This window comes from Anabas testudineus, chromosome 21 (genome assembly GCF_900324465.2).
Source record: "Anabas testudineus chromosome 21, fAnaTes1.2, whole genome shotgun sequence".
Taxonomy (NCBI): Eukaryota; Metazoa; Chordata; class Actinopteri; order Anabantiformes; family Anabantidae; genus Anabas; species Anabas testudineus.
This window is the reverse complement of record NC_046629.1, coordinates 2,965,910-3,037,998: the sequence shown is the minus strand read 5'-3', so window position 1 is coordinate 3,037,998 and position 72,089 is coordinate 2,965,910. Positions and strand designations below refer to the sequence as shown.

Sequence of the window (72,089 nt, the reverse complement as noted above, 5' to 3'; positions counted from 1 at the left end):
TCAGTTGTAGGTTTAACTGTAGGTCTGTTGTGGTCATGGTCGACTCTTAAAACACTGCTGAAGAGATGGACGAGTTTGTCATTGCTGGGTCACAACATGACTGAAAAATAAAAAGATGATGATGAAACAGCTGTGATGAGTAATTCTCCACATGTTCATTAAATCAACGTTATTTTTATCTCAGAGATAATTGATGCTTCACAATGGAAATAATGGATTCTGATGAATCCACTCAACTTTTTGAGTGAACACAAAATGTGTGAATTGTCAAAGGAGACTAGAAAACACCAGTAGTATGATAAGCTGAATTCCCCTTAGCTTCACAGATATGACACAGTAATAAGATGGAAACATCCAGCTGACAATAAAAACTGATCCTCTGCACTTTTTAAACTCACTAAAAGTGCAAGATAAAAACTCCTCCTTGAAGATTTGTTGCAGCTGTTTCAAAAATACCAGGGAAGAGTGTCTTTGAAAGTAGTACTTGAGTGTCAGCCTGTGGTTTGTTCTTCCAGTAAGTGCTGCAGATGTGTAAAGCAGGAAGTGATGAGCTGTTACATCTGGGTGGGAGGAGTGATTTCACAAGAACAGACCTAATTTCCCTCAAACACTACTTATCTGTGTCATAGGTATTTTTCTTCCCTCTCTTGATCTTAAAAAAAAAAAACACATCCCATCAATCACACCAACAGCAGGATTCAGCTCAGGTTGGCTCCTGAACAAGTTGGGACTGGTGTGCGATAAGCACACGTGGACACACCCTGTGAGTGACGTGGCTGTAGCCTTGCTGAGCTCACCCCTGTGTCATCACTTTCCATCTTGCTGCAGCACACATGTTGCAAGACTTCATTTCCTGCAATGTCATCTGCAACCTCAGAATAACACGAGCAAAAGATAAAGACAGAAGTCTCTTTCTTGTAATTGCAAAACGTGTTTTGCAAAATCAAACTCTTCAGGATGTGTTGTATCTAATCTCTAAAGGGAAACGACCTCCACAGCCTCACATGAGCGTATCTGCTCTGAAAACACACTGTCACAGCAGATCTGCTGGTTCACTGTTTCCTGCCATCAGCTACAGCTGAGAGTGTTTTACCCGCTGAGGCTGAGAAAACATATGAATTTATGCTGGATTACAATTTAACCCCTTCATACATTTTCTTTGAAAGCATGTTGACTTTCTGAAGATGTGATCATCTCTGACGTCCAGTGTGAATTCTGACCATAAATGTAAATCATAAAGTTTTCTGAATGAAGTCATGAAGTGACAGTTGTCTGCAGAGATGTGAGCACACTGTGAACAGAAACTGCTAATAGTGAGTCATGGGTTGTCCAAAAACAAAATTCAGATTGATCTGAGGGTGGATCATCTGCAATAATGTGGACACTGGACAAAGCTGTTGTGATCACATGTGAAAGCAGGCCGGTACAATCTGGTCCTACATGCAAAACCAGTCACTGTAGCACTGAAGACAGTGACGGTAGTTAACGTGATCATGAGATCCTCCAATGCACTGCAGATGACTGACGCCCAGAGCTGTGAGGTTTTGGCAGGCACACGTTGTGATGGTTCATTACATTCTGTTTTATTCCGATGATCAGGGTGCGTTTGATTTGTTGCTCTGGGACGTTCAATTTTACCACAATTAGACTACAGACTTTATTAATACCAGCACAGGACAGCTCAGTTTAAAACATTTAACTTCCAGCCATCTGTTTTGTTAATGTAACTTATTCAGAGTCGATTAAATGTTGTTAAGTAAAACGTTATGCAGGTTTTTAAAGTTTCATCAGGTTTCATTTAATGAAGAGTCTTCAGTCTCTACATTTTCTGTCTTCTCCATATAGGCATTTAAGGATGTATGAAGCTGAGAAGAACTGAACAACATGGATTGATGAACACTGGCAGTAGCACCTGAAGAACTACTTTTAATTCTGGTTGTGGTGAAGACGGAGCTGAGCTGGAAGTCAGTCAGCGTTCCAGTCCTCTCCTTACATCACCACAAGCTTTGGGTAATGAACAAAAGAAGGAGGTTTTCCATCGTAGGGCGGCTAAAATCAGCCTTAGATACAAGGTACACAGAACATGCTGCACAGACACAGATGTATGTCACCGACCTGGAAATGCCTGATCTGCAGGTGGAGCTGCAGCACATTTCTACATTTCTAGTACAAACAGTTAACTCCAGATGATGAGAGGTGCCATTTAGTCAATTAGTGACAAATATTTTAAGATCGTCAATCATCCTACTGCATCACCACATGATTTAATCATGACTTGGGTTAAAAATAGACCCAGTGGGTCAATAACAGCTTGAGGAACAAGTGTTAGAGTAAGTTCTGAATGTGTGTAGAGTGAAACTCGGTCTAACACACTCTGATAACTGAGAATGTCACTCTTAAAAAGAAGCAGTCATTCATCATGATTTGGACAAGCACTGATTTCCAGCTGGAGACACCTCCTCCCCCCCCAACCAGCTCTCCTGACCCCACCACAGCCACAGCACAAAGAGTGGGGGGCTTTCTTATCTCAGACCTGAGCCTGAATAGTCGTGCTTTCCTGGGAAACCTCCACTCCAGTGGGAAAGGACAACAGGTTCTTTGTGTTGTGGCACCTCCCCCGTTCAGTCCAACAACCTGCCCCCCATCATGTCAGGCCTGCAGGGACCACTGCCACTGACCCCCTTTTTTCTCCCAGTCTCCCTCCTCCCTCCACCTGCAGCGGGCGCAGCACCAACAGGCTGCTGGCTCCACTGTACGCCTGATGAATAGTGCTCCTGCTCACAGCGAGCCAGATGCTGCCGTGGGTTTTTCTACCTCTTCTTGTTTGGGAAACAAAGACAGTTCCACCTGTCCCACTACGTACAATGGTGAAATGAGGTGACCTCTTATTCTGGGATGTTTGTTCAGCAGTCTGCTGTAATATTAGCTGCCCCACATTCAACCAAACTGTAAATCACTCTCACTGTACCCAGAGAGCTCAGATCCCATTGGAAACCCACTGGCGGGATGTTTCAAATAGAACCTGACCTGGAAACACAAGCTGGTTTGGCTTTAGCCCCAGTGATCCCCTTACCAGTCAGCTGATGGGCCACTTTTAACAGCCTTAACTCCAGCCACTGGGCAGACTGAAATGATTGGTCATGTATATTTGTGTTATTTTTAAATGCAGGCACCAGCGTGTTCAATTTTCATCCAACCAAAGGCAGCTGCTTCTATCTTGACCCATAAGATAAAGAAAAAGTTGAGCTTGTGTTGAAATCCATTCCTATTTTCTCTTCTGTTGTGAATTCTGTCAACTGGTACATAACTTTAATGCAGATGTAAACTTCTTTTGGATGGATTCCATGATGTTTTGTACATTTCATGCTCTCCAGAGGATGAACATTTGTTGACTTTTAGTGGGTCAGAATTTCAGCTTTTTCCAAATGGGTCTAATGGTATCCCCTGTAGCATCAGCCCCCGTGTGCCTAACCACACACAAAGAGAGAATATAAGTGCATTCTCAGAGCAGTGTGATGGGCCTCGTGTTGTTGAAAGGATGTCTATTTTAATGCTGCTGGTATTTTTTTATTAACGTCGTCCATTCCATCACTTTAGGCCATTTTTAGCTCATACTGAATTTGCCCATTTGGGTCACTGCTGTCACCGATGCTGGAGTGCTTCTCAGGAAGGCTCTTTACTCTCCGACTGCAGGTATGACATGAACGTTAGTGTGTCTTCCAACTGCTCTTCCATTTACCTGATGGCTTCTGGCGTGCACTCCATCCTTAACAGAGCGTGACATGAATGTACTTTTTTATCAAGTGCATTAGTCTTTCAAAGCTGAAGGCGCTGGTGAAAACGGCCCTGGAACTATTCTGGTTTTTACCGTCACATTCGAATGAACAGCTTGACTCTGGCATCCTGTCTGAGCAGATCCTTTACACACACGTCATTGTCACAAACTCAGTTTACTGACGTTTTTCTTCTTTGGGTGACACGGCCTGAAGAAACACAGTCTTATCAAACTGCTCCACAAACCACAAATAAAATGCACGTCCGAATTTACCAAATTAGGAGGTGGGGTAATGTTTTATCTGATGCAGGAGGAAATTACGACATTAGTGAGACACTTGACTCCAACTGTGCATGAAACCACTCCCTATTTACTATGTACTGCAGTATATGCACCATTTTGTAGCAGTACCTGAATGTTGAGTGTGTAAATCTGTCTACTGTGTGCTCCTCAAAGCTTTCATATGGGAACCAAAACAGTAGTGTAGTAGCATGTACACTTACCATATGTACACGTCTTGATTTTGACTCTGACATCTTGAGTCAGTTCTAACTAACTTCAGCGTTGTCTGATAGCAGCATGATGACGTTGTTTGTCCGTGTGTTTCATTAGAAATAAAATCTGTGGTGTGACAGGACCACATGACATTTGGTTATGTTTTGGAAACTGCAAAAAAATGAAACTAACCACAGCTAGTTGATGCATAAACCCACTCATGGCTCCTACCTAAGTGAGTTTTGTTGTGACTTACTGACAGTTAAAAGTCATAATGATAAAATAACACATGCTTTAAATATATCGAGTGATAAAATGACTGGACGAGTAGAAAAGATCAGTTACAATAATAAGATCAGAGACAGATTTAAAGAGCAAAAGACAAGAACAGGGTTTCTCCATTTAAATATTTTACGCTCTCATCTTTCCCTGAATTTTAATGTCAGCTCACAGTTGGGAGGATAAAGGGTGAGTGCATTCATGGCTTGGGGGGGATCTTTGTGAAATTTCTCAATGGTTCATGTGGAGAGCAGCTCATTCTATAATTTAGGCTCCCGGGGTTGTGAATGTGAACCACCTGCTGTGAAACAAGAGGAGACTCATTTTCAACCCTTTGAACCTTTTTTCGTTCCAGGTCGTGCAGCAGGCTGCTAATCAGCAAGAGCAACGTCGGTGTCCTTCACCATCAACCAGTCAAACAGTTACAGAAATGACCAATTATATTTGCTCTGTATTTCAGCCCACACGAGCAGAGGTGAAGCCAATTCATCATTCATCTGTTCTCACAATTTCTCACAAACAACTGAATAAGAACTGTATATTAATGTATATTAACTGTATATTAATCCACTGATGCTTTAATATCACATTTAAACAAACACACTTCTACCATGAGGCTCCTAAACACTGCATGTCCATGTAACTAAACTGTAATTGCATTAGATAGATGGACAGATGTTTGGACACTAGCTTTTAATGTCCGACCTCCTGCACTTGGAACGTTTTAAAAATAAGGAAACTTTCATTACAAGTCACCATTCATCCTCCATTTTACACTGTACAGTATTGTTTCAAGCCCAGATCGATCATATGACAACAGCTGTTTCCTTTTAGTCTAATTTTTCTTGTTTCATGTCTTTGAGTAAGTATGTTTCTCATTATATCATGTTAGTTTGGTGTTTATCCCACTGTTATAATACGCTGTTTACATTTTATTGATCTTACTGTACGTGCATTTCGTCATCACCAGTAATGGAGTGAATGAGATCATGTCTCTCTGTCTCCTACTGGACTCTCTCTGGAGGATACCTCCATATGTCTGCAGATGAGCTGATGTCACAAGTTCAGGACCAGCTGTACAGTACCTATCAAACACTGACTGCAGCTGGTTTATTTGGTTATTATTCTAATGATCTAATCAGTAGCCTCTGCAGATATACTGACTTCATCCAAGACTGATTGGCAACAAGTATCACAGAAAAATCTGTCTAAGTAATTTAATCCTCTTCTAAGAATTGAATTACCAGCAGCGTTAGTAAAACCGAGCAGCTGATTTTCTCATTTCATCACTGCTTTTAACAGACAGCAAATCACCACTTAAACTGATCCATGTGTTCTTCTGTGGCGCTGTTACTTCTCAGAGTACAGTATAATGCTGCACCAGCACCTGATACCAAAGTGTAGATTCACTTTATTTAGACCTGACTCAGTCTTTCTGCAGGAGTGTTTTTAGAAATTACGTCAGTCAGCTGCAACTTGTGGTTCATTACAGTATTATTCCAACTGTTCCTGTTCCTTGATGTATCAGCTCATTATTTTAGTTTTAATCATCAGTTTAACAATATATCCATTCCTATATTGATAACCTTTACAGTTTATCCTGTTATTCATTGTATTTGGAAACTGTTTTCTGTTCTGGGCTGAGTGTTGGGGAACCTTGTATCAAACAGAGTTCAGAGACAGTCTTCTGTACAGAAAAATAAGTTTTCTGTAGGTGCAGGTCAGAAAACAGGTTTTTCTTTCACATGACTGCACAGAGTTAAGATGCAGATTACTGCAGAGCCCACACAGTAACCTGGTTCCTTAAGTGCACGAAAACAACTGATCTTCAATGCACACGCTGAACACAGCTCTTAGATCTGAGCTCTTGGAGCAAATAAGATTTTTAAAATTAAAATGAGTCGACAGGCTAAGAACAAAACTAAACCTGAACTACAACTTCATATTTACAATTTGTCCACAGAGAGCAAAGAGCTTTTACCTTCAAGGTAAACTGGCATCAGTGGTGTTTTCAGCAGCCACTGTGAAACATGGACTCACTCGGCCGGACAAAACCAAAGGTTATAAAAACCAACTTCACCCACTGCTGGGAGGCAGACTGTGCACGGAGCTGACCTTCTCATGACCTTTTCAATAAAGACATCTGTGTTTAAAGGACGGAGGAGTTCTCCACAGAGACCTCTCTCTCAAATCTGGCTTGTGTTCTCTTTTTAAATCTCTTCTCATTAATTAGCTTGTGAGGCTTAGTGTGTGATATCAGTGTCAGGGAGTTCAGAGAGAGATCAGCTGCTACTGTTATTATGAAAGTCACTACAGAGACTTTGATATTAGACAAGAACGCTTCCACTAATGGTCTGAACAGTATTAATGTCTAATGCATCAAAATTCAAACTGAGCTGAAGCTCAGCATTGAAGGATCATCGTGTTCAGCAGGTTGTCATCCTGACTTTAAATGTATTGTTTCTTTGTATTTTGTAATTTTTTTAAAGACCAGAATTTTAAAGTGTTTTAAAAAATGTTCTAAAGAAACTGGAAGGAGAAAGATGAAGGTCACTGAATCATTAAAGTGTTCGTCCTCTTGTTTGAAGAAACATCTTTGAATAGAGTCGTAAAAAGAGTCTAACAGTGTGTATTTAGCAAGTGAAGCTCACCGGTGAACTGAAAATATGTATATAAATATAAATTCCTCTACAAAAATGTCAAGTTGCAGGTCAGTAAAATGTTCCCAAACATCATCTTTCAAAATATCTGATCTTGCTGTATAACTTCCAGTTTCACTGCAGCATCCTTAAACATGTTGTTACTGTGTTTAGACACGTGTGTCACTCTCTTCGATCACTGTTAGCAGCTCTTTACTTGATTTATGAAACATCGTGACTTGTTGTCAGGACTTCACAAACATTCAGGTAGAGACCGTACATAACAGAAAATATAAAAAGGTTAATGCATGGTCAGATATAAGCTTCATAGAGGAAACACAGAACTGGTTCTGAATAAACAAACTCACACAAAGACAAACCGCGCTACACAAAGCAGCAAAGCCATCAAGCACTTTCCCCTCTTGTTCTCCATCTTTGTCTGGTGTATGAATGCAGGGGGGTGGGTTGGCTGGCTCCCAACAAGTGCTGTCCTACAGGGGTGTGTGTGTGTGTGTGTGTGTGTGCCGGGGGGGGTTGGTGACATGACATTCCTATATTCCTGAAAGAGTCGAGCAGCCACAGACAGCTGGACGGGAACCAGCTGACCGGTTGCCATGTGAACGCTTTTCTTTGCCTTCATCCCAAAACAATTGATGGTGACCGACTCGGTGGCCCTTTAATCTGCTCTCCTCTCTCCGAGCAGTAAAGTCACAATCTGAACTCGGATCTTTGTTCATGCTGTTTGAACCCCGGCTGCTGGCTGCACTCTGTTACATTAAGGGGCTGTTAGCTGATCGTTACTGCTGCCACAGCATATTTCTTTCTTAAAGAGGCAGCTGCTCAGCTCTTTAATTAAACATGCAAGTAGTTGCTATACCTGAATGAGCACTGCACTGGAATTTCAAATCACTCCATGAAGGAGCTGATATTAGTTGTTACCAAGTCCATATTTCTGCTTCAGTAGTGGTAAAGTGGACGCAACAGTAAACCAAAAAAGACAAGGAGAAGACGTGGAGAGCAGGCAGCAGAGGGTCCAGGGCCTCGTTCAGGTGTGAGACTAAGTGTGAAAAAAACAATCCCCTTCTCTTATATTTACTGTATGAAGCAGCCTTGTGCAGAAACGTGGATCTGACTCAACGTGATGTGTGTGTACGACGATCGCTATATTTTGCTGTTTACCTCGTAACTGTCGCGGCCAAAGATGAAACAGTTTCTGCTGGAAAACTTCCCAGAGTTCAATAATCCTGTCTTAACCACTCTGCTGTGTTTTGGCTTCTAATACACTTTTTAAACACATACTCCATCCCTCCTGGATCCTATTTCATTGTCTCATCGGTACACAAAACACCTCCCCAATCAACCCCAGCCCCCTGCTTTGTCTGTCTGAACGTCACCTAATGGAGCTAAAAGCAAAAGACGCTGCCAACCCCCCACGTTCTGCTACGTGTCTTCTTCCTCTGGGAAACACTCAGTTTATGATAATGACCATGAGCCAAGTGACCACACACACACAGACACACACCCGCTGTGGAAGAACAGCGAGGACTAATCCTGTGCTCGCCGCGGATGCCGAGAGGTGATAATGACTTCTTGACATCACTGGCAAGGTGTGAAGCTTGGAATCACACGTTTGAATGCTTTGTGCTTTTCCTATTTCGCATGCCAGCTTTCCGCATGCAAAAATGTTGCCATGGTAACGACCTAAACTGTACTGCATAAAGACAAAGACTTAAATGAGATTAGAGAAACATGGATCCAGACTGGAATGAAGCAGAGAAACCAGCCAGTGAGCACACGGAGATGAAGTCTGAACATTTCCACATGTAGCCGCTCTGGAAGGAAACGTGCTGCCTTCAGTGAAACATTTCTAATCATTCATGTGTCAAGATTTGTGCAAACACTTCCGATGACAATTTTCGCTCTCATTTGCACCTCAGCAGGGTGCTGTGTGGAAATGTACGTCTGCTGTGAGCATCACCTGTTCAGCAGACGTCTAATAATCACACCTTCAATCACCAGAAATCTTTTCACAAAACATCAGTCAAACAGCTTGATCAATAAAAAACGTTCCTATCAACTGACCAATTAATAAATTATGTTAAATTTAACTGATTTCTTAAGCTGCTTTCTGAGCTGCACTGGAACCCTGAACATGTCTAAATCATACTTCATGTCCAGGTGCTCTGCATGTGAGAACGCGACTGTCCGAGTCAGACAGTCACGAGTTTACTCGGACAAAGATCACTGCTGTGTCATGTCATGCCTCCAGCACGCTCTGCACAGGCACCCCCAGCCCTCGCTGAAATCAATCAGAACCTCCACCCCCTCAGTGTCTGACTCGGACAATCTCCCACTGGGAGCTTAATGTGTGAAAGTACAACACCTCACAACGTCCGGGTCCGATTCTTCTGACACTGTCCTGGGTTTATATTTGAAGACTACTCATGACAAGAAGTAAAATATAACACAAACTAGAACTCCTAGCTAGTGACACTCTGAACCAGCACCAGCTCACAACTATCACCTAGTTTTGGGTTGGTTGAAAAGGGATGAAAAACTCGGCCTGATGGTGAGAGAAACATTTTCCTTAATTTGCACATTTGAACTCACTTTGCAGCTACAAAAACAACACTGGACTCCAACACTTCAATTCATGTCCAGCAGCAGAGAACAACTTTAGGACCTAACTATCGCTGCTTCTTGATTTAAACCACACCGTGCGCTGCCTGAATGTTGCTGTGAAGCTCCATTTCTTTCACTGTGGCCAAGCGACTGTGTGCGTTTTGCTGTTTCTGCTTGTTTTCTGCTGACTGCATGAGGCCCTGCAGTTATGTTTTCCTGACAAGTGACCTCATGTTCAACTTTGAACCCAGAGATGTTAAACGCTTTTCATGCGCAGGCAAAGTGACCCACAGCTTCACACAGACAACTCAATCACTGTGAGGACAAACAGAGCCTGAGCTGTTTCAGTGTCTCAGCAGCTGACCAACGAGTCTCAGCTGATATCACAAACACTGCTCATTGAAAAACTGTCCGACACCGACTGTCACACTGGTTGAACAGCAGCTGTAATTTAAAGTCGGGTTTAATTCTACAGTTTTCTTATTATAACAAAAGACATAAAAAGGTCTAAAACTTAAAAAAAATTGTAACAGATGTTACTGAAGAAGAGGAAACAGTGTTTTTGTTGGGAACTATTTTAACCGTCTCTGTCTTCTTTTAATACGCAGCAATAAATATTTTGCTCATGTAAGCAACCACCGTAAAAATCTACCTCATTTACACCAAAGCGGTGAAGTTTTGACGTCGAGCCGTCGTGTTTGGCTTCGTTCGCTCTCTTCTTGCTTGGCCCCGTGTGCTGCTGGTTAATACTCCACAGCTCCAACTACAGCATCGGAGGGTAACACTGCAAACAAGAGCAGGGATTGTAGCTCAACAGAGGAGCTTGCACGTGGTCCATGAATCATGTCCCAGGCTCTAATGGCCAATTTCTAGTTGCTGTTGTCATCACAGCTCTTATAACAACATGTCAGATCAGCTGCCTGCTCACAACTTCATTTAAACAGAAGAGTGGGAAACAGGGAGGATTTTCAAAGCTGATCCTGTTAACTCATAAACCCAGATGGTCTTTACTCACTTTTCACTGCTTTCAGTTCAAACACTATGAACCTTCTTGATTAATTCTTTCCTCGTGCAGCAGCAGACAGTCTAATAAAAGCACCGTCCCATGTTGATCAAAAACATTTGAAATTGTCTCACTCCCATTTTTGCAACCCGTTAATGTGCTCAAGTAGATTTTCTGTGACTTTGATTTTGTTCCACGGCCACATGAGATGTTGCTGCTCTGCTGTTAACAAGCCTTTCTCCTCGTCTGCAGCCTTCATGTATTTTAATGAAATTAAGTTCAAAACCGCGCTGCTCGTTTGACTCTTAATCCAAACCAGCTCCGCATGTTACATAAGAACACGAGAGGGTTGTGATTAGATGAAACTGTAACCAAACCAGGTCCTCTTGCTGTGTTTCATTAAGTCAATTACAAGCTGCTGACATTTCAAGGAGAGAGAGAGAGAGGAGCACATGAAAAACGTTCTGGAGATTGTTCGCCCCAAATCATCAATTAGTCCAAACACTTTGTAGCTGAAGCTCACACAGCCGGCAGGAACGTGCGCTTGTTTACTCTCAATCTGCTGAAACGTTTACCGGTTAATGTTCGACACTCCACCAGAGGCTCAAACTGAAACTCAAGTGGCTGATGGAAGCAGTAAAAGTCGGCTTGTGTTTGTTCTGCCAGGCTGAGCCCCGGTGTGCGTTGACCTCTGACCTCACCCACCCCCCACTTCAGCCAACAAGCTGCACAGAGAACTCCACAGTGCACAAATGAACTTCGGCCACGTTCCCCACCCCCCACTCGAGACCTTTCTTTAAAGTCTTGTGGTCTGGGAGCTGTGGTGCTAGTTCGCAGACTCAGCCATGGTCCACAAAGAGCTTGTAACTAACCAACCTAAGCAACCACATGGGAGATTAGTCTCTACCCCGTCTCTTGAAATATGGAGGCAGGAGAACCTGATGTTTGTCGTCAGGGTTAATAAACATATGGTCAAGGTTACGAATCGGTCAGTGACATGTTTGTGTGTGGACAGTGAAACAGCAGTTTTTCTTTTAATTGGGGCCAAAGTACATAATCTTCTCCATGAAATGTGATACAAATCTACTTCTTAATAGGAAATGTATCATTAGGAATCTGTTTAACTTGTTAATAAAATACTTGACAAGACTAAATGACTGAACTTTAATGGGACGGTGAATGGATTTTAGTTTCTGTTTGTTCAGTGTATTGGTGGAAATAATAGCCACGTAAAGCAGCCTGTTGGTTGTGACTGACTGTTACAGGTCTGTATGTGCTTAAGTTACGGATCTGACCACTGGGGCAGTAACACCATTCTGACAAGAAAGTGTCTGCTGATTTACCAAACGTCAGGCAGCTTCAGAATCTGAAACACTGTTGTCAAGGCCACTAAACATCACGTCACCACAGCAAACAGAGGCGCCTCTGACACAGGATCACTGACCACACACACACACACACACACATATATATAGGTACATTTTAAACAACAGATAAAAAATAGGGGAAGTGAAAATGCACAAAACTGTGATGATGGTGAGATGACACACTATGTTTTTGGCTGTTTGACTGAAAGCAAACCAGAAACAGGAAACCAAACTGAAACAAACAAGCTCCAGTTTATGATGTCAGAATAATTTGGGGCGGTCACTGAAGAGCAGAACGTAAAGTCCACACCTGAAAAGGTAATGGAGCAAAGTCTTTTATTAACTGGGGCACAGGACCAGGTGTGTCAGAAACAGGCTGTAAATCCATTAACCCCACAGAGGCTCATAAACACACTGTGTTGTTGCTCTTTCTGCTGAATCCTGGTTTCCTTACATCACATGTGGAAGAGACGGCGCCGATCCAGATTGACATTGAACAACTTTCTACTGTCAAAAGCAGATCTGTGTGGATCGTGTTGCCTCTGAGATCTGAGCTCTGGGTGTTTTATTTCTCTGGAAAGAAAGAAGAGCAGCAGCCACATTCATAAAACCAGTATGATTAACTGTCCCAGTCAGAGACGTCTCTGCACTCGGGGCAGGGATTTGTTTGTGATTTGTTATTGGCTGTAGTTCTTTTTGAATCACTGAATGGGTGGACTGATCTCTGGTAGGTGACAAACTATTCCTGCTCACATAAAGAATTTATGACTTTGTTACTGTCCTTATGGTGAAACCATGTCCTGTCTACTTATTAACTTTATTAATCCCAGTTGTTTGTCCATGCTGAGCCTTCACACATGTCCTGCAGTCAAAACTGAATCCTTCATGAACAAATACCTAAACTTACCCCCTGCTCTCTGTGCTTGTGTTTGAAATCCAGCAGAAACTGTTTTCATAGAAAATCCCTGTAGGTAAACATGTGCAGGTACCTGGGAAATAAGAGCAAACACTAACATGTGCTGTAAAATAACTAGCTGTGCATAGTTTGTGGATATCAGATCAGTGTGCTGCTGCCAGGCTCCATAAAAACAGAACAAACACTCACAATAATAGATGTCAGAGTCTCTGGGAAGCTTCACAATGACAGAAATAAAAACTGAAGAGAAAGAGACAGTGAGTGGGAGGAGGCTGACAGAGCGAACAAAAACTGGGGCAACAAAAAGTCTAGTGCATTTCCATCTGAAAGACGTTTCCCCCTAGAAGAAGGAAGCCCTACTGTGTGTCAGCTGGGCGCTGGCTGGGCAGGGAGGCTGGGAGATCCCTCCCCGCTGCTCCACTTTACCGAACCTTCATCTGCACGCTCTGACTTCCACATAACCCCGACACGCTTCAAAACACTGCAACATCAAAGTCCCCACCTCAAAGCTGCGGTAACTTATTCATAATCCAATACAAAGCTAAACTCTCAGTCGTCTTGTGCTGTTCCGTCTCTGGAGGAGCGGAGAAAATGATTAATGGTGACGAGTGGGATCAGGAGGTCTCTGCATTAGCAAATATCTGTAAATAATTTGATGCAGTTCGTTTAATTAGACATTTAAAATGTTGGTGTTGTGAAACCCACTGCATCCAGTGACGCACACTGTATTTCACCATCACCCAGTACTGATTTCTCTGCAGGGTGATCTACTGGAAATGCTTTGATACGACCTAAAGAGACTTCTGAACTTCCTCCTTCACACCTTCTGTTGTCACGTTTAATATATTGTTTTCACTACAGGGGACTTTCTCCAGGAATCAATGAACCTTCTGAGGAACAAATGAAAACTGGTTTTGGTTTCAGTCCCTGGGCAAAAAAAGTCCCCGTCCCAAGGATGGAGTTTCCAGCAGCTTAATGGGTGGAGTGTCCAGGACTGCACATACAACCCTGCCTCACGCAACTATACAGCTTTAAATATATCTTGGAGGGGATATGATTGACACATTCTGCTGTGAAAAGGCAAAAATGAGAAAAGGTCGACATGTATTTCTATTTATTTTGGCATAAACCATTGAAAAATAATAACAAACAAAACATTCGGTAGAAATACAAGTAAGTATGTAAAGCAGTGAAAAGTTATCCACAGCTGAGCCGTTTGACTGAAAATGGAGACTAGTTGGACAAACAAAACCAGCATCACGGATATTTCAGTTAATGCCACTGTGCTGTTTTAAACCTTAATTGTTTTGCACGACCTTCAAAATAAAATGTGCTATATCCAGGATCTGATTCTTCAGTTTTCTGCCTCAGTAGATCCCCTCAGTGTCTTCACCTGACTGACCAGCTGCACCCAGGTAGTCATTAAGTTCAGCCCGGTTTATTTAAACTTCACTTTTCTGTCTCTTTGACTCCCGTCTGTGTGGTCTGGTCAGCTTCAGTTGTAGTTTTTAATGCAGAGATAACAGAACTAGACGACGGGCTAATAGACAATCACTCATTTTCAAATACAAGAGTCACACTTACAGACATTTATGCTTAAAACTTCCTCTTTTAAATGAACTCCCCGTGGATGTGTGAGCCTCCTTAGCTGCTGAGTGAACATTAAACGTGACCATTTGAGAGTTTTGTTTCCCCGGTAGGTGATGGATATGTGCTGGCAGCCTCGCTGAGCTGCCGTCTGATTATGCAGTGTCTGACAGGCCTCTTTTGTCATCCAATAAAATGCATAATTCATCTACACTTTACTAGGCAGGAAGTGAAAAGAAGTCATTTTCTGTGTGTGTGTGTGTGTGTGTGTGTGTGTGTGTGTGTGTGTGTGTGTGTGTGTGTGTGTGTGTGTGTGTGTGTGTGTGGTACTGCAGGAACTCTAATCCTTGTGCCAAGATTAATGGTCTGGACTGGTAGTGTCGCTGGCTGGAGGAGTCTGTGTCCCTGAAGGCCTTGTCTCCATATAGAGGCATTTTTCAGCTCTCAGACTAAACTGCAGCAGCAGCAGGGCGACACATTCATCAGGCGGCTGCTGAACACAGCACAGAGGGAATAAACCAACGCACAACACAGCACAACGTGGGGAGAACCTCTTTGTCTTGACTTTCTCATGTCTGCAGTGGAACATGAAGAAATGAATAATAAATCTACTAATACACTTTAAAATAACACATTTTTTGATTAGATGGGTTCAACTTGAGAGTCCAAACACAGGAAGCTGCCTAAGCTTCTTAGCTGTTTTCTACAAACAGACCATTACATGTCAGGAGTCATTTATTAACAAACCATGTGAGATTAACAGCCATTAGAAACTGGGCTGTATAATAATAATGACACAGCACTGAACTTGTCCAGTATTTTCGACTGTAACCGCCATTCTGGTGCCAAAAAAGGTGCAATTTCAACTCCCGCCTCTCTACAAACACGTTGAATCATAAATACATCCACAGCCTCACTGTTGTGCTTCAGAGTTGCTGTTATAATGAAGCTAATGAAGCAAACTGAATGTCTCCAACACTGGATTAGAAAATCTTTGTCTTGATTTTCATGGATCAGGCTGTCGAAGAACTCCAAAAACAAACCCTCTAACTCAAATCAGTGTACTGTTAAATAGAAATGTAGGGATTACTGTCAAACACCTGAATCCACATCACCCTGAGCTGCTTCTGCAAACACTAAATATCTGAACTGCATTTTCATTTTTGTGACTTGCTGATGCTGTTTCACCACCATCTGCAATTAGTTTCACAGCATCTGAACCAGTTTAACACCTGCAGCTATAATTACTTAAACCTGTGTTTGAGAAGTTACCGTCTGCCGTGAGAGAGCAGCCACATAAACCACTAAATGTTAGCTGAAATGTCTTTTGTTCGCACCGTCTTACGTTCCTGCCGCTGGAGATAGCAGAGGTTATCACCGGGTGACAGCAGCTTCCTCTCCTCAGATGAAGGGGATCAGCCACTGCCACTGTTCCTTATTGTTGAGAAAACAGTGACACATACCCACACATGCAGAATATACAGATTGAGGAGGAGGCAGAACAATAAGAGCATGACCTATATAGGCCAGAGACACGTGAACAATGCATGTCTTATCAACCCTGTGAGCACAATACCAGCTGCAGGATCCAACAGAGGCAGCAGCTTTCTGGGATGAATGTGCTACACAGTCAAAATTTCAACATGAAACTGAGCTTTGTACTGGATTCAAATCAATTTGGTTAATATGTGATATTTTTATATTTTGGCACCTTTTCAAAGACACATTGGTACAAGTTTCATGTTCTTTTAACAAAAGAAAAGGCTCCAGAGATGAGGACTGTCTTCTCCTCTGACTAATACTATAGTCTGATGCCTTTGTAAATATGTGTTTTGGCTCTTCCAAAAGTATTTTTACGAAAACAGCTGCTGGAAAAGGGATTATCCTAAGGGTTGGGTGGACTGGAGCCAGTGATATTAGACTGTGGTGTTAAACAACAGTATTGAGTGAGAGTTAAGTAGCAGGAAGTATAAGGTGCAAAAATAGACATTCCCATATGTGTGTGTTCCCAAAAATTCACAATCCAGTATGACTGGATTCTGAAGTTAGTTGTACTGTGACAGGATTTTCTCTGTACTGTATATCTCACTTCCAGGATTAACCTGTGCTGAAGTGCAGACACGTACTGTAGTTTCATGTTTCCACAAACACTGCATCCCCACCCACTCCAACAAAAGACAATAAAAACACTCTGGGAAATGAAGCTGGCTGCTAAGGTTGACAACATTTCCAGTGTCAGCTTATTATCTTTTAATTTCTGCAGCGATTGAAGCAGCACAAAGACGCAGTGCTCTGTAATCAGCAGTTTGTTTTGCTCCAGCAGACAGCTTTGTTCTGCTTTAAGTAGATAATTGGAGAGCTGAGCGAGACACCAAGAGACCAGAGGACAAAAGAGAAAGAAAAGGAAGTGGTGGGGAGCTGAGAAATGCAGTCAGAAACTTAAAAAATGACTGGCACTAGCTGTGAAAGCCACAACAACCACACTGCATTTCGTTTTAGTCAATGACGAGTTTTGAATCCTGATATGATCAGTGGGGTTTCTTACTGGCTGCTGGAAGAAATCATCTGACCTAAACACAAGCAAAAAACTTTCTCAGCAGTCAAACCGACTGTGCAGAAAGTGAGAAAGAGCAGTACCATGGGTTTGACTGAGTTACCACATGGTGGAAAATAAAACTTCCTTACTTACAGGAATTCACTACCTAAAGCTAAAGCTGTCGTCTTAGCTCCTGTCATGATATGGCATTGAAAACTTAGCCTAACTTGGCAAAAGGCTGGAGACAGAGGAGACTGGTGTCCTACACACACAAAAAGAAAGGAAATACACTGCAGGCTACTTTGCACCTTTTGGTTTGATTTCCTCTGATGTTAACCTGGTTTTTCTTTAATTCAAAAAGATGGAAACAAAATCCAGTCTTCTGAACAAATCAGACAAATCAAGCAGGTACAGTAACATTCAGTGGCTTTTAACACAAAATTCCCTCCTAACATTTCTCAGCTGCTGCTCAGAAGAAAAACTGGGAACTAAAACTTTGATTTGTTCATATGGAACTTACTCACCGCATATAACCTTTTGAGTTTTGAAACAAAAAGAAATCTGAGTTTTGTTTCTCGATAATTTCCTGATGATCCATTTAATCTTTTTAACTTTGTCAGTGTAAATGTGGAAAAACCCATCAACCCCAACTGAGCCACGCCAGAGGACAGTACAGATGAAAAACTCCCTTTAGATGAAGACACCTCCAGCAGAACCAGGCTCAGGGTGGGCGGCCATCTGCCTCGACCGGGTGGGGTGAGTGGAAAGAGGAGAGAGAAAAGAACAGCAGGCAAGAAAAAACAACAATCAGCAGAAACACTGGACAGGTTGGTAGGACCAGTAACTGGACTCTGGAGATATACAGCTCCAAGCAGGAGGAACCACAACTACAGGAGAGCAACAATCTCAAAAGACAAAATTCACTGTGTGTTCGTATGTTAGACATACTCTCGACCAAATGGCTGCATGTAAAACATAACATAATATCCTGAAAGCAGCACTAATATGTTTTGAATGCCTATTAGTGCTGGTTGCAGGACGAACTAACAACATACAGTAACTGTCATGATTTCAACATGAGGTCTGAAAATATTTTCATCATTTTAAAAAGTCTTTGGCGAACCTGTTTGTTACCTGTGGACTTCTTGTTCTCCTCTGAAGTGGAGCCTGGTTTCTGTAGACAGTAAAACTGCTGCGACACGCTGTGTAAGCAGGTTTGTCATATGCACCTTCAGAGTTTTCCCCAGCTGCAGCTTCAGCATGTTTCAAATGTATAAATGGGTCAAATGAAGAAGACCTGCAGTTTCTATACTGACATCAAATGGAAGAAGACACCAGCGTGTTTCATATTAAACTGTAACTCATACATTCAGTTTGCACTAATGGATTTATATGAGGAGTAATTGTTGAGCTGTTGTACATTTATTGTGTGTTTAGTTTAACGTGGAGACAGTTCTTCAGGCCTGCGTGACCTTGGACTCTCACAGCTTTCCAAGAATTTGACTTAACTTCAACCCCACCAGCAAAAAGTAAACACATACTGAAACTGAAGGTAGATGGAGAGTGAACAATCATTAACTGGGGCTGGAACCAGAAATGTTTTACTGAAAGAAATAAAACCCTACAATTCATGAATGGACACAGAAACAAAGGTCTCACTAAAACCTTCTTCACTTCCTGCTAGAGGACATGAAAGCCTCTACTGCTCTTTCCCTCCGTGACTGGTGAAGGTTGTTGTGGCTGTAAAGAAATACCTGAAGCTGGAATCATTGAAGCTATATGTTGTTAATATTCTCCTAAAGACATTAGAATTGCGGCACGTGCTGTAGATATTCAGATAACACGGAGCTCCACTGACGTTTTATTGTTGTACAGAATCGAAAGCACAATGAAGATTGAGGGGCGGGTGCAGAAACAAGCGGCTCTGCTCTTAATATTTTAGTCAGTGTAAAAGAAAATATATGATCCCATACCATCATCAGTTTTAGGATTAATACTTTGTTTTCAGGGTAAACGTGGATGTTAACTTTGAGAGAGCTGCACAAAGGGAAATCTGTTTGTCCTCAGTCACTGAGGCTGGACTGGGTTAGCGCTGCTGTTGCCATAGTGATGGGTATCCCTGAGATGACAGGGCTGTTTCTGTTTATTTCATGTGGGAAACCATGGTCTATTTTTCTGGGCCTGTTGTCACTGAGGTTTTTTATTTTAGCTTTTTCATGGAACAATGGGAAGTGAATTTAGTTGTTGTCGTTTTTAATCTTTATAAACTTTGAATAGATGAAAATATGAATAAACGTATGTTGGTGTCTCTTAAACAAATGGTTCAAGAGCGTACTTCTCCGACTGGGTCCAAATTTGTATAAACATTCACTGAGGACCTAACAGAATAACAATGACATGTCCTGTCCTGTAATTATCTCAGAAACTGGCCACAGTGGACTCTGATCAGCGCCAACATGAATCTACACTGATGCTCACAGCTGTTTGTAGTTGAATCAGTTCGCAGGAAACAATCTTCTACTTCTGAGTCATTTTAAGTCTGAAAAGGGAAATGATCAGAAAATAATCACATTTAAAGAGGGAACTACCTCTATGTGAAACAGGGTCTACAGTCAGGTTAGCAGCTGAAAACCACAACAGCCGGGAGTTAACAGTTCACTGTTTCTGCTCCACTGGCCTCGCTTCCAGGATGATGATTAGTACTAAATGTTAAGATACACAGTTGTGTCCAGTTTCAGTCATGTCAACTTCACCTGATGGATAAAACACCAGGAGCTGGAGAGAGCAGCAGCAGACGACTGTCGATCATCTGTCAATTTAACATCACACAGCAGCTTCTGAGGGTTCAAGATAATAAAGTCACTTCACAGGAGCCTTTGTTCTTGTGCAGACATGTGATCAACTAATAAATGTTCCAGCATCATGTTTTCTAGCAAGAATACTCATCTAAGGTGTAGATGTTAATCATAAAAGATCAGATCAGAACTCGACAGTCTGGGGGTTTGGTTTGTTTTGTTTCCTCTTTCAGTCCAAAGCATTGATACTGCTCTCAGAGATTGTACTGTTCATCTAGGTTAGTCCAACCGATCAGAACTAAAGGGCCGGGGCCCCTCTGAAGGGTCGGCACATAAATCTGAGTGGTCGTGAGATGATTCATGGAAGAGGACATTTAAAAAGTTCAAACATACTCATTTCTTTTCTGAATCTTTTTTGTGACATTACTTAAATAAAACCAGTTTTTTAGGTTAAATCTTAATTTACAGAAACGTAAGTGATGTAAAAAGTATAAATATTCGATCTTAAATGTGACAGAGCGGCAGTATAAGTTACATAAAATAGAAAAACCTCGAGGTCGTGTCGAGTGCTTGTGTAAACTACTGGTGGACGGTTCCTCTGAGAACAGATCAAACAGGAACTTTGTTGGATTCTTACTCAGATGACATTTCTGCTTGGAAATTGTGAAGTTCATTTTTTCTGTTTTCTGACCTTCACTGGACCAAACTGAGTCATGTGGGAGATAAAAACACACATTTGGAGTTGATATGGGAACAGTAAAACCTGAGGTCATGTCTCAACTCTCATCCAGCTGCTTTGTGACTGATTAACCACATATTTTATCTCACACAGCAGCTGTGTGCGTTCTTCGCCCCTGACGAGGCCACAAACTCATTTTGTCCAAAAATAAACTACTAAACAAGTTGTTAATTAGAAAGTGAAGAGTGAGAGTGAAGAGTTGTCAGGACAGAGACGTGCAGCACACGGTGAGTGCTGCTCTGAACACAGCACTGCAATGCAGATCTATAAATTTCACAAATAAGCTCCAGCGTGTCTCGTGTTCAAAACGGGAAACCTGCGCTCAGACCTCTCTGTTAACCTCCTGCAAAGTCTCTGAACTCTGTGACCTCTGACCTCTCTTTGTTCCACACCTGCAAGTATCTGGATGAAGAAATCAATCAGGTTAATGGTTCACAGGTTGTTATCGTGACGAGCTGTTTGTGTTGCTCCCTCATTATCACGTCACAAACAAACGAACAGTCGCTGAAATCATGGATTTTAAATCTTTTAATATTCAAAAAAATACTTCAATTTTGGTTTTTTAGTACATAAACCACCTGGATCTGCTCCTCTAGTAATACAGTGTAGCTCTCTACTGTTTGTTAGGAAATGAAAAGTGCAAAATAGTGGACACTTGTCCTCGGCCCAGCAGGCGGAGGAAAGGCTACTTCAATGCTCCAGAAGAAACAGTCTACAGATTTGTTTTCCAAAAAGAAAAGCAGAGGGCCTGAGCCACGTGCAAAACCAAACTGTGTTTCCATAGGAGACCTCCTGGATGGAGATCAAACAGATCAGAGTTCATTACAGCTGAGAGCTGCTTCTTCAAAGTTCATGATAAAGCAGCAGAGAAGCAGGCCCGCCTGGTTCTCTGCCTCCATGCTGCAGATCCAAAGTCATTTCAAGTTTCTGTCTATTTGGTGAACTGTCTTCTACCCTGCTGCCTCCTGAGTGCATCCAGCAGAGCTTCACAGCTTGAATCCAGACTGAGCATGTAAAAAAGAAATCACTGCAAATAAACGTGTTCAGAACCCGGAACCCGGATCCCTCACGGTCCATGAGACCAAACCAGCCAGTCCGAAGCAGCAGCAGCTGCTGTTACCGCTTCTTCTTCTGCTTCAGGGATTTCCTCCTCTTCAGGATCATCTCGTACAGTTTGTCCATACCCTCGTGAAGCCCCTCGCCTATTATTGCGCACGCAGGCTGGATGTGATAGGTGGTGGAGGGGGTGAGCTCGTGCAGAGCCAGCTGCTTCTCGATGTCCGCCACCGGCAGAGACTTGGGCAGGTCCTGCTTGTTGGCGATCACCAGCAGCGGAGTTCCCTGGTTCTCCGCGAACTTGGTGACTTTGTGCAGTTCAGTCTTGGCCTCCTCCAGCCTGTCGACGTCCACAGAGTCCACAACGTAAATGATCCCGTCGGTGCACCGGCTGTAGGACTTCCACAGGGGCCTGAGCTTCTCCTGGCCCCCCACGTCCCAGAAGTGACAGCTGATGCCCTTCGCGGTGCCGTTGCTCAGCTTGATTTTCTCCGTGTTGAAGCCGATCGTGGGAACCGTGTTGACGAATTCGTTAAACTTGAGTCTGTAGAGAACTGTGGTTTTCCCCGCAGAGTCCAAACCCAGCATGACGATGTGCAGAGACTGGAAGGCTGAGATGTTGGAGAAGCTGTTGCCCATGTTGGCGTTGTTTTTCCTGCAGCTGCTGAGCAGGGATACCCGCCCTGATTCTGGAAAGAAAACAGATCCCGTGCTCAGATCCCGCTCATTAAATCCTGGTCTCTGGGTATCAAATCCCCCCCAGTAGCCTCCGGGTGAGCGATCGGCCCTGCTGTGGCCCTCAGGAGCAGCAGCAGCAGCGGGGGACGCGGTGCGCCTGGGCACGAAGCAGCGCGCCGTTCATTAGTATTCTCCTCAGGCAGACTCATCCATTTGGCCACGGTCACTTCAAACACTCCTCCCGGACAGAGTGGACGGTGTCAGCGCCCGACAGCGACGATCACCAGCCTCTACCGGCGTTCACAGCCGCTCTGTATCCTCTGGTGGGGGTCTGGTTTTCTACAGCCAAACCCTGTCCCTGGAAAATGCGCAAAACCAAATTGAGGATTCAGACTGCGCCCTGCGCCTGAGCTCGAACCGGAGGAAGTAATGCCCACAGACAATCCACAGACTGATCCACACACTGATCCACAGACTGATCCACCGGCTCGTGTCGGACGCTCCTCTCCTGTCGGTCGCTGCAGCTGCTCTGATGAGAGGCTGAGAAAACAAGAGCGCAAAACAAGGGGCAGCCTCGCTACGCTCCACCCCGCAGGGACATGTGCCAACGAGGCAGCGAGCGTCTCCACGAGCTGCTGTGGAGATCCGGTTCCTATAGTCACACAAACACTGCAGCTACTGAACATCTGAACATTTAACCCGCAGCACAATGTGCAGAAGTGGAATTAAAACACAATGAAAACACGTAATAAACTTGAAATAATGTTTTGATTAAAACGTAACATTTCAAACACGCTAGAAATAGAATACACACACACACACACACACACACACACACACACACACACATATATATATATATAGTTATAGATATATATGAGATAAATAAAATAAATGAAATCCAGGTTACACTGCTTGTGTAAAATAAAAAGGTGTTCTTTCATGTCGAATTAACTGAGCGACAGCGCCACCTTCTGGTACAGGTGGACAACAACATGAATCATTCATAAAATGAGTTGATTGAAAATGCAAATGCTCAGGTGTAGTGTGCAGTACTAAGGATTACTGGAGTGTTTACAGCAGTAAATGAAAAGGACACCAGCTTATTTTATAGTTAAAATGATGTAATGCACCTTGTTCATCTTTGGTGAAGAGACTTCTTTCTTTTATTATCCTGTTCAGGCAGCTTCTCATCTCACTGAGTTCCCATCAGTGGTAAACGAAACCCCCTCATGTGGTTACAGAGGATGGAGGAGCCAGAGGCCACTTTGGACAAGGCTGGGTTAAATGACTTTGCAGGTGATTTACAAAACTTCTCCTTTTTTTTCCATGTGTGGGAAGAAAGACGGATGAGTTATCTTTGTGCAGAGTAACTACTCGCCGCCACAGTGGTGGTGAGAACTTGTCACGCATCCACATGACTGCAGAGCTGAGGTACCTGTCTTTGGTGCCGACTCTAAACGTGCTGCCTGTGTGACGTTGCTTCATGCTGCACAGCTCTAAAAGGCCTCATTTCTGTGCTTGAGGTCAGAACAGACCCAGTGTTTGTTTGTTTGTTTGTTTGTTTGTTTGTTTGTTTGTTTGTTTGTTTGTTTGTTTGTTTTTACACCCTACAACGTTTGTGAAACAGCAGAGCTGTCCCGCTCACTCTGGTGTCTCCCTTCTTAATGTGCAGTTCTCAGACTGGTCAAACAGCACAAAGCTGTGGTGCTGGTTCTAATACATCTTTCATCCAGTAGATGCCAGAGTCTGTCTGCTTCATCACAACAGTGTGATAAGATCTGATGACAATACAAACATGATGGTGATTGACTCAGTGAGTCCTGTGTAATTCACTGGTGCAGCTGAGGACGGTGCTCTGCTCACGTCCCCAACAGGGTTGATCTATATTATGACTGTGTGTGTGTAGTAGGTGGTAGATCTATGTCTTCCTCTAACCTTCACTGCTGCACTGAACATCAAAAGCAGCTGATCCGTTCCTGTGAATCTCCTTTGTTTCCAGATCTTCTTCCTGCTACAATGGATGACTCCAGTAGCAGGAACTGTCTCTGCAGCTTTAACCCGTGAATGAAACAGCTTCAACTTTTACTGGACTGAGTCCTGTTTTAAAACACAGACCCCTGTCACATGATGGCCTTTGTACCACCATGGTACCACCATGTCTTGTAGCAGCTACTGTAGACGTGTCTCGATTAGCTGTGGGATCATCTATTGTTAATTCAAACTTAATCTGATTAACTCAATTATACACCATCATAAAAGTTTGTGTACACTTAGTGTGCTGACATCTGCACACACTGCTTCCTCATTGAAGTGAAATGGTGGCGAAATACCCGCAGTACTGTGCACACAGCCAACCAATCAGACGCTTAGACACAATGAACCAAGATAATGATGATGACAGACTCAATAACGACAGTGAGAAAATGTATTTTACTGTTAAAGTCCTCACTTTCTATTTCACATTAGTTATAATTGTTATAATTGTATAATAAGTCTGAAGTCATAAGTTCTAGTACACACCAACATATCTGTGTCTCCTCCCTCTGCTGGTGTCTCAGTTAGTTACAAACACACAATGTACCTGCAAAATCCTGGTTTTAAATCTTGTAATAAAGTAAAACTATTACTGAAGTGTTATTAAGTATGTTTGCTAAGTGCAGGTTTGATGTTCCTTCTTGTTTATACTGTACATTTACTCCACTACATGTGTCTGATATATGTGGTTACCACTAACACCACTAAAGTAAAATCTGTTTGTGGATTAGTTTTACCACAATTCATTTGATGATCTTCATCAGTTGTTCAGTGAACAAATCAAATCATTTACTCTGGACCTAAGAAATGCTGCATTCAACACTCAACACTGAATTTATCAACTTCATCAACTGATTAAAGAAACAAATACCTCGGAGGTTTAATCGAGTATGTTTCATCAAAACTACAAAAAAGAAAGTTATCGTGAGTTTTAACTCTCTGATGCTACAAATGTTTCTGTACAAGGTTCGTTGACTGAGCTCTGTGCAGCAGTTTGATTCAACTCAGTGAAACAACTTAATGTCACCGGTTTGAACATTAAAAACTACACTTTAAGAGGAATTAACTTGAAATTAATAAAACTACAAGAGCAAAGATACAGAAATGTGTCAAAACAACATGTTTTATCTTAAATTACAGTAGTTTTAGGGATGAGTTCTAACAGAACCTTTATGAACACAGAAGGTTCTGTTAGAACTCATCTCGGTGACATCACAGTGTCAGTCAAGTGCTGTGCAGACCAAAGTCTCACTTTAGATTGATTAACCACAGTCAACACATGGACCTGATGCCACAGAGCTGAAAGACGAAAAAGAAAAGAAAGAACTGAAGAAACTCAACAAGAGAAGAACTGAAGAAAGATCAGCTGAAGATGTCTGAAGGCAGAAAGGTAAATGGACTTTAGAGGGAACTGAAAAAGTTCATTCAGTTTCTTCAGGGGGAACAGGTTGGTTAGCGGCATCTGCTCGTCTGTCCTGATTTAATCAGACAACATTTTAATGTGGTCATTCAAAAACACGCTCATTTCTCTGTGTGTGTGCAAACGTTTGACTTCAGTAGTGGAGATGAACGTGTTTTCAAGTTCTCTACATGAAGATCAAATCCAGAGGAACAGTCAGATGTTTTACATCAGCAGTTCAGCTTCAGTCTAACCTTGAATTATCTTCTTCCGTGTTGTTTTTTCTGCACTAGACTACAACTCTAAACATCATGGAGGAAGACAGAGGAGACCACATCCCCCACAGCCTGGTCTCAGAGGTCAAACCTGCTGCATCAACAACCAACGAGCTGCTGGAGCTCGTCCACCTCTGGGATTCAGAGGATGAATTCACTGACACTGACCAGGAGCTGGAGGAAGACTCGGACAATTGTTCTGCTCAGCATGAAAACTCTGTTAAGCAGGCCTGGGACGAAGAAAACCAACAGGTCAACTACTGCACCTCCCCAGCCAGGTCTGAGGTCAGTATTATCACGTACTCTTCATGGAGGTCCAGCCCTGTCTCCGAGTCCCGTGTGTGTACTGAAAACCGGGAGGGTGCCGCCTCCCCAGCCTTGTCAGAGGACAGTGCTGTATCTTCTTATTCATGGGCATCCGACCTGGAAACAGACGTATCTGAAGTTCACACACCGGACTATCAGGACGTGGACGAGGAAATTAAAAAGGTGTGTGATCAACATGAGAGGGGTGAAGACCGTGATGCTGCCCCCTCCCCAGCCAGGTCTGAGGTTAGTACTAACACGTACTCTTCATGGAGGTCCAGCCCCGACTCTGAGTCCCATGTGTGTACTGAAAACCGGGAGGGTGCTGCCTCCCCGACTCCTTCAGAGAACAGTACTGCGTCATCCTATTCGTGGGCGTCCGACCTGGAAACAGACGTTTCTGATGTTTACACACCGGACTATCAGGACGTCGACGAGGAAATTAAAAAGGTGTGTCACCACTATTTGTGGGGTCGAAGATAGTGATGGTGCCCCCTCCCCGACTCCTTCAGAGGACAGTACTGCATCATCTGTTTCTTGGACACCTGATGTTCAGGATGTGAACCAGGTCTTCACCCCTCTGAAGGTAAAATTAAAACACATTAAATTAAATGTGACTTCAAACATCATGTTGTTCTGTAGCTCTGTGTCCCACTATTTTAACATTTTAACATTGTTTCATTTAAATTGTTGTATAGGATCAGAAAGACCAGGACGAGGCTTCAGCTGACAACCAACCACCTGCTGAGTCTCCTCAAGTCGAACCCTCAGAGGATGAAGACCACATCAGTGAAACACATCAACCTTCAGGACCTGAAGAAAACGCACAAATGAACATCGTGCAAGTTCAAATGAAGTCTCTTGAACAGAATCCACCAAAAAGCAAAATTAAAAAGAAACAGTCACCGTGGAGATGCTTCAGCAGACGGAGGAGAACATCAATCCATCCTCTTCCATTGGAAGATTCAGTGGTGACACCAGTCTCAACAAACTCTGTGGAGCAAGAGGAGGAGGAGGAAGCTGAGACTCAAAGGAAAAGCGGCTTCAGCAGCTTCTTCAGCAGAATCTTTAAAAGAGTAAGAACGAGTTTATGTAGAAATCACAGCATCAGTTTTACAGTTGAAGGTGGCAGATGTGCAGTAACAGGGAACAGACCTGTGTTAATAACGAGAAGGTTTTAGAAGGGATGAAGTTTTCTGTTGGAGTTTTGTTGACCTGCAGTTTGTTATTCTTACTTTTGTACTGTTCACTTTTACCAAAGGACATAAAGAAGAAGACAGAGTAGACGCCCTCATCTGTGGAGGAGCCTGTGCTGCTGTGGCCCATGACATGGACCTGCTCCACTCCTCCTTCCTCCTCCTCACCCCTCCTCCCAACCTTCTTTTATCCCCAAGCCCCCATTTTTCTACCATCTCTTCCCCCCTTACTTTACCCCCCCTTACCCATCCCCATTACTCCCCTCACCTTTACCCCCAGTTCTCCCACTCCCTCACTTCTCCTCTACCAATAGCTCAACAGGTCACAATCTGTCTTCTTTGATCCATCGCTGTGAGTTTCCATCCTCACACGCCTGTGTCGGTCTTGTGTTGAAATCTGTTCCCCATCGGGACGTGTTTCCCTTTTCATTGTTTTGAACTATATGTAGCCCCCACCCACGGACAGGGTTAGTTTCAAGTTAATGTAAGGGGAAACGCATCTCGATGGGTGTAACAGGCTTCAGCACAACACCGGCACAGGCCGTGCTGCAGACCGCCACTAGTTTCTTGGTCTGGGTGTGATCGCTGTTCTGTACAGAACAGAGGTTCTGTACAGAACAGAGGTCACACACACACACAGAACCTGCAGTGCGGCCCAATGTGCTTTGTAAAATGGAAGTGGCAGAAAAAAGACAGTATTGTGACCTGCCCTGTTGCCCCACTACTCTCCCTTACAACCCCCATCCACCCCCTAACCCCTCTTCCCTCTTTTAGCCCCCACCCCTTCTCTTAGTACTTATTTACTATTAATAAATTTAACTCTCATTAAACATCCTGCTTCTCTGCTGTGTAAAATAACATTTTAAAAATGCACTCTTGTCATTGAACTTTAGTAAGTATTTATTTGTTAGGTATCACCTGTACAACTTCCCAAGTGTTTGCTGAAGAACTCGGTTTCACTGACTAGGTGGAAATCATCATATGACACATTAAAGGTGACATCAGAGCAGGGTGATGCTGCATGAGACCGGCTGCGTCAATAGCATACTGACTAAAGGGGCAAAAAATAATGATCATCAGTGTCTGCAGAGTTTGTTGAGAGACACAAAAGAAATAGTTTTTACATTATAAGCACTTATTCTGTTCTTTGACACGTTCATTTCTACATTTACATTTAGCAGATTATTTTATCCAACTCACAAGTTAAACATAACTCTGTTGGTGGCTTCATATTTAGAATACATAGTGTACATGAGAGCAGTATTGATCTATATGTAACAGACACAAGACTGAATGTGGATCCCCTGTTGTCAGACACTGAGTTTGGATGTAAATAATGTGTTTGTACGATGAGCATCAGTGTTAGCACGTCATCAACACTAGGGAGAGCTGTAATACAACAATTAGAACCGTAGCAACTAACAATGGTTGGAGTTTGGGGAAGACGTGTAGTTTCAATGAGGGTTAATGTGCAAATACATTAGTGTGTGTTTGTCTTCTTTATATTCACCATTTGCCCAGAAACTGGTTCAATTCATATAATGTATTTCATCTATTTTTTGATATATGTTTTACATTACTGTCCAGTGAAGAACGTGTGTCTCCAAATGCTGTGTTGAAGATTTCTTGTGAAACTAGTCACACTTCATAAAAAAACATTGCTGCAGACAGGTGAGAAATTAAAGAGTTGCTCCAGCATTTATTCTGCACTAATGCAAAGTTTGGGAAAACTGCAAGAGAAGAGGTCATCTGCTGATTTCACACCTCACAAATTTACACACTTTGCTCTGTAACTGATCTACACACACACACACTCACTCACTCACATCGTGCATGTAGATTCAGGAAGTAGCTGTTACCCTAGAACAGTCACTGGACATGCGTGCACATGTTCCCAGCCTCTTCAGTTTCTCCTTCATCACTATTCCAGAGAGGAAACCTGCAGGAGCGTCACTCCACCCACCTCCAGCTCCACCTCGTGTCAAATCTCCCTCACTTCTTCACACATACACACTCATGTCACTGTGAGGGCCCTCTGCTGTCTGCATTTATTCCCTGAAGCCTGATTCATTTCCAGGGTCATCACTACCAGGGCTGTGCTGGAGGGGAAACATAAATAAAGTCCATTCACCCTCCTCTCAGAGGCTGAGATAACATTCAGCTTTTCTTTTTTCTTGTATTGTTGGATGGTTATCTTAAGAGAGCACAGAGGAGCCATTAAGCCTCCTGCTACACCTACACATGTGAAGTGGAGGTAAAAACTAATCACAATCTAATGTGTTGTTTAGTGCTCTGATCTGGATGGCAGAAAATAATAAACTGTCTAAAATTAGTCAAATCTCAGCTGAAATATATAAAATATCTGGAAAATACTGAGGGACAATATCAGTAAAATCTGAGAAAACATTAGTAAATCGTTTATTATATTTTGTACAAACTGGGTGAGCTGCAGTATGAACAGCTGATTCCTCAGTCGTGATGAATGAGCTGAGTCATTAGTTTAGATTGTTTCTCTGCAGACGTTCTTTCTTTTTCCCTCTTCTGTCCCACCTCCGACTGCCCAGGAGGAAACAGTTGGAGGTCAGGAACTGCAACGAGCGTCTAGAATGACTGAATCTAACTTCCTGATTGAAGTGTGAGCTCAGCCCTCAAAGCCACAGGCCCACGAGTCATTTAACATGATTTCACAGGCAAGGACCTCAGTTGCATCACTCATCTTTCATGAATACTGCAGTCTAATTTCCTATGGTCTTTGTCAAAAGTAGAGAAAAAAGCTCACAAGTTGTGAGAAATGTGAACACTTGAGGGTCATTAGAAACGTCTGGATGTGATCTCAGCGTTGCAGTATCCTGCACATCAATTCAATTCAATTCAATTCAATTTTATTTGTATAGCGCCAATTTACAACAGAAGTTATCTCAAGGCACTTTACAGTGTAAGGTTTAAGACCTTACAGAAAATATTTATACAAAAAAGTATAGAGAAAACCCAACAATCCCATTTGAGCAAGCTTTAGGCAACAGTGGAGAGGAAAAACTCCCTTTAGAGGAAGAAACCTCCAGCAGAACCAGGCTCATAGTGGGCGGCCATCTGCCTCGACCGGTTGGGGTGAGTGTAAAGAGAAGAGAGAAAAGAACAGCAGGCAATAAAGACAACAACAAGCATCAAGAACATTGGGCAGATGAACTGGATTCTGGAGATGTACAGCTCCAGGCCGAGGATACCTGCAGAAAAGTACAGAGAGAGGGAGACAGAGAGGAGGAAACACAACTAAAAGAGAGAGAAGACACAAAGTTAATGACATGCAATGGTGGCATTTGCATTGATACAGGAGAAAGGAGAGAGGAGAGGAGCTCAGTTTATCAGTAGAGGTCCCCCAGCAGAATAACCTATATCAGCATAACTAAGAGATGGTTCAGAGTCACCTGATCCATCTCTAACTATAAGCTTTATAAAAAAGGAAAGTTTTAAGTCTAGTCTTAAATGTAGAGACGGTGTCTGCCTCCCGAACCTGAACTGGGAGCTGGTTCCACAGGAGAGGGGCTTGGTAGCTAAAGGCTCTGCCTCCCATTCTACATTTGGAAACTCTAGGAACCACAAGTAAACCTGCAGTCTGAGAACGGAGAGTTCTGCTTGGAAGATAAGGAACTATGAGGTCTTTAAGATAAGATGGAGCCTGATTATTAAGGGATTTATAAGTTAGGAGAAGAATTTTAAATTCAATTCTGGATTTAACAGGGAGCCAATGGAGAGAAGCTAACGTTGGAGAAATATGATCTCTCTTGCTAATTCCAGTCAGAACTCTGGCTGCAGCATTTTGGATTAACTGGAGGCTCTTTAATGAGTTATTGGGACATCCTATTAATAATGAATTACAATAGTCCAGCCTGGAAGTAACAAATGCATGGACTAGTTTTTCAGCATCACTTTGGGACAGGATGCTCCTAATTTTAGCAATGTTTCTTAGGTGAAAAAAGGCAGTTCTAGAGATTTCTTTTATGTATGAAGTGAAGGAGATATCCTGATCAAAGATAACTCCGAGGTTTCTTACAGTATTACTTGAGGCCAGAACTAAGTCATCAATGGTGAGAATGTGTTTAGACATAGTGTCTCTGAGATTTTTAGGCCCAAACAGTATAACCTCTGTCTTGTCCGGATTTAGGAGAAGGAAATTGGAGGTCATCCAGGCCTTTATGTCTTTTAAGCATTCCTGAAGTTTGACTAATTGATTAGTTTCTCCTGGTTTCATAGATAAATATAGCTGGGTATCATCTGCATAACAATGGAAATTTATAGAGTGTTTCCTAATAATATTGCCTAAAGGGGACATATATAACGTGAAAAGAATCGGTCCAAGCACAGATCCCTGTGGAACTCCATAGCTGACTTTGCTGTGCATGGAAGACTCATCATTAACGTGTACAAACTGAAATCTATCCGATAGATACGATTTAAACCACTCTAGTGCTGTTCCTTTGATTCCAATGACATGTTCCAGTCTGTGTAATAAAATGTTGTGATCTATAGTGTCGAATGCAGCACTAAGATCTAACAAGACGAGTATAGAGAGTAGACCATTGTCTGATGCTAATAGAAGATCATTAGTGACCTTTACCAGTGCTGTTTCTGTACTATGATGTACTCTAAATCCTGACTGGAAATCTTCATACAAGTTATTGCTACGTAGGTGGTCGTACAATTGCTTAGAAACTATCTTTTCAAGGATTTTAGAGATAAAGGGCAGATTGGATATTGGTCTATAATTCGCTAAGACCCCTGAGTCCAGAGTAGGCTTTTTGAGTAGGGGCTTGACTACAGCAACCTTAAAAGCCTGTGGTACGTAGCCTATTTGTAAAGACAGATTGATCTGATCTAATATGGACGTGCTGATCAAAGGTAAGACATCCTTGAGGAGTCTAGTTGGGATGGGATCTAAGACACATGTTGATGGTTTAGAGGAATTAATTACTGAAATTAATTCAGAATGATCTACAGGGAGGAAGCAGTCTAAGTACGAGCGTGGATCTAGAGTTGTTGTACAATCCATGCTATATGCAGGGATGATCTGATCAATTTTTTCTCTAATAGTTATGATTTTATTTGTAAAGAAATTCATGAAGTCATTGCTGCTGAGAGTTGAGGGAATACTAGGGTCAACCGAGCTATGACTCTTTGTCAGCCTGGCTACAGTGCTGAAAAGAAACCTAGGGTTGTTCTTATTTGCCTCTATTAATGAGGAGTAATATGAAGTTCTAGCTTTACGCAGGGCTTTTTTATATATTATTAAACTATCTTTCCAGGCTAGGCAATATTCATCTAAATTGGTGGAACGCCACCTCCTTTCCAACTTACGTGATTTCTGCTTTAAGCTACGGATTTGTGAATTGTACCATGGAACTAACTTCCTCTGACTCACTAGTTTCTTTTTCAGAGGAGCAACAGTATCAAGTATTGTTCCAAGTGAAGCACCAGTACTATTAACAAGATAGTCCAATTGTGCTGGAGTAACATTGAAATAACTGCCTTCCTCTGTGTTGGTACATGGCTCTGAAATAAAAGATGGAATCAGTTCCTTAAATTTGTCAACAGCATTTTCACATAAACATCTACTGTAGTGAATCTTATCTGTAGGTTTAGTAAAGTCTGGTACTGTAAATTCAAATGTAATTAAGAAATGGTCAGATAAAAGAGGGTTTTGGGGAAAAACTATTAACTGATCAACTTCCACACCGTATGTCAGAATAAGATCAAGGGTGTGATTAAAACAGTGAGTGGGTTTATTTACATTTTGGGTAAAACCAATGGAGTCTAATAGTGAATTAAATGCAGTGTTGAGGCAGTTATCATCAACATCTACATGGATATTAAAGTCACCCACTATAATGACTTTATCTGCACTAAGAACTAAATCAGATAGAAACTCTGAGAATTCAGTTAAAAACTCAGAGTAAGGGACAGGAGGACGGTACACAATAACAAACAGGACTGGTTTTTGATTTTTCAGGTTAGGATCAGAGAGGCTAAGAGTGAGGCTCTCAAATGAATTAAAACTATGTTTAGGTCTGGGGTTGATTAACAAACTTGAGTGGAAGATTGCTGCTACTCCTCCACCCCGACCTGTGCTTCTAGGAACATGATAATTAACATGACTTGAGGGGGTCGACTCATTCAGAGAGACATATTCATCAGACTTTGAAGATGACAATAACAAAGAGACAGTACGGTGTCTGCTCTGACAGCACCTTTCATCAGTTTCTTCATGGACACGAACCCCGATGCCTCTCTGTCCTTGAGAATAAGACCAACGCTCATTTCATCTTCCTCCATTATTCATTTAGCTCTAATGAAACATTAAACATGAGCCTGGCTACGCTGTTATTTACACTACGACGTTTAACAGACAGTTATGGAGATAAGGCAGCTGAACATTTGGGAACATCCCTCCTCTCGTGGTTGTTTGTCCTGACGTGACCCACTCTGACTTTCATAGGAGAATGTTTAACATCTCCAGGCTTCAGACAGTCGAGACCAGTGGAAACAGCATGAGATTTACATTAGTCCTCATAGAGCTGGAGCTGGTCTGCAGCGGAGGGGAATTTCGACACACCCAGGCATCTGGAGCTGATAAACATGCCCACGCAGATGCAAACTACCCTGGTGAGCAGGTCGGTCTCCAGTGTGCAAACAAGCTCTTTAGATTTAGACGATATGGATTTTTCCTTTCCACTTTCCCCTCTGTTGTTTTTATGCAGAGTAAATGAATTTTACTGGTCATTACATGTCCGTATAAGGACAAGAAACAGAGGGACAATCAGCCTGTATCTGTCTAATTCAAGTTAATTAAGGTAACTAATTAAAATGACACATTTATTTATACAAAAGCCGACGTGGGAAATTACAAATCATCAATTTTATGCTCATGTTATTGTGCAGATCAAACAAATGAGATGGGTTACATGTCAATTACTGAGCATTGGAGGAGCTGCAGAAAGAACCAAAGCTCCTAGTCTCTAAGTATTCATGCTAAGCTAAGCTAACTTTCATATTTAAGGGACCTTTTCATTACGATAAGTATCTTAAACCTAATGGAGTGGCAGTTTTCAGCTACAGTTCTTTACATGTAACAAACATAAAATAAAAATTAATAAAAAAAAAAATATCAGTGGTTTATGTCAACAAACAAACTGTTCATATATTTGTTTGTTTCCCCTTTTTACCTGTCAGGTGAAAAATGACCCACGTTAAAGTCATAAAGGATAAAAGTGAATCTAAATGTACACAGTTTGTTTCCACACTGAATCTAAGAAATCGGTTTTGATGTATTATGTAGTGTAGGATACAATTTCACTTGCAGACTGTCCTCAGCTGAATGGAGACAGCTCTGAACAGCCTCCAGGACTTTGTGGATGGAGCATGTTGATTGCTGCTGCTGGATGTGTGGTGTAGCCGACCTGATGAACCACTGAGCTCGGTTTAATGGCTTCTTCAGCCTGTTTTTGGGAGATAAAAGCATCGGTCAGTATCACAGACTGTGCTGAGGTAAAATGGAAGCTGACAGCATCTCAGCTCAACATCTGGACTCGAGAATCCCTTTAGATAAAAAAAAGAGAGAGAGAGAGCAGGGGCCATCGTGGCAGAATGAAAGAGACAGAAACATGATGTGAATTCTACTTTCATGCTTCACATCTCAACTCAAGTGCTTTTGAAGAGGACGCTTGTTTGTGTATGTTTCTGTGTCTGAGAGCACAAACAAGCTGCCAGTCCCAGCAAATGTGTGGTAGCTTTCTCCTACTTCAGCGTGATCAGAGGTATATTGTACTATATTAAATTATCTAAGTCGCTGACACACGTGAGTCATCCCTACTTTCTCAAATTGAATCTCAAATTGAAGTGGATCAGATGATCTATGAGAACCAGCCCCATGAACAGCAGCAGCATGTCGGTCTATCCAGTAGTTTGAAATCTGAAAATCATTTTGCACAGAAGATCTCCTGAAACCCTTAAATTAATGTTCAAAACCACTGTAGGTATCAACCCCCCCCCCCCAAAGTAAGGACCCGCTGATCCACAAACAGATGGATAAACTGAGCATGACGTCATGAAACCAGTTTTTCTACTTCATGTAGTATTCAGTTATTCTTATACAGATATTAACATCCACCAGATGTTAATCTGTGTCTAACAGCAGACACAGCAGGAACAGTTGTAAAAATGCACATTAATAGAGGTAGTGTTTGGTTTGCAGGTTTCAGGCTCAAGTATTTTGCATGCTGACTCGCTGAATTTGCTTATTGTGACACTACGAGTGAACAGAGTTCTCTATAACATGTCAGTTACACCAGTCAACATGTCTGCTGTTAATTACACCCTCCACGTCCTCATGGTCTGCAGCAGTGTTTGGGTGGTTGGCAGGTGGTTCTCAAACTAACATCCACCTGAATCGAATGTTCTCCAGCAGAGCGTCTTGCCTTCTGTGGAGAGCATCCTGTGAACTCAGTGAAGGGAAACAGCAGCATGAGTCTAAGGGGGACTTATGACCTATGTGTAGCAGTGTAGTCCTTCTCACTGGCCAACAAGAGGTCAATTAGTTCAGTCGGCAGTGGAAACATGGTTTGTCTTGGATTATGGGAAACTTAACTTAATAAAAATACATTCAAACATATTAAATTACTTTAAGAGAACACATCAAACATTATTCTTCCTTCCAGCGTTCAGCATCACACCTGGAAGTGTACGACCTCTTGTACCATCTGCTGTGTTTGAGACGCACGGTGCAGCTGTGACACACATGTGAAGCTCTGAACTCTCTGGACATCACTGATGAACCAATCCTTTTAAAAGTGTCTTGTCTACTTGGAGCAGTGAATGAAAAATGACCAGACGAGAGGAAACGGTGTTGTTGTTGTTTTCCTTGTTGCCCCTCCAGCTCTCACATCCTCACATCGTTCATCTCCTGAGTGCTGCACAGAGCTCAAGTGTAATGCCTTCATACATTTCACTCATTACCTCTCTCCTCTTTTTTATTTATACTCCTTCATTGTCTCCACACACACACACACACACACACACACACACATATGCACAAAGGTTTCCATGGAGATCTGCATGCTGTGCTCTGGAGGTTGCCATGGCACCACTGTTTACTAGGAGTGTTTTGATGGCGCGGTGGTCGTTCTTCCTCCTCCAGCAGCTCGCATGAATAAAACAATCAGGGTTTTTTGCCTGTTGAATGCCGCGCGGCATGTTTACTGACTCCAGAAATGGATCATAATGACGGACACTGAGGACGAGGAGGACGTGGATGACACGGAGTGAAAATGCTCTGCGTGTGTGTGTGTGTGTATGTGTGTGTGGTCGCTGAGATGATCTATGAGCTGATGACTGAAAACAATCCTGGAGTGGCTGTGAGTGCCAAGCAGAGCAACTCAAGGATTCATGGAGAAGGAAGGAAAATACAACATGTCATTTTTCAGTCACACTGGTTTGGCCATAAACATTCCTCTTCCTCTTAAATTTAAAAGAGATTCAGGGAAGTCTGCAGAAGAGCTGCATCGACAGACTAATGGTGTGAAGCCAGTGAAATGTAGCATCCAGTGGGTCGTTACTTCCCTCTTTTAGATAACATCATAAAAAGACTCTTTGCTCACACAGTTCACATGATATTTGATTCTGTGTGGTTCTTATTTCAGAATCAGGCTCTGGGTTGAAATAAGAACCAAACAGCTCAGATTCTAAGATGTAAAATCAGTTCCTATTCAGTAGCTCAGACTAAGTTTGAAATGTATGGATCATCAAACAGGACCAGAGGGGCCAAGGGGGAGAAACACAATCATTAAAAATAAACATTAAACGACCACAAAAACACGACTGTGTCTCTGGGGGCCCTATAGGAACTGTGAGGGGCCTCTTACCTGTGACCAGGGGCCCATTTTCTCATCCTCCATCCATGGATTTAAGAAAATAATCAAGACAGACAGTGTCAGTTCAGTTCTGTTCTATTCTGTTGCCCTCTGCTGATAAAAGCAGAGATTTATTTTTAAGCTGGTCTCCAGTGTAACACTGATGAAATGTCCTTATCTCTGGCAAACTTATCCTCCTTGAAACCAAGTGGGTTTCAAACCGAAGAGGTTTCCTTGGAGACAAACAGCTCACGTCATCCTCAGTGTTGTCAAAATGAAAGAAATAAGAGGAGAAAGAGAAAAAGGAACCTGCACTGAGCTGCTATCTGTTACACTCATCCTCACATACACAGCTGTTGCCAGTCAAACCTATACACTCTCTACTTTTTATTGGCATCTCGAACCTGTGAACGGTGTTTGGCCTGTTTCCAGTTTTAGCTTCACAACCTGTTCTTAACAGAAAATCCTTAAAAATCCGACAAAGGTTGAAGCTCCTCGTCCCAGACTGGGGACTCTGTCTGCAGCTAATCGATGCTCCTGTTCCCTCCAGCAGTGTGAAGCACTTCTCTGCAGAAACTCAGTCATTTAGTTTTAGAAAATACCACCAGTGCTTTTTATTTAACATTCTGTAGGCAAAAAAACACTTAGAAGGATAATTTAGTTCAATTTAAAATGCTAATTAATGCTGCATGAATTGATACTGAGGCCACTGGGAGGTGGAGAAATAACCTGGTTGGACATCACAGAGTCCCTAAAGCTCCAAGTTAAACCTGAATCAACACCTGTCTACCTGTATAAACACTTTATGACCAGTAGTGGTCATAAATGATTCAGCATTTGAATAAATACGTGTGACCTTTTTCTGTTAGAAATAATAATAAGAAGAAGAAAATATGTGATCACATAATCAATGTTTTCAGTTTAGCTGGTCAGGAGTAGCTGACCTGGATCAGGTGTGTTCAGCCAATCAGAAGCTGGAAGTGCAGCTAATGGGAGTGGATATATAAAAGTAAACACTGTAGGCAAATGAGGAATATGATCAGCGAGGATGTTGATCATCGTCCATCTGACACTGATCAACAACATAACCTGAGCCCCCGCCCCCACGAAACACTGCAAAGAAAACAAAACACACATGAAACAAGAGCTCAGCACAAGATTCAAGCGAGAGACGAGGTCTCCGTCCATCAAACGCCTCTTTCTGCAAGCGACATCTTTCCTTTTTCTCTGGCTTCATGTTGTTATTGCTGCTTATCTCCCCACAAAACCTCATCACACACACACACACATACACACACAGTGGAAACACGGAGGATGGTTTGGTTTGGGGAGGGGGCCGATGGTGCTGAGTACACAAAGGGAGTCGGCCTCCCTGCCAGGTTTCGATCTCACTCACCTTTCTGAGACGCTGCTCTGAGAACAAACCAGCTTTTGTTCTGCTCATGTGAGCAGAGACACAAACTACTGCAGCAGGACCAGCGTTAGGAAACATGTTCACCTGGTTTTATACACAGATATGTTCCAGAGATCAAAACCGACATTAGTGCTACAGGCTGAGGCCGTTATTAAACCGAAACAAAGAGTGTATCCTAAACACGAGAAGCAAATAACAAGATTCACTGCGTGAATTCTTCTTCTTACAGAAAAGTTTTTTGGTTTATAAAGTGTCATAAGGAGTCAAACAGGTGCATCAGTGAAAGCACTTTCAAGAACTTTAAACAAGTGTCAGATGAGACAGGAAATCACCAAAACCTATTAACTTCACACCTAAAAGGAGACAAAGGATCCGCAGCTCTTAGTGGGAAAAACATTAAAGTCCTTGATTTAGGACAAAGAATTTACAGACAGAAGAAAATGGTTCCATCAAGTGTCTCTGAGTCTCCTGAAGTGGTTCATCCAGACGTTGACCTTGTCTTAGTGCTGCTGATAGCTGCCACAGTGAAATGACAAAAAAACTATTCCTCATGTTCCTTCAACATCTACAGGACATAACATCGTGAAGATTCAGTGGAAACCTCTGGTGAGTGTGTGCGACCTCTGAGACCCTTAGACGATGCTGCATGGGAAACTGATGATACAGAAAAATCACATTATCTGTGCCAAAGGGTGTAAAAGGTGGAGTCTGTGATGGTGTCAGTGCCCAGTGTCAAAGGCTGATTTACATTTGTGTCAAAGTACTATATTTGGATTTTCTCATGTGCCACCATCAAGACAAGTGAGTGGATGTTCCAGCAGGATGATTGAAGATAATGACGGTTTAGCTTAGTGTCCTGCAGCACATTTATTTTAAACAATAATAACAGAAAAAGAAAAAGCGAAGAAACTAATAATTAGAAATTCAACTTAAATATACACAACTGACCAGATCCACACATTCATTTGACCAGTAAGACGTAAAAACCTGTGTTTGTGATTTAAGGAAGGTTAAAAAGCAGGTCACATGCTTCTGCATCGCCGCTCTGCGTTTCCAGGGAACTTTGATTTCCTGCTTCATGCTCGGTCACCGCACAGGAGCAAATTTAGAAACAGCATTATGGAAATGTACCATTCAGTGAGTGGGAGCAGAGACTTGAAGACAACGTATCGCTCAGTATGTGCAACTGTTGTGAATAACGGGGAGATTATGCTCGTTCAAATTTTCCATTGTGATTTGTTCAACATGAGACCTGCAGGTATTCACGAGGCTCAAGTAATAATCCACTGGAATATGACACAGAATCATTTCTAAGTGGAATATTTACTGTGCAGCGGGCGTCTTGGAAAGTCAAGCCTTAAACCAAATCAGCATACTGTTAAAACCCAAATCTCCAGGAGGTAACACCTCATGTTGAATATGACAGTGAGAAGCCAACATGTCGAATGAGTGGCCCCCGAGTCTCCTCTTTGTACAGATTATCCGTGGATTTGGAAGCTGAGTACAGAGCTGTGTGCTGCTCCATGAGCCCCGACACCCTGGGGGAGCTCATTACCAGCACTCCAGGCTGGGATTTGAAGCATGTCAGCCCATACTCTGCTGTAATTAATTCCACTCCTTTTGGCTCTTTTTTTTTCTCCTCCATTAAACTGTGTATTTAATTAAGGTCCGCTTGCTTTAACAGAACAAGAGGCAGAAAAAAAGATGGAGAGGAATGAGAAGACAGAGGGAGGAAGAGAGACTGAGGCTTAAACGTACATTTATCAGAGTAAAGACGCAGGAGTCGCCCTGTCCTCTCTGAGACTCAGATTAAAGCCACAATCCCTGTCATCAAAAGTCTTCCTCTTTCCTATACATTAAGCGGCAGTGTGCAGATCAGCTGGGTATCTGTGTGTCGCTCAGTACCTTCTACAGACCTGGGAGCTGATTGGTTTCAACATATAACCACAACTTTCCCAGGCTGAGTCCATCTGGGGACCTCGCCTGCACGTCGTACCCTGTTCCGTCCATGTTTCTGGACAGAACCTCCGTCTTCACTGCTATTTATCAAATAAAGGCCAGAATGTCATTGTATAATAATTACTTGGATATCAGTTGGCGGTTCAGTCCAGAATATGCTAGAACAGGATTATTCTTCCTTCTTTCTTCAGGGGCGCTCTGCTGCTGGCTGATATGATTCGTCAAACATGACTTTGATATTTCAGACTACTTCTGAGCCTGTAGCTGTTTGATCCCTTGAACATAAGACATGAAGATAAACTGACAGGCTGCTGCAGGTCATTAAGACCAATATGCAGCAGAATCTGTTATTATCTATTTTTCTAACCTTACTTGGACAGTTGTTCTTGTTCTTTTGCATCGACCTCGCTCTAAATCTGCTGTGTGTGTGCGTGCGCTTTAACTGGTTCATTATCACAGCAGATTGCAACCACAAGCAGGTACGTGCTGAGAAATGCTGTGTACAAATATTTACATTTTATTTGGAGTCTGTTCAGTCTGTGCAGTCACAAAAGGATTTCAGTCAGATGTTACTACAACATCATACACTATGCAGCACTGAGAAGCAGACGCTTTGTCAGATAGTGTCGATACAGAAGTGGTCTCAACATCGTCCAAGGTCATCTGTGGACAGCTGTGTTCAGTTTTTATTGGGAAAAAAGAAATACAGCTTCAGTTACATGGAGGGTGAAGCTGAGGATGATGATTTATTGATTCATGTAAAAAATACTCAACAGATTAATTAAGAAAACAAGTTTTTAAAGATCTATTTGATTATTCTGGTGCTTTCAACCATATCACGAAGTTCTCATCAGAAGATTACGTTTTAATTGATGAGATGTCATAAAGTAGGGACATGTGCATCCTGATGCCCATTTGTTATTTGAAATAATATTTCACTATAATAACCTATATTAAAATGCAGGTCCTGTACAGAAGGTGTCTGAATCTACAAACTGTCAATAAGAACGTCTTCTATGACGCCCACACTCTAGAATAAATACACCAGGACGCACTCGCTTGACTAACGGTCTTGTTGAACTGAGCACCTTAAGTGTTTGACAGAAGCACAAAAGTTGGCACGGAAAAGATGCCAACATGGAATTACTTTCAGGTAAACGTGTGATGGCAATGCTGCACGCCTCCCCACGCAGTCGGGAAGACTTGTTTCTGGACATCGGCCTGGTCTCAAGTCCTTTCTCTGTTCTTGTGGAACGAGTACAGGACACATTTTAATACAATGTGATGATGGAGACTGAAATCTCCTCTAGCAGCTCTGTCAGATTTCTACAGAAGACTAGAAAAAATTTTCCCACTCAGTTAATTTGGCCCTGTATGATTTATCTCTAAACCAAAACTTGCATCTGATCGGGCAGCATCCCTCACTCCAAAGCCCAGAATCACCTTTATAATAAAGACGTACAGGTGACTGACTCTGGATATCAACTCAGCAAATTTAACCACTCACATGTCAGAGTCTTACGTGAGCCAGCACTACGTCAGCACTGTGGTCTCCATGTGGCCTCTTGTATGAACCCCAGGTCCTAAAAGTCGGAGCGTTTGCTGTTTAACAGATCAAACTCAAGTTACTGAAGAATGTGTGATAGAATAGATGGACGTCTACCTCAGAAAGGACCAGTCACATTCAGCACAGTAAGAGTTTTAATCAGAAAACAGTAGTTTAGCCAAACCAAATGTTTTCAGTTTACAACCACACAACAAAGAAAAGCAGCACATTCTCCCGCTGGAGAAGCTGCAACCAGAAAATGATGCTTTGTTTAATTAACTGTTAATTTCATTTCCACTCCTGTTCCATAACTTGAGTTATCAGCACTAGTGGAGAACCTGATTAAAAATTAATGTGAAGATTAATAAGTGGATGTGTGAAATGAAAAGGAACCACAGTGAGAGAACCTGAAGGAGGGAAAGAAAGTGACTCTCTCTCTGATGTATAAATAAATAGAACAGATTTGACAGCTGTGATGGTGAGAATACGACATCAAAGTTTTTCATCTCTTGAAAAAGTATCTTCCACAGTTCTTAACCAAAAGGGTTCAAAGTGTTGCTTTACAAAATGCTGTGCCATAATAAGAGTACAAAAATACATAACTATGCAAGACAGGAACTATTAAAAGAGTCTTTGTGAATACTGCGAGCTCCATACAGCACTGGGTTTGGTGGTGATGTGGGGGCAGTCTGGCACGAGGAGCCGCAGCAGCAGAACAGCAACATACGACAGCAGTAGTGGCATTCAGAGTGAGCAGACAGCTGGTATGCAGCATTTCAAACTGGGTAACATTAAAATGCTCCAGGAGAGCGAGGTGAGCCGGAGTCAGGAGGCACCAGCAGGGTCGATGTGGAGTCATGGAGCGGAGTTTAGATGGCGTAGTCTTCCTGAGCGACGGGGCTGAAGGCAGAGCTCCGCAGGACGTCCAGGCAGTTGACCAGGATGAGCGTGCCAGTCAGGTGCTTCCAGCGTTTGGTGATGGGGTTCTTCATCTTGTCCAGGCCCATGTGCAGCTCCTGGATCACATCCCTGTAGCTGTCGCCGATCTGGGCAGCCCACGTCACCAGGAAGTCATAGGCTGGCTTCCACATGGCCTGGAGACAGAGAGGAAACATGACTTGAGTTTCTGACTTTTAAACTGATGGAAAATTTCACAGTCAACCAACCAACATATAAAGTGTTTCAGTGAAAACCAGCTGTCAGTATTTCCCAGCTCTGAGCTGACTAGTAACATCCTGACACGTCTCACTGCTGCAGCTGCTTCCACCACCTCTCATACCCGGGTTGGGCACCAGATCTAACTTCATGTTTTCCATTTAACAAAAGTGTCTCTGATCAAATGTAAGACGCTAGTAACCTCCTCACCTCACTGTCCACCACCCCGTTCTTGTCGCGGTGCGGTGCCTCATAGGCGTCCATCTGCTGACGTGAAACCTTAGCGAGCCTCTCAGCCAGCTCCCTCCAACGCCCGGCCAACTCCACAGCCGTGGTCAGGAGGACAAAGTCCATGACTAGTCTGGCCACGAGACCCTGACAGTCCATCTTCAACAGAGCCTGCACAGAAAGGACAGGAGAGGACTCGTATAAATGTGTGGTGGGAAGTGAGGTCTGTAAGGTTAATAATAAGGTTTTGACTGGGAATCAGCAGGTTGAGAAAGAGAAGACAACAGATGACTGTTAAAAGAGTGGAGGGAGCCACTAGAGTCTAGAATAAAAGCACACACTCCAGAGAAACTAATAAATGTGCATCTACAGGTTTCATTCCAGTGGCTTTATCCCGTGTTGTTTTCTGCAGCCTGCGTCCTCAATCCCCCTGCAAATCTCAGCTTTGTGCATTTTTCAGATGCTTTCTGGTAGAAATTGAAATAAGAGCCTGGCGTTGCTTCAGCAGCACCACTCAGGATTTGTGTCACATCTAAAAACACATTGAGCAGATCCAGTACAGACAGTGAAACATAACAAGTGCAGTATTCAACCAAATGAAAGGCTAAAGCCCTGTTGGCTTCTCCTAAAGGCAGCACACTGAGCAGTTACTGTAGCTTGTTCTGAGACTGGCGTCCAAGGAAACATGTGGGTGATCAATAATTGTCAAGCTTTCGCTCTCTGGACAAAAGTTCGGACAGCTTTGTTCCTCTGCTCCAAAGGAGGAAGAAAAATGTAATGTGCCAGGCGGCACCTGTTTGTTTGGGTCTAACTGCTCAGGACAGGATTACAGCTCTTCCCATCAACCCTTGTAACCTCTCTGTCTCCTTCAATTCTGTCCAGATGACTCATGTGGAGACTTTGGGGGCGGAGCGTCAGAAGCTATTTGTAAATACAAATGTGGCGCATGCAAATACAAATGCATTTGCACTGATGGACACACGTGCGTTCATTCATGCATCACAGTCACATTTACACAAATGCAGAATTCCCATTTCAACTCTACATTTCCAAGCACACTAACCTGTGTAGGAACAGAGCATCTCCAGTAATGACAAACACTAAAACACCCAAACAACAACATCCTCACCTCCCAAATGATCCCAAAATGTTTTTTCCAACTTCCCAGAAAAGTTATCAACATCTAAAATGTGCTCACGTTGCAAATAACTCCCACATTCCAAAGTGCTCCCACTTGTCAAAGGTGAATTTAAAGCTCCACTTTGGGCTTCAGTCGGTCACGTGCAGGAATGTGTGGAACGACAGGATATGAGGGGGGGTGGGAAGATGCAGGACGGGGGTGAGTTTAGATGAAAGGCTGAGGAATGCAGACGCCATGCTCCAGCAGCCTCGCTCAATCTGAGATGACACCAGAGGATGAGATAACGGCGGCGGTGGACCAATCAGACTGACTTTACTCCAGGAGCTCTGAGCGGACGTCAAATGACATCGAAGAAAAACAACCGAGGGACGTTCAGCAGCACGGGTTCTGACAGCAGGTGTTTTATTTGGACCCACAGGCGACACAGAACATCCAGTTGGTTTCTGAGTCTTCGTGGACGTTACAAGGAAGAAACTCTTTGACAAGTAGCCGTTTCCTCGCTGCACAACAACGACAGGAAATCCCTGCCAAAATAAAAGACATCACTTCCTGTCTATCACGGGATACGGCTTTGATACAGAATAAACACGAGGGCGTTTCTAGTTCACGGTTACAAAGTTCTCTTATACTCTGAAAGCAGGATCTAAATATAACATCAGCTCTGCTCGGTCCAGCAGCGTCTGGCAGCAGCAGATGAGTCAGAGGACACACAACAAACCTGCAGACCGCCAGCCTATTAGTGTTTCTGTGCGTGGACACACAAAGTGACACAAAACCACCACAAAGACATGTTCAATGACCACAGAGCGGCTCAAACACCAACTATCACACAGCACTTCTGATAAGAGACTGTGCTCTAATAAAGTTTTTAGATGTAAAGTTTTTTATAGGAAGTCCAGGTCGACAGAGTTTAAGAAGTTTTGTGAAGCTGCACTTTTGCTTTTTCCTGAAGCATCTTGATGCTCAGAGTCATTGTAGATGCTGTAAACGCTTAATGGCTTGTTGTAAAGTATTTATCACTGAACATCGCTCCCTGTGAGTCTCGGGCCTGATGTTAAACTAATAACTGCACTTGTTCAGATGGAGCTCGGTGCTCTGTCATTGCTGCAATTTAAACAGCTTCCCCACAGTGCGACCCTGCTCTACGACTGGGGACGAATTAAATGCTGTGCTGTGTTTTTCGAAAATGTCAGCTGGTCTATTTGGACGGGTTGTGTGTGTGTGTGTGTGTTTTAGCTAAATGCCACAGAGTTTGTTTCACCAGCTCAGCAATCAGCGCTCTGAAGCCCTGCAGCTCCCCCCACTGCATAAATCATCTGCTTGTCAAAACGAGAAGAAAATTCCTCCAGACATATTTTCAGAGATAACGTTGGTGTGGAGACGAAGCGGGCGTTTCAATCACGTCTGTCTCTCACACACACACACACACACACACACACTTCTTTCACAATCTAAGAAAATGGCCAATTTTCTACCCTGGCTATTTCGAGCACTGAGGGTTTTGATGAATGACTTGTTTCTTATGTCATCCCATCTCTGTTTTTCCTCTCAGCTACAAAACAGACACTCAATATCTCCGCCTCAATCTCCTTTTGATTATTTTTCTATCCCATCTTCATTTTCCATCTGACTTCCTCCACCTTTACCATTTTCAGCCTCTAAACTCTGTCTCAGCTGCACTGTGGCTTTGCAATTTCAATTCTTTTCCAGTTTTAGTTGAAACCTATTTCTCATCTCTTTATCTTTTCATGTACCGACCTACAAAAACAAAACAGGGAACCCTAGGAATCCTGAGGGAGACTTAGGATTGTGGCTACTCGGTGTGAGTTTTCATCTTGCATGTGAACTCTACTTCGTTCTCTATAAGCTGGCTTAGAAATTACTAGCACATTCCCAAACAAAGACAATCTCCAAGGAGTGAGGAATCTGTTGTTCAGTCAGTTATTCCAAAAGCAGCAGCTTGCCACACCCAAGCACTGAAGGAGAGGAGAAGAGGAAGTGAAGGGAAGAAGGGGGGGAAGGAAGGAGGCCAGTGAAGTGGAAAAAATGCCCAACTGTGTACAAAAATGGCAAAGCAGCAGCGAGCAAATCACACATAGTCCTCCTCTAGAAATAGGATGTTATTATTATTATTCCCAAGCTCTATTTGCCACACTGATCTCAGTCGAATAATTCACGAGGGTCAGACGCTCCGCTGCAGAGCTGAGTGAGAGCTTTGAAATGAAAATCCCCTTTTAGCACAGAGAAACAACAAAAGTTCCACCTCTGCAGTCTCATGCTCCAAGATTTGACTGAACCTGCAGCTGGTTGTCTGTCTTCAACAAGAGGAGGGAGTTCCCTGGTGCTTGGAGAGATTCACACTGAAGATGCAGGAGAAAAACTCAAAGTGGCATCCATTCCTACAACTAATGCTTTTCCTTATCAGCTAATATGTTGATTATTTTCTTGGTGTTTCTTGCCTGAATTACAGATTTGTATTGATTAGTGCTGCACGACTAATCTACGCATTCGCAACGTCAGCCTTTGATTAAATAAGCACACAAGGCTGCAATTTAATTAAATTAAGCTTGTGTGACGGTGAGAACCTGTTCTGTTTGTGTGCAGTTTGCTCATTATCGACGCCCTTAATAAAGACATGACCAGTCAGTCTGTGTTTGGACAGTGAAGCGTGTTTGTTTCAGCATCTTCAACAGCACAGCAAAAAATTTAAAGCATGCATGACAATAAAAGTCCTGACTCCTTCATCTAAAAGTCAGACTAAACTAAATGACACATGTTTGTGCATCCTCATAGAGATATAAAGAAATAACTGACTCCATGATGCAATCCACCACATGGTGCAAACATTAGCTGATGAATCTACAATAAAAAGTGCTGGTAATTTGTTTACTCAGTTGTTTCAAATGACTTTTTAGCTACTGTCCATTAAAATGTGGACTTGTTGCTCTGAAGAAAACAACCAGCAGGAGTGTAAAATATTAACACAGCAGAGCATCATGTGAAGCGTGAGGTTACAGCAGGACATGAGGAGCGAGATGGGCTGGGTAACTTTTTGTTTTTCATTTTTAATTTCAGTCTAAATCCCCAAAGGTATCTGCAGCAGCGAGTGAGAGACTGTGAGCAGTGGAGGACCTGTAAAGGCTTGCCCAGAACTACTCCGGCCTGTTCAGTATGCTTTGTTGTAATCAAGCAGTTTGCTCCCATTATAAAATTATGGAGGCACTAAGAAATATTAATGTTACGTCCAGAGCACTAAAATCAAATATCTGACTGAGAAAAGTCTAAAAGACTCTAAAGGTTTTCTATGATGCAGCATTTTTAAAGTGCTGGTAAGTGAATTGCTGCAATTCAGCTAAAGAATAAGTAATATTTATTTTACATGTATGTAAAGCTGCAGTAAATAACTTTGGCCACTCAAATGATCTGATAATAGTTATTACAGAAATTGAAATTATTGAACAGCTCCTTCTTCTTCCAACACTCACATTTATTTGTGCAATAAAATAAACAATAAAAAGTTTATTAATCCAAAGGGAAATCAAGCAGATGCATTGTGTAAAATGTTTCGCTGAACAGCAAACAACAGAAATCTATTATGTAACAGACTTCACCTGCCAGATAGATAACATTAGGGGTCTGACCACACAAAGGTCGGGGTCAAGGAGGATTATGGGAAGTACATACATGAACTGCAGGCGCCTGCAGGTCCACAACTGGAGCTTCTGTTTCAGTTATGAACAATGAAGCAGGAAACATCTGCAGGCCTGAGATCCAGCAGATACAACCTGGACCCTTTCCATCATCCGCTGACAACAACACAAGCTCCTCACAAAACAACAAGACTCACATCAGAAAGCTCTGCAAGTCCAGACCCATTCAGGGCGGCTGGAAGATGAATTCACAAATGTTACTGCCTGAAATGAATCATAATCAACGGTGCAGTAAAGTTCAGTCTCAAACGCTTCTGAACAACAACAAAGATCCCTGTAAAGCTGAGACATTCACTTTAAAGGCTTCAGACAAGTTTAACGTAAAGTGAATGAATATGTTTGACTCATAAAGTGTTGTTTTCAACCTCCTCTGTTGGGAGCGTAAACAAAAACTGATTTATTTTCCAGAGTTTCTTTCTGAGTTAATGGTTCATTCTCCTAAATGTCTACAGCTAAACTATAATTTCAAACTAAATGTGATGTAACACATAGCAACAGAGTGTTGTTTGCATTAAGTCACTCAGTAAGGTGAATTACTCCGTGTCGGTTCCTGTCAACTCTGCAGACACTCACTCATAGAGAAACCACTGTACGATGACTTCACGGCGTTCAGGAGTTTCCTCGTGGAACATCCTGTTCGAACGTGTCATCTACAGAGCTGCTTAACCTAGATGACGTGATTCGAGCTTCCACACAGTATAAAAGATAAAAGACCCATCCCGTTGGACCATGTACTGTAATTACACTGTGCCAGTTTGGACCCAGTCGGGCAGATTTACTGCATGTTATCACTCATCTCTTCTTCTTCTTTCACTGTAAAGACCTGATCTCCAAAGATACTGGTCCAATCCAAAAATATGCAGCTCCTCATTTGACAACTGAACTGATAAACAGCATCAGTGGAAAATGTTTTTTTACCAGAGTAAAGTGTAAAACACACATTGACAGTGTGACTGATAGACATCATCACTGTTGGTGATCTTCATCTAAGTCGAGTATTAACAAATATAATGTGCCTAAAATAATAACACAAAAACAATTCTGATCTTTTGTCTTTATTGACAACAACTATAAAAAAAAAAAAATCCACCTGGATTCAGGTGTTAGTTCACCTGGAGTCTTGTTAAGAAAATGAGTTTGTAGTTGTGGACTAGAGCTACTTTGACTCACAAAAAAACACTCAAATGTTTTGAGTTTGCTCCGCACAAGAAGAAGACGCTAATGTGAGCCACCCCTCTCCAAAAGGAGCTTTCAGAGGATCAGGAACGGTTGATTTACATAAAGCCAGTCAAAATGACCCCAAGAGCACAACAAACAGTCAGTGAGGTAAAGAAACAACCAGAGTGACAGATAAAGATCTGAAGGCATCATTGGAACTGGTTAACATCTGTGTTCATGAGTCTACAGTAGGTAAAACATTGAACTATGACAGGACACCACGAAGGAAGCTGCCCAGACCTCAACCCAATAAACATGCTACCGTTACATTTCCTGCCTGTCTTTGTCCTTTCGTTTATTTTTCTGCCCCTGCCCTCTCTCTCTGTCTCCCTCTCACAATTACCATGATCAGCTTCACCTGTTTATTCCCTCTGCTCACTCACCTCAATCCCCAGATCAGTTTCACCTGTGAACCAGCCTCCCTTCTTAAGCTCCCCTCAGTTCACACCCTTTCACTCACTTTGTTCGTCTTGCAGCCTGTTTGTTGCCAGTTCGTTCGTAGTCGACCTTGTTTGTTCGTAGACTTGTCCTTGTCTGCCCTCGTGTCTTTGTACGTTGCTAAATTTTAGTTTTGTCTGCACATTTTTGCAGTGATTTTTGGTTTTATCTTTGTATCTGCCTGCTGTTTGTTTTTAGTCCACATACTTTTTCACAAGCACTATGAGATTCTTATGGTTACTTAAATAAATAAACTTAAATAAACTTCAGATCATGTTTTATGACAAATTAATGCAGAAAACCAGGAAATTCCAAAAGATAAATTTACTTTTTTTGTTTTGATGCTGAAATTTAAGCACAACAATTACAAATGGAGATTTCTTTGTGTGTTCTAGGATCCATTTCATATATCACTAAACTGAGAACAGAAGGGAGAGAAAGCGTATTAGTTCCAAATATACATTATGTTTGTGCACATACGCTGCTGATGGTCTGTTTCTTTGCCAACAATCAAAGCAGACCAGACATTTTCACACAAAGGCAGCTCTTTGCTGCAACCACAGTGCTTTTGATTTGGTACTCTTTCTTCTAAAAATAGACTACTGTCCATGTCAAATGACACAGCAACAAATCATAAGAGATTGTCCTCTCTGACACAGTTCATTTAAAAAAGATGAAGATATCGTCTGACAGTCTTTAGACCCACTCACAGGCAACACAATCCACCCTTCAGAGGACAGAACAACCATCAGATGTTTGTGCACAGCATATTTGTTTCTGTTACACAAAAGACCTTCATGATTTCAGATTAGGTGGATTGTTGCGTGCTTTGATTGTCCCCACAGTAATCAGTGGTTTAGGTGTAATCCTAACAGAAATAACACATAAAACATGCCTATATTCAGAAAATGAATTGTACAGTACCGACTCCCAGAAAAGGCACATTTTCAGTCACCACCTTTTATTATGTTCCTTTTCATACTGCAGTTTCTCCGTCTATAAATGGGTCTAAGTAGTGTTTACAACCTCCCTTAAATTACAGTGTTACTTCAGCTGTAGTATGTCCATGACCTCTGACAGAGACTCTCAGGAGGACGTTATGCTGACAGAGAAACTGTTGTATAAAGACACTAGGGAAAACTTACACTTACTGAAACGCAGTGTTATTTCAAACAGGCACATAAAATAAAATGAAAAAGCAAAGTTTTATGGAGCATTAGGCCATAAGCATAACTCAGACTAGATATTATGTTGTTTAAGCATCTCAGGATGAGAATTGCTACCCTGACTGCCTGAGGCAAAGTTGAAATTCCACATTTCCATCTCAGTAGATGCACAAGTGAGTGCAGGAGAGAGTTGGTTTGCATTTACAGCGAACACAGCTAAGAATTCAGGCTACTTTAAAGAAAAGCTGAATATAGCGATATGAGAAAATTATGGTGCATGAACAGTGCTCTCTGTCTGCTTTGGACACTTTCTGAGAAAGGTACGAGAACCATCATTACAACCATGTAATGTAAGCGTACTGTTAATCTATACGTGACAAACTCCTGTGCCTCTGTTTTCAGTAACGGCACACTATATTGGTACACTAAATCTGGCCATGGTTCCATTTCTAAAATGATTCTACACATAAATACAAGAGTAACGGCCTGCTGTTTGCGTTGTTTTTCTTCCAAGTGCTTTGATTCATACGAACATAAAAATAAAAAATGACCAGAGCAGCCTGATTAGATTTATAAGTTCAAAACTCTGTATGCGCACAGCACACTAACTCTGACACTCAACTATACTGTATTGGGTCAAAGTATTCTGCTGCTCTCCACAGTTCCTCACGTCCAGATTAGACTCTGATGCCTACACAGCAGTTATCGACTGTACTCCCAGCAGAATTATCAGACTGGACCACAGCCTAAAGACTAAAGCAGTCATGGGCAGATAACAGGAGAAAGGAAGAATTGTGCTGTGAGAATATACAGACATAAGCATGTTGTCATGTAGTTGGACACAAAGCACAAAGCACATGCAAGTGAGACTTTAAAAACACAGGAGGATCATTTGCATTTTCTCAAATCAGTGGCTTGGACAAAATGCTAAGTCACTGCAACAGAGGAAGATGCCAAGGTTGTAACTTACCATCAGGAGTTCTTTCTGGAAGGACTTCCTCTCTTTGCTCTCTGTATTGTTGCAGTCTTCCTTTAGCTTCTCCAACACTGACGCAACCTTCTCAGGTTCGCTGTCCAGCTCTGCACGACAGAAATGCGCCAAGGGAAGGTTGACATAACCGAGAGCGTCTGCAAACGCCCGCCAGTTCCCAATGTTCTCCATCAATATAGTTCTTACAGAGGCGTAGATGTATGTGAGGAACTTGCAGGGTTTCAGTATCTGCTCCAGTAACAAAGAAGTCGTAAGGTCGGGGCCCGTGAAGTAAATGGGCTTTACCTTTCCAACCACCAGCACATTCTTTGCATGGACAAGGCCCATTTTGCCCTGATAATATCCAATGTACCATTCTTTTGTCCACAACTGGCCCTTCAGCTTGATCTTCTCCTCACTCAGCAGAGCCACAAAGTCTCCTTTTTTGTACTCAAGCAAGTACTGATTTTTCGTTTGTCGGATAACAGTTTTGATTAACTTGCCAAACTTAAGGTTATTTATCCTCCTGTCCTGGAAAACAGGGTACTTGGTGGCAATGGCAAGAGGAGACAAGACTATCTTACCGACTTCTTTCTTCTTCAGGAAACGCCTTTGCACCGATGTCTTTTGACCTGTTTTGGGTGGCGGTGTTGGTGTCTGGACACAAAACTGAGCAAGTATACAATCTTGGTCGTCTTTGACCTGGACCCTTAAGGTGAAATCGGAAACATCTTCACTGTTGCGTGAGGAAATCATGTAGACAAGCCTGCTGACTTTGCCTAGTTTAACCTGGAAGCCCCGGACCACTTTGGCCTGCTCACTAGCTTTTACTTCATAGTTGGCCATGTTGGAATAAACTCCAACACGGAGGTCCTGGGGTCTGGACAAAACAAACTGGTGTTTACCCCAGAGCTGCAGAGCCACTGGTGGTGCAGACTGTGCCTGCTTGCCAACATCACTCACCAATAAGGTCTTTGGAGCACAATCATGGCCAAACATAGCCACAACTGTCTTGAAGGATGGGTGAATGTGCTTGGGACCGTACACTCCTAAGGTGATCTTTTTGACAACATGCTCCCAAACTGTGGAGTCTGGAGATACGGACTGTGACTGAGCCACAACACACACATACATGCAGGGTTCAAGATTATCTAAACACACCTGGACGGTGTCCCCATAAATGTATGCCTGAGGAATGGGAGTGTAAGGTCCCTCTTTACAATCACTCCTTACACACAAGACTTCAGTTGTCTGCCTGCTCTCCATTTTCACCACCACAGACACTTTCATCTCTAGGGTAATGGTGGTTTTGGTCTCCATGTTGCTCAGTTTGATCTCTACCACAGGGCTGACGGTGGTGCACCGATCGTTGTTTAGCTCTAGTGGAGGGTCAAGCAGAGCTTTGATGGAAATCTGTTGCGTATCACCTGCGGTCACGTGGCCCTCGGGTATGTGGATGCTGATGTTAGTATCTGGAAGCTGGACTGCCCCTCCAGAGCTGTCCAGCCTACAGACAATGTTGGTTTCTACCGGCTGGGTTTGGCCCCATCCTGGATTCTGGCCCAGCGAGTCCAGGTCATGGCAGGACCTGGCCAGCTTGCGGTGATTGAGCCACGCTGTCCGAAAATCCTCCCTGCTTTGAAACTGCTCTGGCACAGGAGCTTTAAGGCTTCCAAAGAAACTGGTCTGGGCGTGAGGAGAGTCAGACTGAGCCTGGAGGATGGACAGCTCAGACAGACTGTAAGATCGTTTGCTTCTAAAAAACGGGTTGTCCCTGCGCAGCGTTTGCCCCACCCCTACAGTGGGACTGAGAGGGTTCAAACTAAAAACGCCGCTGCCAAAACCATTGATATCGGCAGTGCTGCTGGTGGAGTTGGGCACTGATGGAGTGAGTGAATCAAACAAAAGCAGGTCAACTGATTTGTCATTACTATTCTGATCAAGTGAACTCTGAGGACCCCCATTTAGGAAAGGGTTTGTAGAGGTATGGGTTGTTGCAAAAGGATTTCCATTTTGGTAGGTGGTTGGTTTCAGTATCACCCCGGCCCACTCGCCTAGTAGTTCCATTTCTTTGGCTGCCTCCTCGTTACAGTCTCCCACAGTGTCAATCATCCCACTGTCACTGAAGGACGAGTCTCTGTAGTTGATGGGCTGCACGTAAGCTGCAGGGATGTAACCCATCTCTGTGTTATTATGAGCATACCACCACTCTGCTCCAGAGGAGTCCAGAACGTACAGGTGGTCCCCTTTAGAGAATTTCAGGGTGGTGAAGCTGGATGGGCAGTAATCCTTTATGGCAATGACTTCTCTGGCAGCGCCAAAAGAGGCAGTTGCGTCCAGTCTTAAGGCACTGGGAGAAGGCACTGGGGGATAAAAAGAATAGCGTCAGGTAGAGAATGATGAAAGTCTAAGTCTAAATTGAAAATCTCTTTTCCACAAGAAAGCAATCTATCGGGTTATAGCATCTTTCAAGTTTCAAGTTTCTGATGAAATAAAACAAAATAAAGCCGATGCAGTCGATGTGTGGCTGTTTCATGTTTCTCTGGATCAGTTTGAGGTGGAGAGGAGTATTGACAGATACCTTTTTGTATACAACATTGGAAAAGTTCAAACAGAACCTTGAAAATCTTTCTTTCTTGCAGAAATATTAAAAGAACAAACAGAAACAGCTGCATGCTTGTAACACTGAAGAATGATAAAACTCTACTGCTTCGTCACTATTCATGCTCAGAAAAACACTGGCTAACCCAAACAGTTCTGGACTGTCACGACCAGATGCTTCAACCTAGCACATGCCAGACATCAATCTGTTTCAGCACAGACGGACAGAAAACAAACTGAAAACACACTAATTCATCTGCTTCTGCTGTTTGTGTTTCTGACAAACTAATCAAAAGATGTTTCTTTTAAATTTACGACTAGTCTACACAATACTACATAAAATGACACAGTATCACAAAGTAGATTGTAATATAATGGAGGCAGGTTGGCATAATATCATAGATATCCATTTCATTGTTTTGCTATAATAATAATTAATTAGCAGTGTTGGGTGCTAATAGCAAATGAAAAGAGAGAAAGCATATTTTAAAAAACATATTTTAGGGGCTTTAACAACTACAAAGGTGACTGAGTTTTCAGTTTGACATGAGCTGACCTTTGACATCAGTGAGACTGGCTTCCGACACTCCCTCGCTGAGATCGATCAGTGTCCCCTCAGACCGGCAGCGCGGGAGAGAAGCGTTGTTGGTCGTGGCTCTGATTCGATGGGCGGCCATGTTCCGACCCGTCACTGTGCACCAGCCGGCGTTTTCAGGCTACTGTACTGGGTTTTGTTTTAGCTAGTGGCCAAGTTGGATGTCAACAGCCTCCCATGATCTCTGAAAGACATAAAATATTGAATTACATTAAAAACAAAGTTAAGTCAGCCATTGTTTTTAAAGTAGGCGTGTGTCTTTGCTTGTCTTTATTTTTTACAGAGTACTGAGCGCTTGTCTTTTGCTCATCTTGCTGTAAGTTCCAACCCACTTTTAATTTAAAATATTTTTAAATAAGTTTAAGTTTGCTGCTTATTCATTTTTAACATGCTACAAATCAACATAAAACTAAGATTTTAATAGTGGGTGAAAATATCTGTGATTCAAGTCTTCCAAATAAGTTTGATCCTCCAGGCCCATCTCAGCAGTTTGAAATCAATATAAACAGAATAACAAATTATTTCTCTGAGAGTTTTTAGCTGTCTGACTCATAAATGCAGATGTCTCATTAATATATATCAAAAAGCATAAGAGCTTGTACATAATGATGAAGTAAATCAATCTGTCAATACATTTACTGGAAACACATTTAAAAAATGTGAATAAATATAACAAACACAAAGTGGCTAAAGTTAAGTGTAGTTTAGTTTATTAAATTTATCAAACTATGATCAACTAAAAGCTGCTTAACACACTATTGTAATAAGTGCCGTGTCCTGCAATAACCTGTTTGTGTTCTTTGGCAACACAGACACCCTTCCTTGCAGACTTGGATTTGTTTTTAGTTTGGAACATGTTGCAGATATGAAATTCCCAGGTGGGGAAGTTTAAATTCATCAATCACGCAGCAGCTTGCATCTGTTTTCCACTTATATTTTTAGATGTTACGAGTATAATGAATCTATGTGCAGAAAAATATTCAAACCAGTCTGTTGTAAATGTAAATATGATGACTACAAAACAAATAAAGGAGTGAAAAGCTGCAAATAGCAGATGTGGGTCAGTGGAACACTGTGGGTTAAGAGACACCAGGCTTTTTACTTCAATCCATAATTCATAACAGTGTCAGCTCGGGGAAGACGCAGCACGCAGAAAGGAAGAGATGATCATAGTTTACTACTGACACACTTCTTCAGCAAAACACAGTCGCACTCTGCCAACAAAGGTCACAAATGCCCCACTGAATTAAGATGATTAAAAGTTATTGATGGATTTATTTTGCCACTTTAATGTGCAGTGTGCAGTGTTGTTACTTTTACTAACTGCTTTCTCGAGCAGTCTGGGTGTGAAGTCAGCAGGATCCTGAAAGTGAAGCAGCTAAATGGAATCTATTCATTCATTTTCTGGTTTTTACCTGTGCCTCTTATAATGTGACACATCACAGAAGAGAGCTTCTCCCCACCAGCCTTTATTATAATTTAGAATTTGCACATAAAAACTGTGAAATGTTTTGTCATGTTCAACTAGTTCCAACATGTTCCGACATCCAGAGACAGAACAATGAAATGTTGCAATCACACTAAAATTAGCAGTAGTTGTTCCTCTTGCTCATATTAAACATTTACTGCATGAGCTAGAAAAAGCACCGAGGTTGAAGGAACCAATCGAGCGGCTGCTCTGGTTTGTGTGTTTTTCAGCTGCAAAACAAGAAGTCACCATGTAGCAGCTTCCCACTGTTGTGTTGACGTTCACGACTTCAGAAGAATTACCGTCCTGTTTTCAACAGACCAGATGCTGAATTATTTGAATTTACAATATCTGCAGGATTGGTTATTTTACAGTATATCTCACTATAGAAACTCTAGAACAGTAGCATCACAGCCTCCTGCAGCACATGAACATCAGCTTATGATGCAGCTGTAACAGTGTCCATGCCATGTGAGGTAAACCTGAATAATAAAGGAGAATGTGTTTTATTAACTGCACTTGTGTGTTTGTAACCTTTTTAGAAAAGGTAAATACAGTTTTTTTGCTGTCTTGTTGCTATTTCAGTCACTTTCAGATCACGTTGACCTGCACTCATATACAGTATAAAGGTTCACTACAAAAACCATAGCACAAATTCAGCAGCGCATTCAGCTACCGGCACCTTTAGATCTAAAAATATCATGCATCACATTCAGACCCTGAAGGCAGCTCTGATTCCATCCTAATGTTAGTGTGCTGCAGCTCGACGTCTGGATCTCATCTCTTTGAGGCGGGGGGAGCAGGGGGAGGTGGGGTCAAATGTAAACTCTGGGTGGTCTCAGCATGACCACCCTGCACTGTTTAACTCCTGCTACAGAACAATAGTGGGTGGGGACAGCTCTGCATGTAAATCAGAGGGAACACGACAACAAGGAAAAACTCCATCATGCAAATCACCACATGTTGCTGGGTAATAAGACTCTGAGAGGAGCTTTAATGAGGCTGAGGCAACTCAGAGTGTCAGAAACTCTCCCTCTGGACGTTTCTAATAACATTTCTACAGAGCTTAATTGCTCGGTCGCCAACATTTCTACAATGTGTGGAAGTAATAGTTAACAACATTTCATGTCTCATCAGGGGACTGCGTCAAGACATTCTTGGCTCTGGAACATTCAACAGAACTCCAACAACACAGAAACAAGATGTGTTTATATTGTTACTGTGCTTTTAAATGGTGGAGTTCATCAGTAGGCAGCTAAACTGAGTTAACAGTCCTAGTTTAGACAGATTCCATCGGCCTATTCCCGCATATAATATTAGACTTTGTGTACAGACCTCAACTCTGATCATGAAGAAAATTCTGCTTTAGAGAAAGCGAGAAATCGTATGCACAGAAAGGTACAGCAGATAGATTGTGTGTGGAGAAAAAGCTTCAAAGGTTTTAAGACTTGATGAAGACGTATGTGACTAGATTATCTGAGGTCAGACTGTAGAGTCTGGCCACTGCTCATCAAGGTGCAGTGTTAGATTCAAAAGCCAATCCTTCAATCATAAGATTATTATTCTTTGGTAGATTTGAGTTTATATCGATATGTTCGATATGTTTCTGCCATTTTTGGCTATTTTTCATTTGCTATATTTTATTTTATTATTATTAATCAGTGAGCCTAAAACCCGACAGACAGAAATAGATGTGGGGTCAGTTCAGAGGCCTGGAGGCATCACTTTCTTTCTAAGCTCTTGCTATTTGAATGCAAATGTAATATTTTGGGTCCCTGATATGCAGCTTTGCTTTGACATCTCAACAGCTACGGACTAGATTGCCCTGAGATTTGTACAGTAGCTCAGTGTGTTGTGCTTCCTTCACTCAGTTGTCCAACATGGGATGCTTTCAGACTGTCAGGACTGAAACCTCACAGACAGTTCTGTTCAGTTCTTGCCTTTTCATGCGTAACAGTGAGTGTGAAACTCATCATTTCTAAACCTTTAGTTCGTCTTCGGGAGAGCACCCATTGTGAGCTATCATCTGATCAAAGATGCCTTCTGTTTTCCTTGTGAATCTGTAAAAAGCCATTTGGCACCAGCCTTTTCCTGCGGGACATCCACTCCACAGGAAGTGAACTGCTGAAAGGAGTGGCATGGTTGACAGCTTCATAGAGCACTTCCTCTGCAGGGACTACGAAGGAATGGCTGAGTGATTATACTTTTTTTTTTTTTTTAAAGTCAGGCTGTTCTCCCACGACTGCCGCAGTGAATTCAAGTGTGGAAATCGGCTTACGGTGCCTCAGCAGGGTCAACGCACCAGCGCTCCTGCTGCCCACTGACAATGAGCACTTCACGGCCCAGACTGGAAATGAGAGCAGAGGTGGAAGAAGGGCAGACGTGATTGTAATTTTATATTCATAGCTTCGGATTGCATTGGGAGAGTCCTATCAGTCTGAAGGAGCAGTTAACACAACAGAGCCTCCTCCCTCCTCCCTCCTCCTCCTCCTCTTCCTCCTGGAGAGTCTGAAGGACAGACCAGCAGGCAGCCTGAGGCCGCCGGAGCTTTAATAGGACTGACAGTGGATCTGTACCATTTAACAACTCTGCAGAGGAGGGAAGCAAACAAGAGATACGACCAAACTCTCCTCTCACAGCCTTCACCGCAATCAACTGCACCAACGTTTACTGGACGACCTAACGCCTGTTAAATCATCTGTGTGTAAATAATTTAGGGTTTTATTGCTTCCTTCTCCAACTGTAAAGATACATTAGATTTGCTTGGTGAGTTTCAAGTTTAGATTTGATGGCAAACACTGGTTAAGGGAACAATTAGTTAAAATAACAGATGTCATCAGCAGGTTGCTTCAGTTTCACTAATGAAAGTTTATTCTGTGAGTAACTTGTTGGTTCAAGTGTCTCTGTAGCCAGAGATTGTCTCTGAGGGAAGATGCTCTACTCTGTAATGCTCCTGCACAACCACAAAATCTAACAGACATCTTGACTTTAGAGGAGGTCAGTTTCAGAAGTTACTGTCTCACAGTTATAAATCAATAAATTAATAATTTAAGCTTATAAACACTAACAAATACTTTTCACCCAGCATTTGGGTGTAGAAGCTCCTGAGAAGATACAGTGTCAGATTAAGTTGGTTACAGCTCTAATTTCAATGTGATGAAACAGATTTAAACCAAATTTACAGAAGGTAAGTGCCGTATCGGATCAGACTCACAATCAGGACTCAGATCAGACCTGGAAATACCTGATCTGACATTTGACATTACTAGAAACAATGGGCTCTTCACTAGGATTTAAATTCATGAGCTGTAGATTTGCTCCTGACTACACAGAGAACGCTGAAATGAGTTGTATAATAACTCACACATTTCGATTTTGTTGACAACCATTTAAAATAGCTCCTCAGATGAGAACATGTGCTGTGATTGTCATATGCAATTGTTGTTTGGGTAAAACAAGACATCTGACCATCATCTTGGTCTGTGAGAGACTGGAATGAACATTTTTATCCGTCATCTGAAGCACAATTGGTTCATTACCTGATTGTTAGTTGCAGCTCTAAATGTGACGTCATTAATTGCATCACGTCACAACATGATACTGTTGAGTATTTACTCTGTTGTTTTTGTTTTTACAAATATTTAAAACATAACTTAGTCAGGTTTAGCAGTGTCCATGTGTTGCTGTTAGGTTCACACACTGTCACTTCAAACCTGCGCTCCTGCTTAGTCATCATGTTGAGTTGGTGCTGGTGCTTCCATTAACAGGACAATAAATTCTGTGTGTACAGTATCTGTACTGAGAAAAACACTGCAGGGAACATTAATGAGGCCTGTGCTATAAAACTGATCACTGCACAAGGTCAAAGACACAACACGCTCACTCTCCAGCATTATGATGACCAAATGACTGGTTCAATATTACCCTCGGCACAGACAGAGTCCTTGCTGCGAGTTTCAGGATGATTGCTCCTGAGCAGGAAGTGACTGAGGAGGAAATGCCTTTGTGATGAGAGGCAGCCAGATCTCTGATGACTCTCTCTGCCTGCTACATTTCCTTCTAAGTATTGTTCTCGCAGCGCAGTAGGATGCTTAAGACTCAACAACAAACCAGATTTTAGATGTAATGTATGGACACCACAGCCACAAGGGAGGGGATGAAACTTAAAGAACTAACTACAAACTGCCTTCTGAACATTAGTCGAGCTGCTCTCCTGTTAGATGTTGAACAGGAAATAGTGATGTTTAGTAGAAATGTATTCATACTATAGAAATTTACCAGACTGTGACATTTGACTCTGTCCCTAATACAACTCTGATTCTGTTTAATCCACTGCACCAAACATAAATCTGAATATATGTTTTATGAGGAATTTAATAGACTGAACACATTTCTCTCTGTGTGTCTGAACAATAAGATATTTAGAAAACAGAAAACCTGATCTGATTGTTCTGACACTAGATGCAGACACAGAGCTCAAAACCAGAACCAGATATAAAAAGCGGTTTAGAACTGATATGAAAAAATCCAGTTTGATGTGTTCACACGTCAGTGACAAAATCAGATCTAGGTCCATTAGAGCCAAGAAAAGGACTAGGGCCACTACAGCTGTAATGTGAACGTAGACTTATCGCCACAAACATGCAGTGTCATCTGGTTTTCTTTCCAGCGAGGGAGGGTTTAGCAGCGTAGGCGGAACAGGCTCGCAGACCTTGAAGTTTCTCATCAAATAATGAGAGAAATCCAGGTGCTGTGTTCTCAGGCAGCAGGGCGATGAGAGACGGAAGAACGGTCTCGTACTGAGTCAACACTGCCGGGGCCTTGACTGTTTGGAAACAAAGCTCCAGTATCTCTGTCCTGGAGCAAGGCAGAGCCACGCTGCAGAGTACACAGCAAGTGTCGCAGAGAAATGTCACACTTCAACGTCACAACCACACCTTCAAACATCAACGCAGAAATAAAATCAATATTTAAAGGTGTGTTGTTTTTTGCAAACAAAGTTATATTTACAAGTGGTATAACTCACCCAAACTCGCTGTGTCTCCTTGAGATCTATCAAAAGTGCTGAATATGGTTTGTAATGAATCAAATTTCTGATCATTTAAAAAAATATGTAAATCTTTTATTTCTGTGTTATTTCCCTTTTGTCATGAATCCATGCAGCTGAATGAAAACATTTAAGGACAAACTGATCATTTCAGATCATTTTCACCTAGTGTTGCTGCAGCCTTTATCTGACAGCATCCAGTTCAGACTTGTGTTGACCAACATTTTAAAGTACAAACTGTGAGAATCTTAAAATGCCAAAATGAGTAAGCATTTCAGCACTTCAGTTCCCTCCTGTCAATATCAGTGGATTTTTCATTAGATGTCTGAAATAAGGTCTGAGGCGGCTAAATGAGACTATGGAACACTTATAGATCAGGGCGGGTTTAGACAAACAGCTCTTGCAGAAGAGATAAGCAACAGGACTGAGTAATGGGACTTTTCTCCCTAAGTGTGTTTTTTTTAATCTCCACAGTTCCTTTTTAAGATATTTGGCTTAAAAATTATATAAAAATATTGAGAACCAGGAAAATAAAACTACAAAACATGTTGGTGGTGTAGAAGAAAAAGAAAACCCAAACCCTACTAACCCTGTGCCAGCTTCACTGAAAGGATGCATTGTACCTCAGCTTTGCTCTGTTTTACAAACCCCGTTCATTATTTTACATTTCTCTTACTGTCACAGCTGTTGCGAGTCAACTCCTGATCGCCTGAGGTCCTCACAGCTTCTGTGTGATCTGAGACAAATCTACAAACACAGAGACTAAAAATGTTCTGCAGTTCCTTCTGTCTGACGACTTTTTGATGCCGCTGCTTACTGGAAACACCTCTGGCTGTCAGTCAGTGGGTTCATTTGCTTAAGTACATTCTTAAATGTTGATGCTGGACAGTCTACGTTTGTGGTTGATATAATCTATTCAGTGTGATTCTGTCAGTGCTGCAGCAGCTGCTGCCATCAATTATTCCTTTGCTTCACAATATACACATAGCAAGGTGGAATGACTGCAGGGATAAAGTGAGGAGGAATGTGAGGAATGCCGAGCTCCAAATGAAATCATGCATTATTCAAGTGAGGAGAAGGAAAAAAAGGGAAAACTTATCCTTCTTTTGACAACAAAGACGAGGTTGGAGGTCACGTAAAACTGTCATTCTGGGCTTTTATCAGGAAATTCATTGGGCTGCTTTCGTTGTTGCCAGTCTTGTCACGAACCTGGGAACAATGCTTTAACACACACATGCACACGCCCCTATCCTCCAACCCCACCACGCATCCTAGACACACACTCCCTTCTTCAACAAGCAGTCAGATGAGCAGCTGTAATCTGAACTGAGTCCTGACTCAAAACTATGAGGCTGAAACTATCTGATGTGTAATGAGTACAGCATGAACACAGTGATGTTTCTCTAATGTCAAACTATCTTCCAGACTCCGACTGGCAGAGACAAACCTCACACTGGCCACCTTTACATTTAGACACAGCTGTACATTAGGAACTTGTGTCAGCAAAGATAGTCTACATCAATATCTGCCCTGATCCAGACACATGGGAATGGTGGGCACATCCCCACAGACAGAACAAGTGATGGATGACTGAACAATTGGTGTCACCATTTCACTGGTGGAACATACAGCAGGTCTGAATTACATCTCTGATTTGTCAGCAGTAAACAAACAGTTGGTGCTCACTCATATTATTTCTGGTGTTATGATATGATATGCAAACATTTTAGCATGCAAAGCTGTGCTAGGTCACCGCCCTAATAAATACTACTGCAACTTTTCCAGCTGACTCAGTTTCAGAGGGATCCTGTCCCATGAATGTGGAATGGTTTGTTTGTGGCCACCTACGTCTGTAGGATTCTTTCTCTGGGGACCATGAATCGAGTTTTATTTATATAGACCACTTTACCCTCACAGATAATGCTCCCTCCCCTGTGTTCACCTTGCACCTATGTGAAGGTGTTGCAGGAATCCCTAGTCTGGATGGAACCAGCAGACACCTTGGGAAACACAGTTGCTGCAGGTGTTTCCAAAATGCTGACACTCACAGAGCGTTCAGTTCAGACACCAGATGTCAAACACACTGATGAAAGGTGCGTTTCTGTCCTGACTACAGGTAGATGTGGTTCATAGGCAACAGAGAACGATCACTCTGGGCTCCGAGCATGAAGAAATAGAGGGTGGGGGGGTTGTTAGAGAAAGACTGAGCTCCAGGATGACTCACTCCTGGTATAATGGCTGGCTTCATTCCCTGACAAATAAAGCTGACAAGGGTGGCCTGGGGCTGGTGGGGTGTGGGGGGGGACAGCTGCCTATCTGATGCCAACCACAGCCGTGCCCTTGTCGTCCCAACTCGTGCTGTAATCAGCTGGGGCTGAGCTACAGCGACGGCAGGAGAAGCACGTTCACCCCTGGAGGAGGGGAGGTGGGGGGGGGCTTATCTGGCATCACATGCATTCATTCATTCATTCTAACTGTCTATTCAGCTGCAACCCAAGACCTGCCCCTGAGCAAAGGAGGGGTGAAGCATGCAGAAAGAAAACAAATTCATAAACTGAGGTCAAACTTTGGAGAATTTCTCACAGTCCAGCAACAATGTCTGGTTAAGGGGGGGTTAAATATACTGAGGTTACCTCAGCACAGCAGGCTGGAACAGGGGGAATCAGCTGGTTTTAATCTGTCCACACAATGACTGATGAACAGTAACAACAATAATTCCTGGTATTAGTTCTCGATGCTCCTCAACAAATCAACAAACATCGTCCACTGAGGAAAACTGGGAGCTCTGACTGAAAGCTCCAGGGAAACAAAAATGCAAGTCTGTGGATCACGAGTTGGGAATTTTTTGTCAAGCTACTGTTTCAAAGGTCAAGAATAAATTCCCATGTGCTATTTATAAAATGTTATCAACTAAACAGCAGCCGCAACGGTGATGGATTCTCTCCTTCTAAATTTGAATTGATACTGTGAGCAAATCAACAGAAACCAGAAAATACTGTGTATGATTTAAAACACTGTAACTAGTCATTTTTACATGTTCAATTATCTGCTGAACATTTTTTAGCAGATTAATCTTCCTCTGTTCAATATCCCTTGGCATATGGAAATAAAAACAACAACAAACTGTTTATGTAATTAGTAAGTATACATGTGTAGTATGTATAGTACTTCATAGTAATACTTAAGTTGTACTTTTGTAATGTTCAGCAGGAGACACCTCTCCCTAGTCAATCTAGGCCAAGCCTGAACCTGTTCAGTTTGTGTTTCCATTAATTATTTCAAGCTACATAATTTAATTTATACAAAAAAAGACTAATGTGCTGATGTAAATATTGCTGTTGCAATAAGTTTTCTAATGAAAATGTAAATGAATCAGTTTTATTTGAAACACGGAGAGACTACGAATCAGAGCAAGAATGAAGCTCGATCTGCAACAGTGAGTGTTTGTGTTGATGATAATAGATTGTGGCTACGATGCACATCCCAGAAACAAATCATCTGGAATCTCACTGTGCAGCATGCTGGGAAAACAACGTCGGCTTTGCAGCAGCAGAAAATATCTCTTTTCATGTCAAAATAACTCTGCTGCTCAACAAGTTTTTTAAACTCTCTGTGACATTTGGATTTATTATTAGAATTATTATATGAATATGAACATCAGCTTCTACAGGGGACACCTTTAAAGATGCTTATTTCAACTCCAACATTATTTATGTGGAGTTGTGTTTGTGTTCACCTGCTGAATGTCAGCTATTCATTCTGTGAGCTCTGTTTTGGTCTCCACCAGCAGGCAGTAGACGTTTAGCACATCAACATGTTTGTCTTCCTTCTAAAATAATAACATGTTTTAATAATAACTGTTCTCTAACTGACACGTTTACTATGTTTGTTAAACAGCAAAGCAGGAATTCAGTTTGTCAACTGTGTTGAACAATAGAACAATTATTTTTACATTTTAACACTGACCTTAGTTTTTTAATATTTATTTATTATTTATTTAACTTTTCTCTTTAAGCTGAAAGGTCTGAACACTGTTCACATGCTGGGTCCTCTTCTAGTCATAATAATCTCACCGCTCAGCAGTGAAGCTTGTTTGTGACTGAAGGAGATAATAGTGAAAACTATGAACGAGCCACTTTGAGTGTTTCCCATTAAACGTGACTTGAAAGTGTCAGTTTACCGAGTGGGACCGACCCAGCAGGTGGCCGTCACACATCGACCAAACCACTTCAGGGGGTTAGATTTGGTCTCAGCACGGTAACAGCTTTACACAACCTGTGGCTGAAAGATTAGAAGTAACTGAGAGATGTGTGATGTTCCCAGGTAAATCTCACCTGGCCATGAAATGTTCCCATTCTAAAATAATGTTTATATAATTATATTAGGAAACATTTGCCTCATTTCATTTGTCTTTTTATAGTTTATAGCGCTTCTTTGTGGTACAGTGTAGGAGTACTACTGTGTTTTTACTGTTTTACAGAAGTTCTTTGATTTTGACTTTTACTACAACTGTTTCTTAAGTTATAAAAAGTAACTAAGTACATTTCTTTAAGTAAAGTTTTTCTACTTTACAGGAATATTTCTACATTTTTCTACTTCATACTTTGACTTCACTACACGTCAAAGGCCAATAGGCATTTTTACTCAACAACACTACTTTACTAAGTATAGTTACTATTTACTTTTCAATAGTTAGTTACTAGTTACTTTTCAGTAGTTAGTTACTATTTACTTTAGCAATAATAAGATTCAGAATATGTGATGAATGAATCCAGTTCATCCAGTGTTAGATCAGCTCCTCTGTAACCAGATAACCTCTATAATTACAACCTGGTAATAAACTACAGGAAGCTGCATCTGCAGCTGATGATGATGATGATGAAGATGATGATGATCAATCAGTGTTGTGTTATCTGCTGCCATGGCAACCGGTGTCACCCACAGCTCCTCCGTGAGACCACCGACACACCGGAGACCCCCGACACACCGGAGACCACCGACACACCGGAGACCACCGACACACCGGAGACCCCCGACACACCGGAGCCCTAACGGACCTCCGGGTTTTCCCGGTTCTGCACCGACGGAGCTCGGGTCGTGTTTCAAAGTGGAAACTGTAAAAAGTAGAAGTCCTCGACCCGAGCAGACTTTAAAGACGGTTCTGGTCCGAACCGAAGCGGATCCTGCTGAAGAACCGTCGTGTTTTCCGGTCTCAGCCCTGAACTGTGCAGCTCTGAGGGGGAAAAGTTGCTGCTGAAATCCGCCCCCCCCCCCCCCCAGAGACTGGAACATGTCCTCACACCGAAAACACGGAGACACGGACGAAGCTGGAGAAGAAGGGAACATGGCAGCTCACCTAGCGGGGAAGAACTCCTGGTGGGTCCCATGAAGGAGGCGATCACAGCGGAGCGGGCGCAGCTTCCGTGCTTCTCTTCCCGGCGGCGGCGCTGGATGAATGTGCGGATCCGCACGGTCCTCCTGGAGGAACGAAGCCGAGCTCCGGCTGATGTCAGCGGCACAGGGAGGGGCCTCCCCGGGCCAGATTTCCATAAGGACGTGATGTCACGACTGTGGTTCAAGTGTCTGGGACTCCGCTCAGACATCTGGAGAATAAACAGGGAATTAAATTTTATCATCGAGGACTAATGGAAAGGATTTGAAGCACTAGAGAAGAGCTCCCCACAATACTACAACATCACAGTACTGAAACAATACCTGTACAGCAATATTACAATACTACAGCAATACTACAGCAGTATTATACCAACATTACAATACTACATAAAACTTTATAATACACTATACTGCTGTGAACAATTCAACCTTACTGGAGTTTTATTAGCCCACAAAATACTTTCAGAATATTTAGTAGTATTGTTAAGTATAGGTGGTCTTCAGGTGTCTCTCCATTTCTTGGAGTTTACATTATGATGTAAAAAGGAAACTGCATACCAACATGAAAACATCCCAGTGGAGAGGGGTGGTGGGGGGATCATCATGATGTGGAGCTGCTTCGTTGTTCAGCTGTTTGTGGTTTTCTTATAATATAAGTATTTGGTTTCACACATGAAATATTACCATCCATGCCTGATGATGGTACCAAGTAAGATGTTGAAGATAGTTACTAAAATTCAACCCAACAACATCTAACTTTCTAAACCAAATTACACTATTACAGTATTTTTCACCATCTGTGCCACACTTCATTACAATCCATCTAACAGTTGTACTGTAAATATGTTTGTCTAGACCAGAGTGGAGAACCAATCAACGAACAGACAAGACATTAGAAACCCTGGAGCTGTTGAGCTAAAACAAATACAGAGGAAAAAAGTAGAATCCTGGTGGAATAATGATGGATTTCAGGCATTACTAAGCTTTCCATCGGCTTGATGGATTGTAGACATGAGGCACAGAATCGACAATGACAAATAAGCATGTCTGCAAAACTACATTACACTCACACTACACAGCCGGCAGCTACAATACACTGTTAAATCATTCAGAGACCAAACCAGGCTGTTTTATGCTCAACAGGCTTCAAGAACAAAACACGAAGAAGTCAGAATATCCTCATAAAAATGTGCTGGTTTTTATTTATATGTAGTATAAAAAGATGTAATATCAAGGCTTTTGGGACAGATTGCAATTACAGACAAGTGAAGTGTCATAGTACACGCTCACACATAAAAGAAATGAGGCCATTACTACAGAGCGCTGAACCGTGTACAGGACTGTGGATCCTGTGACTGAGTCAATGTTAGGTGGACATAAAAGGTTTTATCACGTTAGAGTTAATTAAAGGGTAAAAACAACATGAAACAATCAGGTAAATTAGCAACAAAGAAGTAATTACATTACTGCACCAGTAGAAGGCAGTAATGAACCAAACTGTGCCTCCTCTGGAAAACTAGAAAAGAAGTTCAAGGATCAAGACTAGTGATGATTTAATTATTATTAAAGTAATCAGTTTACATCATTTTAACAAGTAAATCTGATAAAGTAAATGTAAATACAAAATCACTGGAACTGAATCAGCCCAACAGCAAATTTCACTGGAAATAGTTTTGTTGTTCATAGATCGACTACCGAGAAATAATAAACTCTTTACTACACAGGCATCAGTAATGACAAAGTACCACTCATAGTTCACTTTACTTTGTCTTTTTAATGCCACTAGTTTGTGTGTTTAAGTGTTTTTTTAAGTATACATATATACAGTGAGGGGGAAATTACTAGTATAAATTATAGAGGGGCCTTATGAATTATTGTCAGTAGAAAGGTCTCATTTGACTAATATAATCCTGTAGAAACAGGTTCCTAATTACAGACCACTGCACCACTGAACACCTGTGGCTTAATATAAAACATTCAGTGGATGTGCTAATAACATTAATAACAACAGATTGACAGGTACATTTACTGTTATACCGTTTAAAACATGATCCTAACATAACTAGCAAACAAATTATATACAGACATAACATCTTGAATACAAAGTTGAATAACTGCGTCATGAATAACTGTACTTGTATATCTACAGAAACTCCAAATATCAATAACATAAACTTTAGCACTAATTTCTAATTTGTGTATCCACATATAAAACTACACAACAGGCCAGTGTGTCAGCCAGGGGAATTCCTGATTTTAAAATAAATGCAAGATAAAATACCTCCTGTGTTATCTGGTAGAAGAAATTTGTTGAATGTGAAATATGCAGAGTCAGAGTGAACACTGTGTGTTGGTAACAGTACAAACACACTGTCTCCAGCAGTTTGGCCAAGTTAAGCATAATAAAGCCTGATTCAGCTCCCATTCTGCAGGAGCTGTCAGGTGCAGCTGGAAAAGAAATGCTGGAAGTGGCCAAACAAAGGAAGGAACACCAACCTGCGAGCAGCTATTGACACACCACAAACACTTTGTTTCCCTCCGCTTCCCCTGACAAATACATTTCTGCATTTCTAAGGAGAAACTGGTTTTCAGTGGAGGAGTTTCATCAAATTCCTGACTGACCGCTGTAACTACTGTCTGTTAGAAACAAACAGTAGAAACAAACGTCCATGAGAAACTCAAAATGAGTCGGCATGAACTGTGCACACCAGTACCAGACTGTAAACTCTTGTTTTATGCACTGTATAGTCCCTATCCTCAATTTTATTCTTGCTATCGGTTTTCTTTACTGGAGGTTTTTTGTTGTTCAGCTAAACAGAGGGAATAAAGGAGCTTTTCTTTTTGTCATGAGCTGACTCTCATGTTTTCTAGTGTGTGTGCATATTTTATCCATTTCAAACTCAGCGAAAGACAATCTACCACAGCTGCAGGGCAAACGGCGTGTAAGAAAATACTGCGGCTCAAAATGATGATTCATGTGTGGAAAAACTTGGACTGTAATCGCTGACTGTGGTTGGAAGGCAGAGTAAAAACTTTAATTGAGACGGGACTCTTCTGACGAACTTCTCATCACAGCAGCGAGTGCAGCTGGAGTGTGCACGAAAGAAAACTGCTGAAAACAACATCAAATATTTAACGAGGAATCCCTCAGCACTCGCTCACACTGCTGCCGGGGAAGAGGAAATGTAAACACACTTTGAGAATCCTGATTATTCCCAGGGGACTACACATCAGGCCAACACGTACAAAACATCAACATTAGGCATCAAATCAAAGAAGCTCATTAACTGTTTGACCACAGTTCAACACAGTTTTCCAACTGATGACACTATTTTGATCTGAAGTTAATGTTGTTTTAGAGTTGATTCAACTCTTGTGTTGACAGAATCGGCTTCGTCGATTTATTATTGATCACAATAATTCAGGCCCTGATACAAGCTGCAGACTGACTCGGTGGAAAAGCAGAAACAGTAAGAATAAGACCAGGATAGCTGCTGCAGGAAAGGTCTACAATCACTGTTCAATACTCTTCATCTTGGAACAGGACAATGTCAGCGGCTCTTCACTAAGTGACTGTCAGTATTTTGTATTTGAAGGTCACAGAGCTCTAAGATGAAAGATTATACATAAAGAGACAAGTGGCATCGTTAGACGTCGTCATTACTTTTTCATTTGCTGCCTGTAGATGAAGAGATGAGATGCTGCTGTGATGGAGGGTCAACATGTTCATCACTCCTGGACCCTGCAGCTTTAAAATTACAGCCTCACATTATTATAAATATTATACTTTTTCAAAGGTTCAACCCTGCCTGGGTCAGCATTAATAGAGCTTCTGTGCCTTCAAAGATTCCCTGATATTAAGACGATTCGTATAGCAAACCACTGTAACTCTTCAAAAATACCAATTATGAACACAGCTGCCATGTGGTTGTGAAATTCAGAGATAAGAGAGAGGGCTTAGTGTTTTGAAAACACTGATAACAGGTATAAAAAGACAATTAAATCACCCTGACTTGAAGGTAAATCGGTTTTAGCCTTCGGTTAAGTTGGGGAGGAACACAGACAAATATAAAATATGAACTTGCAAACATTGCACAAATATGAAATATGTAAAAGGATCATTGAACACATTAGACCTGATATGGGACACTGCTGATATGTCAGAACATATGTGAACAGTTTTATTCATGTGAGTGATTTAAGAGCTAAATTCAAAAATGACCACAACCTGGATTTTTAGTCCAGACTGTTTTATTAGTCATGTACAGATGGTTCCTCAGCAACGGTGGCTGATTTCCAAGAACAGATTTGAAGCTTTGCTGTGTGACATTCTTGTTTTTACTCTTTAATAACATTTTTCATAATGAATCTGAGCACATAAATGGAAATATTAAAGATATTCATGGTAATGCTCATGTTTTTATTATGCTCACTCACTAG

At 42.1% G+C, this 72,089-nt stretch overlaps 3 protein-coding genes across 3 annotated transcripts; 1 reads left to right on the top strand and 2 right to left on the bottom strand.

Annotated features, from left to right (window-relative positions):
• Positions 1–21,266: 21,266 nt before the first annotated feature.
• Positions 21,267–23,002, bottom strand: LOC113173840 (ADP-ribosylation factor-like protein 4C). The gene has a single exon (XM_026377427.1). It carries the CDS (start codon positions 22,446–22,448, stop codon positions 21,870–21,872), a length of 579 nt encoding a protein of 192 aa, XP_026233212.1. The 5' UTR covers positions 22,449–23,002; the 3' UTR covers positions 21,267–21,869.
• A 2,330-nt stretch (positions 23,003–25,332) lies between these two features.
• LOC113173482 lies at positions 25,333–27,375 on the top strand. The gene is made up of 3 exons (XM_026376897.2): positions 25,333–25,914; positions 26,217–27,090; positions 27,203–27,375. The coding sequence occupies exons 1-2, from the start codon at positions 25,897–25,899 to the stop codon at positions 26,985–26,987; spliced, it is 789 nt and encodes a 262-aa protein (XP_026232682.1). The 5' UTR covers positions 25,333–25,896; the 3' UTR covers positions 26,988–27,090; positions 27,203–27,375.
• Positions 27,376–42,655: 15,280 nt separating this feature from the next.
• On the bottom strand, positions 42,656–67,792 carry LOC113173192 (SH3 domain-binding protein 4). Its single transcript, XM_026376574.1, has 5 exons — positions 67,612–67,792; positions 55,702–55,924; positions 52,545–54,907; positions 43,884–44,072; positions 42,656–43,612 (listed from the first exon to the last, which is right to left on the bottom strand). Exons 2-5 carry the CDS (start codon positions 55,820–55,822, stop codon positions 43,388–43,390), a joined length of 2,898 nt encoding a protein of 965 aa, XP_026232359.1. The 5' UTR covers positions 55,823–55,924; positions 67,612–67,792; the 3' UTR covers positions 42,656–43,387.
• Between the last annotated feature and the right edge of the window lie 4,297 nt (positions 67,793–72,089).

What these genes read in the sequence shown, in the direction of transcription:
- LOC113173192 (XM_026376574.1), bottom strand. Translation starts at nt 55,822, where the DNA reads ATGGCCGCCCATCGAATCAGAGCCACGACCAACAACGCTTCTCTCCCG. An exon ending in CAGTCTCACTGATGTCAAAG is followed by an intron (nt 54,908 to 55,701) that starts GTCAGCTCATGT and finishes TTTATCCCCCAG; the next exon opens with TGCCTTCTCCCAGTGCCTTA. An exon ending in ACGGGGTGGTGGACAGTGAG is followed by an intron (nt 43,613 to 43,883) that starts GTGAGGAGGTTA and finishes CTCTGTCTCCAG; the next exon opens with GCCATGTGGAAGCCAGCCTA.
- LOC113173840 (XM_026377427.1), bottom strand. Translation starts at nt 22,448, where the DNA reads ATGGGCAACAGCTTCTCCAACATCTCAGCCTTCCAGTCTCTGCACATC.